The sequence below is a fragment of the Pinus tabuliformis genome, chromosome 3_1 (genome assembly GCF_031772625.1).
Source record: "Pinus tabuliformis cultivar Carrire ecotype Pingquan chromosome 3_1, CPIR1, whole genome shotgun sequence".
Lineage (NCBI taxonomy): Eukaryota > Viridiplantae > Streptophyta > Pinopsida > Pinales > Pinaceae > Pinus > Pinus tabuliformis.
In genome coordinates, this window is record NC_142301.1 from 915,256,441 (window position 1) to 915,328,529 (window position 72,089).

The following is a 72,089-nucleotide window of genomic DNA, read 5'->3' on the forward strand; positions in this document are numbered from 1 at the left end:
GAATTCGATTATTACCAGGGATGCCTCAGATCTTGTCCGCATGGATACGATTCTTTTGGGCATCGTGGCCGTTTCCTCCCCGGAGCCATTGCTGACAGCCTTATCAGGTTTCTCTTTCTGTGACTCCTTCATCGACGAATTAATCATCCCATTCTGAAACTGATCCGACCGCATGCGATTTATCTCCTCTTATTTGAAGGCAGCTGCTGATCACCCATAAATCTAATGTTCTTCCCATACTTTTCCCGAGCTCGTTCATGAGAATAAGAAGGTCGAGAGGAACCATAGAGCGCCCTGGCAGCTTTATCGTAGGCAAGAGCAGCCTCCTCTGCAGTGGCGAAGGTGCCGAGCCAGAGGCGAGCGCCTCTGTTAGGCTCGCGAATTTCAGCAACCCATTTACCCCATGTCCTCTGCCTAACTCCTCTGTAATTGCAGAGCCCATTTTCAGGGCCTCCTTTGCCTTTCATGCATCCTTTTTTGGATCCCTTTGCAGGAATCTTCCTTATCTGCTTCTTGGGAGCACTAAACCCCATGAATATGAAAAAGAAAACCAGAAGCGCGAATTGCCCCGCAGATGCACTCTCGCATTTGTTCAGCTTCTTGTCCGTGGCGCTGCAGGAAGACGGCAAGAATCCCGGGATTACAGCCGTGAGCGTCAGAATAAACATTGCCTGCAGATTGAATTATAATAAACCAAGGGCAATATTTTCCGGATCAGGTTGATTAAGAAAAAACGTTGATGCATTCAAATGAAGGCTGATCGATAAGATACAGACCAGAACATATGAAAAACAACCGATGGTTATCATTCCAAATCGGCCGATGTAGGAGTCTGCCAGAAAGGCGCCGGGCAGAGTTGCGAGGCCCATCGTTCCAGACCAGGCATTCAACATACTGGTAGCTGCCACTTTCTTCATGTTGTATTTGGTAATCAGGTAAACCATCATGTTCGCTTGCACGCCCATTCTGTCTGGGTATCGGGCCGCCCCTCAACTATCAAACCCTAGAGCTAATTTTTTGATATTAAATGCAGTTACCGATTTTACCTATTATGAAAGGCATGGTTTTCAAACCGCCTGGTATTTTGGGCTGTTGACCACGAACGGAAATTATCATTTATTGATGGACTGTCATGCTTGTCATTCCCTGGAGGTCGGCCCAATTTGTCCATTTGCAAAGCTAATTCAACTGCCCTTTTCTCTTCTGCCATTGCCAAGGCTTGCCAAAGATCTGGTATCTATGAAATAAACATATCAATGAACTTAGTTCATGGATCTATAATAATACAGAAACAAATAAATTTGAATAAATGAGTTTTTGTAAATGTAGTTATCCATTCATATCCTTAACTCGTTTGCATGCTCAACTAAATTGCATATTCTGTAAATATTGCAAAATTGAAACAATAAATAGCCTTACCAGGAGCAGTTCGGCTCTGAGATGTTGTGAGCTCCACCCCCAAAAGATAACGAGCTCCTTCCTATTCTTGGGCGAAAGAATTGTATCGTCGGGTTTCTTGCATCTGTATTGGAATAATTAAATATGAAAGGAACGTGAATGGGCGCAAATCGCTAGGTTCATTGCATCTCTATTGGAATATTTAGATATGAAAAGAACGTGAATGGGCGTGATGCAAGTGGGGTGCACTCCTTTTGACGGACTCTATCACGAGAGTAGAGTAGGTTGGAGGATGACGATATGTGTTGGCCACTCAATCAAACAAGAAATGGGGAGATCATGCACTGCCACAGCTGGCTGTTTGGCTACACACGTCGAGGCTTCAGTCGCTCCCACGTGTCTTCTTGAACTTGCTTGCCTCTTGACCCAGCCCAAGCGCTCCTCCTTTTCTTTCTGCCTCTTCATTAGCTAGAGTTAGAAACAAATAGGCCCACTTGGCAGTTAACTTCAATTTTTTATTTTATTTAGTTATATTTTTGGTTATTGTATTTATTTTTTAATTTTCATTCAAATTTTTATTTTTAATTTAAAGAATCTCATAGCCCTGCATGCATGAGACGTGTCTACCTCACCGTCTCTTTAAAAAAATAAATTTTGATTAATCAGTTCCTTCATTCCATTATTTCATTTGCTTCGTTAATCTTTCTCTCTTCCTGTAGGTGAATGAGCCATGTTTGGAGGAGAATTCCATCTCTGCAAAGGAAAACATGTTGAGCCTTTTAGCATCACGACAGTGAATTTCTTTGTTCCATTTGCAGCTTTTGTCCCTGTTCTGCTCTATTGGTAGGGACTTGCTGCATCGTAGCTATACTTCAACACATAGTTTCTGCAACATAAACTGGCATGTTTCTTGTTGACGAGTCTGCAGGGTTGGATCGGTAATCCTGCCCCTGTGCCTCATACTTCACTTTCTGCAGGCCCTGTAGGGCTTAGTTCGGCAACACGTCCAGGTAAGTTGTCTCTGCCTCTGGCTGGGATGCAATCTCATTTCTTCGATTTTATAGCAATGGCATGTTTGTATAGATAGTGATATATGTTTTTTAGTCTTTTTGCTCAGATTTTTGCAAATACTTTGATATGTAGTGATCAAATAGTCTGTAGACATATTTCATTCTTGACCATAGAACCTTAGTAAAACTCTTGTAAAAATCATTTTTTAGCTGCTATGGTGAAGCGTCCGAGGACCCCTCCAGTCAACACCCCACTAGTAGATTACCAGTCTGCAGATTCTGAACATCTCTTGAAAAGATCAAGGCCAGCTGGTCAGCCAGGCGAGGAGGTATTTGAATAGTATTATTTTTGTTTGAACTTTGTCTCATTCTTCAAATTGAAAGTTTAGCTTTTGTTGTCCCATGTTTAATTTGTCAATTTTTGCACTCAGAAGAGTTAATTTAAACTGATTGGTATCTTTGACGCAAATATGAGTACTTGGCTGTATTGTTTTCAACATTCGTAGTTAATTTATTAATAAACTTGTTGCAGGTTAGCTATCATGGGACAAATCATCTTCAGTGCCTGTATTCACAAGATCCCTCCACAACTAGCTCTAGTGAGGCATTAACGGCAGCAATAGCATGAATTATTTCGTGAAGCCCTGGCGATGGGGGACCAATCTCCTAGATTCACAGAAAGTATGCAATGACCAAACTTACCGATTTAACATACAGAACACAATGCTCAAACAGTTACAGTTAAAAGACAGTTTATGGTACTTATGCTACCTATCCCTTATGCTATGTAGCTGGCTGCTATGTAGCTGGCTGGCTTTCTAGCTTTCAGGTTATGGGTCTGGGAGCTACATGGTATGGTTGCATCTTCCAGCATTCTTTTTGCAAGATGAGGATACGGATGGGCTGGACTGCTCCGTAAGTATGTTGTAGAACCTGCACACATGTGGTGGCCAAGCACACTGGTCCAGGTGACCCTGTTCCGGTATAATAAAAATGAAAGGGGATGTCTCGTAACACCTTCTTCTTCATGGCCATGACCTGCAGCTTTTTCTACTATGTATTCCCTGGTTATCTATTCTCAACCCTGACCAGTGTATCGTGGGTGTGCTGGATTTGGCCTCACTCTGTCACAGCACAGCAGATTGGCTAGTTTAAATGACATGCGTTGTTATGGTGCAGGGAAATATGGCAGCGTGTTGTAGCAGCATCCAAAAGCAATCACAGCACAGCAGATTGGCTAGTTTAAATGACATGCGTTGTTATGGTGCAGGGAAATATGGCAGCGTGCTGTAGCAGCATCCAAAAACAATCGGCCTGATATCCATACTAAATTGATGCGCAAATACCCTGACATCCCACAATGGTGGTTCTACACTCTCTTGTTTGGGACTGTTGCTGTTGCCTTTGCACTCTGCGAGGTTTACAAGAAAGAGGTACAATTACAATGGTGGGGGTTACTTTTTGCCTGTGCTCTCGCTTCATTTTTCACTCTTCCCATAAGTATCATCACCGCTACTACTAATCAGGTAAGCACATTGATTTTATTGATTATTTTGTAGAAGGAATTATATATATATATATCTATATATATATATATATATATATATATATATATATATATATATATATATATATATATTCTGGTTATACCACATTCCTAAACGAAATCCATTTCCTGAAGATCTAGTGTCTATATATGTATATATAGGTAAGGTTGGTTTTGGTAAGAAAAAGCCCAGTCAAGGCGTGTTTCAGTCTAAGCAAAGGGTTAGTACCTAAGCTCAGTTTTGAGGGCTATAAATCTAGTGGTTTGATTCATAACATGGCATTTGTTCTAGGATTTGTTGTAATTAAGAGAGTAAGATCTTCCCTGTTGCTTGTGTTTTCCTCTGCTCATGGTGTCTACTGAGTGATTGATTCCTTCTGTTGTGAGTGTAGTACCAGTTACGATAAAGGTAAAGTGAATAAGGCACTTTGTAGTACCAATATGGATGGATATAAAGAGGCTCAGAAGTGATGGTAATGGTATGAGGTCTAAGTGTCAATTTGATCTCCGGGGATACTATTTGATTTTGTCTAGTGGTTTTCTTATAGTAATAGCTTGTTCCTAGCTTTCTATACAGCAGATTGGCTCCGGCATGAATGGCCTCGGACTAGGTGCCTTTGGTTTCGATTGGAGCACCATCGCAGACTTCTTGTTCAGTCCTCTTATTTCTCCATTCTTTGCCATTATGAATGTCATGGTTGGTTATGTCTTCGTAGTATACTTTGCAGTCCCTCTTGCTTATTGGGGCACTAACATGTAGAATGCAAAGGCTTTTCCTATTTTCAGCTCCGATTTGTTCACAGCCCAAGGTCAAAACTATAATATTTCACAGATTGTGAACAATAAATTTGAGCTGGATCTCGCTGCTTACAATCAGAATGGTCAAATACATATGAGCTTGTTTTTTGCTCTGACTTATGGGTTTGGATTTGCAACCATTGCTTCTACAATTACCCATGTCGCTCTATTCTATGGGAAGTAAGTTCTGATTTTTGTATTGACTTGATTTCCATTACTGCTTTCTTGCAAGATCATCAATTATGGATGTTAGTTTAAATGACATGCGTTGTTATGGTGCAGGGAAATATGGCAGCGTGCTGTAGCAGCATCCAAAAACAATCGGCCTGATATCCATACTAAATTGATGCGCAAATACCCTGACATCCCACAATGGTGGTTCTACACTCTCTTATTTGGGACTGTTGCTGTTGCCTTTGCACTCTGCGAGGTTTACAAGAAAGACGTACAATTACAATGGTGGGGTTACTTTTTGCCTTTGCTCTCGCTTCATTTTTCACTCTTCCCATAAGTATCATCACCGCTGCTATAAAATATTGTCAAAACATTCCTTTAAATGAAAAGGGAAGCATTTAATTTTGTATCCCCTTCATGCACATTGCTGGTTACATGACTTAGTGGATTATCAATGCTTCAATTTTTCAGATCAAAATTTGTTACGGCTTTGTTACTTGCATGCCTTGAATCAAGTATTGAGATATGGAAATTCTAACAAGCTGGAGTGAATTCTGTATTGAGCTAATTTATCTTTTGAGCTTCATTTGATGCATCCATTACTAATGATAAGATTGATCATTGAATATTCTTACTGCACATTTTTCCCCTTCATTGTTGCAATGCTATATTAATATAGCGTGAGCACTTATTATTACCAACAGAAACTGCTAATTAATATGGATTCATTAACTCGTCAATTTTTTTTTGGGCATTGGCACTCACTCTTGCTTATCCGTGCCTTTGCAAAGCACTTTGGGTTATAATCTTTTTATGATATCAATGCTTCTTTCGATGCTTAAGTCTCCTTTTTTATTTCCATAGAAAAACAAATCTTTATATTAATGTTTCCAAGATAGAAATCAAATATACATTGAACATTCCTTCTTGGATCGGTTACTTATCATGACCACCTGTTCATATATGAGCAAAAGAGATGCTAAATGTACTTATTACAGTCTTCCTCCAAAAGTCAAAAAGCATTACAGCTTATATTGGAAGCTTATACTAACTTTCAGTACCTTGCATACATTCATAAATTTGTCCTCCATAGTGCTAATATCATCAAAACATTTGTACAAGGATTTCTCAGATTTTGAAATGAGAGAACCTTCTCTGTACTCATGTACAAGTAGAGTACCCTCTTGCATAATAGCTTTTTTCATATCTGCTCGTGTATTGAATTCAAAATAAACATGAGTAAATGGGATAAACTCAAAAGTGGCCTTTACCTCGTTCACTTGTTTCATAACAGCAATTAGGTCCAGATTCCCAGTGCTTCACTGTTGATTTGCCCAATCTATCATAAGTTTTGTGTTTCCAAAGACTTAGAGATGCTGAGCCAGGCAGTTTCTTTCTTGTCAGACTTCAAGCTCGGCCATTAAGATAACTGGAAGAAAAGTTAGATTTTTATTTATCAGATAACTGGAAGAAAAGTTTAATTTTTTTGAGGAGCTGATTCTCCCTGTGTTTTGGCTTTTTTTGAGGAGTTTATTCTTTTTGTGTCAAAATAACTGATGTTAGGTTTTAGCACTGTAGTTTATACTGGTCTAAACTACAGGTTTAAACAAGTATAAACTACAGTGCTAAAACCTATACTTGTTTAGCTTTTAGTTCTTGAGCAATTTGGTGAACTGATAAAAGCATTGTTTGCTACGAGATCTGCTCTATTTGTTTGGCTTTAATGTTTAATCTCAGCATTTCCAGTCACATCCAGGGTCCGGTTTCATCTTAGTAGTACCATTGCTTATCCCTTATTGTATCGTAGCTTGTCTTATGCTATTATACTGCTATACTTTGCTTTGGGTCTGAACAACACATCCATAAACTGGTGAGGAGCAAGTGGGGAACATTGCCCTTTGGCCACCTGCCCCACTGATTGCACAAAACTTCTGGTATACAGAAGCTGCATTTTGCTTCTGAATCTCCTGATCTAGTTCGGAAACTGTCGGCATATAGTGCTGCTATACGAATTCAAAGGCGGCTAGATAGAACTATGTGCTGCATTTTGCTTCTGAATCTCCTGATCTAGTTCGGAAACTGTCGGCATATAGTGCTGCTATACGAATTCAAAGGCGGCTAGATAGAACTATGTGCAGGGACTAGCTGCTTCGCAGCCATCCTTGTTCACATTATTATCTTGTAACACACCGGCATAGGGGAGGTCATTCATGAATATATATATATATATATATATATATATATATATCTATATTTTGCGCAACCTGATTATTACCAATTAGTAAGGCAATATTATTTTCGTTATTTAGGACCCCGTTTCCCCTATGTGTTTTATGTGTTTCATTCCATTAGTAAGGTAACATTTTTTTGAATAATTTTTTCAATAAATATGATTCCCAAAGAATGTAGATAAATATGTGAAGTGTAAAATAATATATTTTCAATGCTTTGTATGTGTATGCATGCACTTAATTATATTCTAGTTTAAGTATGAAATTATAGCGACCAAAGTTTTTTTAGTGCTAATCTTCCAAGTATGCTTATATTGGTGCCGTAACACGTTATGGCTTCCAATTAAGGAGTAAATTGAGCATAAATCAAAATCACTATGAAAATGAGATATTTCCCTATATCAATAATTCTTACAGCTTAGTGGTGGACTTCCATTAGGCTACAATGATGGCATTGGTTATCAAATAACAAGGTAGATACTAATTCAAGGCTCATGCATGATTGAATAGGTGGATGCTAAGTATAGAGTCATAAGTGATTGACATCCATGGTTGGAAGATTAGTAGTGAGGATTGTTGTATTTTCCACCACAGTTTATTTTTCTTTTTGAATGTTGAAGTTTCAATCCTTCATGCTTTGTGGCTGCATGACATGACATCTATTTAACAATGGGTGCTTACTCTCTTTGTAGGAGGACTATTTTGCAACCAACCTTCATGCCTGCATGACATGACATCCATTTAACAATGGTTTCTTACTCTCTTTGTAGGAGGACCATTTTGCAACCAACCAGAGCTGACTAGTGCTGAATATATCATCATACATCAATTGGTTTTATGTGATTTCTCAAAATTGGGGTTAATTGGTGGTTTTTAACCCTTAATTCACGGTTAGAGTTGTTCTAGTCAAGTTTTACATTGAATACCTTAGCTATCAAGATTAGGTATAACGACTACTTTTGAAATCAAAAAGTAAATTAATTATATATGTTCCATTTATATATGGCTAGTCTCGCTTCCATTTCTTGTTGAAAGGGAAAAGTGTGTTTGCAAAACACAATGAATACATGGGCCATTCAAGAAAATATGAAGAGTCTTAATATTTGACACATTAATTTTTCCTATAGTAAACAAAAACCAATGCAATTTAAATTCTTGACATGAGTAATATTCATGGGAACACAATAATCATATTAATTAGCTTTTTTGCTCGTGTGTTATTCTATCCAAAACAAATTTTGATAAAAATAAAAAATAAAAAATTGTTTGATTATTTATATAAAATTTAGTAAACCTTAAAATGAAAATAGTAAAAAAGGTATTTATATAAATTAACTAATTTTATAATTAATAGTGTGTTGACATATGTTATGTTTAGTGAGAATTAATTGAAATTCAAATATATAATTATAATAGAAGAATTTAGTGGATAAACCTCATTAAATAGAGTATTGAAGTAACATGAAGAGTCTTAATTATATTATAGTATTTTTAGACAAGAAACAAATATCATTCAATAAATGATGAAACAATTTGAACTCTTGACATAAGTAATGTTCATCAAGAAGACAATCATCATATCAATTAATTTTACTATTTGTTTGTGTATCTATTCTATTTCAAATAAAATTTCAACAAAAAGATCTAGTTGTGTTATTTTATTTTAATATAATTGAGTTAATTTAAAAAAATTAACTCTATAATTCATAGTATGTGAACAAAATTATGTTAAAAATATAGTTTTCTCCTCTTTTTTTTTTTTTAAATAAAATTCAATCAACTTATAAAAATATTATTGATGAAAATAGCCATATATAATTCATATTATGTTAACATGGGTTATGGTTATTGATTTTATTTTTATTTTTTTGGCTTGACCAATAAAAGATTTGAATCTTGAAGATCATAATTTAAATAATACTTCATAACCACGTCATAGATTTATCAGTGAATCTTTCTTTAAAGTGATATTATCTCAAATATATAAAAATATTAATAAAAGTCTTATTCTCTTTATTAAATGGAAAAATGATTTTATTTTACTTTATTTATTTATATTTAAACACTTCAAAACATATTTATTTATTTAAAATAGAGTAATTTAAATAATTATGAAATCATAATAAAAATATATATGAAACTTGTTATGATAGGTTAAATTTAATGATTAAGATGATTTAAATAAGATATTTTTAAGCGTTTCATTTTTTTTTTTTTGAGTTTTCAAAGTTGTTTGAAAAACGATCTTCAAATTCTGTCATTTTTCTAAAATTTTCAATCTTTTTAGTTTTTTTTTTAAACCCATTCTTTTGCGATAATTTTTAAAATTGCTTTTAAATATTATGCTATTTTGTGTTTAAATTTATGTTAAAGCTAAAACAATAATTTTATAGAGATTATAACTATAATCTCTAAGTGAAGTGACATAACTGCTAAAACAATAATTTTATAGAAATTATAACTATAATCTCTAAGTGAAGTAACCTAACTATCTTGACGTATGGTCATGAATTAAATAATTAAAAAAAGTGTATTCATATGTATTTTATATTTTGGAACTAAGATATCAAATAAACTTAAAAAAATTAAACTAAAAAACATATATTTATTTTACATTTTCAAAATGACATATCGAATAAACTTTTAAATAAAATAAATAAATTAGAGTAATTATAATAAAAATCTGAATAAATATTCAATTCCAATTTTAAGCTATCATAAAAATTGCATTAGAATAAATACCCAATTCCAATTTTAAGCCGATATGAATTGAAATATCAGGAAAATTGTATTAGAATAAATACCCAATTCCAATTTTAAGCCGGTATGAATTGAAATATCAGAAATTGTATTAATGGCAACGGTGTAAAAAGCCAGGTCTTTTAAAGAATAAGAAATAAATAGGTGCAAATAGTGTGAAATTTACTTATCAAAGAATATTTATATTGAGATAATATGAAATGTTTCACTGTACTTGTACGTACATGAACAGAGAATGAATGAATATTGAGAGAAATCGCGATCGTAGCGTTGAAGGTTTGGTGTTCATATCTTATATATTTACAGGATTCCTTTAATTTCATTTCATTTCAGTATGGCCTGGCTGCTACGTAGTTCCCTGGTGGATAATAATTGCACGTTATGAAAGTATCACCTGAGTTGCATATAATCTTGGCGCATCCAACTTTGGCCGTGGTCCTCCATACGACCTGAGTGTAGTGAGTGCAATCAGGTCCAGTGCAAATATTCTTGGCATAGTCAAACCACTTCTTCTCGTCTATCCACGCAGCCACTGCCTGCGAAGGGGTCCAACCATGGCCGCTTCCCCAGAATATGTTCTCCCCGAAGGAGCTGTCGGAATGTTGTAGGAGGCAGTCGCCCCTTCTCTGTCTTGCATAATTGCGTGCATAATTTGCAAGTTTGCGATCCCATTGAAGAGTACCAACTCCCACTGCATTTCTTGCTTGATTGTGTGGGACCAAAAAGCCATCAATAAACGCGGCAGTAGCATTCATGTCTGTAGCAGTCACTGACGACATTCCCATTCCCATCATCATAATGAGAACGAAAATGCAACACATGTTGCAGTGTCTCTTCAACAACGTGGACGAAGCTGCAATTTCTATTCTTTTTTCGGAAGGAGGACGAAGCTGCAATTTCTATTCTTTTGACCGTAAGGTAAGATAACGTTTAATGATTATCAGGAGCGACCACATAACGCTTACTTTCACATGTTTGTTTGTGTCTTACTCTATTTACTCTATGTCAAGATAGATAGCTCTCCACATAACGCTTGCTTTCACATGTTTGTTTGTGTCTTACTCTATTTACTCTATTTCAACATAGATAGCTCTCCAGATTGGTAGGTGCTGACTATGACTATGCGTATGGGTATGCGCAGACACACGCCGAAATATCAATACCTGCCCGCGCACGTTATCATCCTCCGCCGGAATGATATCAATACCGGCCCACGCACGTTCTCATTCTCCGCCAGAGTATTGAACAACCATATCAATTTTAATAACTTCAATGCCAGATTGCCCGATGTTCATTTTCATTACTAAGTAAAACTTCAACCAGTACAAAGCTTAACACGTTATTCACATTAATATACGAAGCTAAGATAATCATGGGGTTATGCTATAGAAGGTAAGTTCCAATAAATTAACTTGACAGTAAAATGAACTGTTATTGTGTGTAAAAATCAAGATACATATCTTCAGAGTCCGAGATTGTTTTTCGTGTTTCGTGTTTCACCAGGTGTACAGATTGGGACGTTTTTGCTCTCTTGACATTGACTATCAGTATTGGCAGACACATGCTGAAATATGAATACCTGGCCGCGTACCTCATCATCCTCCGCCACGTTATTGAACAACAATGCCCGATATTCAATTTCAGTAAAGCTTCGACCAAACAAAAACTAACCAACCTAGACATGTTGTTCACATTAATATTTTCAAAATTAGGGGTAAAAAAATGGGGAGGTAAGATATTGAAAGTGAGTTCATGTTTAAAGCTCTCTAGCTAGGTAGTGAATACAAGACACACTAACCAGTTATTATGAGTGAGGAAAATTTGACAATGAAGGGTGGCGATTTAAAGTATACCAAATCTCAATTGTTTCTCAAGACTCCTCAAGATCGATGTATTTCTAGAGTGATCCTTTCTCTGTCACCCTATTACATTCGAATTACACTAGAAGGCGTTACTCTCTTAGTGGTTTTGTTGATTAAATGTAGCCCACTCGTTAGGAGCATGGTGTATTCTTAGAGTATTCAAATTATTAGAACGCTTGTAGTAGGGAAATCCATAATGTCAGAGCCTAAAGTCCCATAATCAATCTGTAAAAACTGCACTTAGACGAGGCAAATGTTACACTCATTCGATAAGGCGCACTCTTCCTATCGTCAGGGAAAAGTGATACAGAAGGAACCCGTTCAATTGCAATGCTCGAAGTAAGGAAAGCCATAATCTCAAAGCGTAAAGTCCCATAATCAAGTTGCAAAAATGCACTTAGAAGAGGCAAAGGCCACACTCATTCTTCAAGGCATGCCTCTTCCTACCTCCGGGGAAAACAATAGAGAGGGAAACCATTCAGGTGCAACAATGTTTTCGATAGATTTTAGCTTTAGAAATGCGGGGCAGTGTGGAAGAGGAGGCTAATTTGGTAATGAAAAATTACCAACAAACCTCCTCTGAGTATATAAGGGTGTAATTCGAAATGTGGGTAGAGGATTCCCACTTCTCTAGGTCATGGGACACTAAGGCTTTCAGAGACATGTTTTACTAATTCACTAAAACCTTGGTTTCCATGATGATGGAAAAAGAGAAATAGAAAGAAGCCGAATTTATTGATAGGTGTGTCATCTTTAGGTCACAAATTTGTCGTTTAGATGGTAGAGAATAAGAAATCGAAAGAACCCAAATTTAATCTTTCCATGGTTGCCTTTGGGATGAGTGAGTTTATGTAGAGAAAGTGAGTAAATAATAGGAAAAAAATGATCTTAAAGAACCCTTAGCCACTCAAAGGACTAATTATAATCCAAATATGGCAGGATATGAACTCGAAAAACAATAACTAAACAAAGACAAAGAAGCAAAGACCTCACATCAACCATGCTCCTCCTAACCTCCCTTACGTTCGCATAAGACAGAGAAGTAAAGACCTCACATCAACCATGCTTCTCCTAACCTCCGTTATGTTCCCATTTCTATTAATCCTTGACATGTTCGCTAGGCTTTGTAGGATACTAGATTCTCTCTTTATAGTGTGGATAACCTCAATCTAATAATGCCTATGCGTGATATCACAATTAGAGACTGTCACAATTTATGTACTCAACTAAATGATACTATCTAAGCATTGAACTCAAAATGAACGCTAATTAATAGCATGCTTGTCACAAATAGCATAACTGGATAGATAGTTGGATCATGCTAGTCCAATACAAATTAAAGCGATGGAGAGGTGGCAAACAAGTGGCATTCCAAAAAAAATTTAATTTTTAAAATCAAATATTTTAGTTTGACATTTCTTATTAAAACAAGATAAAAATAGTTACATCTCTCTACTTAATCAATAGAAAATTAAAAATATTGAATTTGATAATTTTGAATATGTACTTTTATTTTTAAAAATGAGATCAATAAAATAAAATGAACAGTTTTTTTAGAGTTTATACAATTAAAAAATCAATTATTTAATAAAGGGTAGTAAATTACCTAGTGTCTAATTTGTAATGAAAATGTCAAAAGAAATTGATTAATAATTAAAAATGACATTTAAAATCACATTTTTTAAACAATCTCCTTATGTAAATTTTAATGAAAATATATCTCATTCATAATTAAAAATCACATATCCAATTGTTCAATGAAAATATATTTGATTGAGTATTAGAATTCACATTAATAAATGTTTATTTACCATCAAATGTTTTTGTATATATGAAATTGAAAACTATTTTGAGAACTCTAATTTTGATCAAAATTAATAAAGGGAAAACTAACACACTTATATAAACATTTATTTGTTTGTTGTTAAAACTTATAAAATACAACATTATATATATATATATATATATATATATATATATATATATATTCATTATCCCATGGAATAAAATATTTGAATGTTAAATACTTATAATTTTATTTAAAATGTTGAGATTTTCAATTTGCATTAATATTGTTAATCATTATCAATATCCACATTTATTTAATTATAACATCTAAATTTATCGAAATGGTCAAATTCTGAATATGTTAACCGTATTCTCAGAGTTTTTTGAATATGTTAACTGTATTCTCAGAGTTTGGCCTTTTCTGTTAGAAGTCATTATCATTTTGCTTTGGGCCTTCCAGTTTGGAAACATTGTTACAAGTGGAGTTTACTTTGATCTATGCTTTCTTACAAAACTCTGTCAAAAACCAAATATCATTATCTTTGTCATCAAAAGTTTTTTTATCAGCCTACCATCCTTTGAGCTAGATAGCCATGTGATCACAAAGCTTCGAAACCCTGATATCAGAAGTGTATCGGGTCTCGCAAGTTATTTATTAAAATTGTATCAGCCCCTTCACACTCCAACACTCTGATAAAACCTAGTTCTGATATTCCAATGTGTCGATTGCGAGAGAAGGTAAATAAGGCGTCAAGTGTCATGAGGTTTGAAATTATTCTATTGGATCTGCAACATTTGTTGCGAGGCTAAATTGTATTGTAACAGAGAGTTTCAATGATATGACACATGAAGCGAACTAGCATTTTTCGCTAATGCTTTTAGTCGTCGTGGTAAATCACATGCAACAAAAACAAGGTAAGTGATAGAGGCAGTATAATTTAAGATTCCATTAAATGCTTCAAATTTTGGAGTTTTTGAACTTTTTCGGTTCTAGCGAGAAAATGTGTTAGGCTGGGGTCAAAACCCAGTTTCAAATTCCTCATCAGTAAACACTTGTTGCGTTCAAAATGAAATATTAATCTAATTAAGGGACGAGTAAAATCGACTAAGAGACATTTGTTGTAGAATGTTAGGCACTCCCAAGTTTCAATGTATCACAATAAGTAGATAACTATTATTTGTAGGGAACCTATAATGGTATTGGATGACCTCCTAAGAAAATAATAATTAACTTTGCTAAATAGATTTATTTTCTTATAATGAATTGAGAGGGACTGTAAGACATATTTAACAATAGAGTTTTGAAAGCCACTAACATATCTTTTCATGCTTAATGCAAGGTAGTGATACTATGATTCAGATTCCAATTGGCCTAGAATATTTAAAATTGCATCGCTCAATTGGAAAAAAAATCAGACTTTGGATTTGACTTTTGTTTGGATACCTTGTCACGACCATTAGAGAAGGTCAATTTTGTTGAGAATATAAACTTCACTAGTTAATTAGCTCACCATCATTACCTTTCCAAACAACAAAACAAAGAGTATTTTCACATATGTACAACAATAATGGAATGAGTAGTAGTTGCATTTGAAGCCCATTTTTCCATAATCTCGTGAAATTTCTAGTAAATATGTGAGGGTACCTTGTATCTTTATAGGATAAAAAATGTCCTTTCTATTATAAAAAATCATCAGCTGTACTGTAATTATGATAGCAGAATCAAGCATTAGATAAAAAGATAATAGGTATTATAATTCTAAAATTGAAAGAAGTATGTTCATGTTCATAAAAAGGGAAACAATTCGTCAAATTGAAATTTTGTACTCAGTGAAGAACATGAATGCATATAACGATATATCCACATACAAACTTTCATTGTACAAAATAGACATTTTCAAAAGTTACAAAATGAATATTGACCAAGTATTAATGCATTGAGGTATTCTAGTGCATTAATTCTATTATGGATTACTGCACTGAGGTTTTCCTGTACGTCAATTGGACGATTTTAGTTGGTTTATAGTTTTCAGGTTGAGATTGATGGTGCATAGTTTTGTATCGCTATAGCTTAGATAACGAGGATGCTCAAAACATCCAATAGGCACCAAATAACCTTGTGGAAGAATCGTGTATATATTGTTGATATTTCAATTGAAAAGAAAAAAGGAAACATGAATCAACCTAAACCTCTTCCATGTTATCAACAAAATGACATATGATTGAAAAAAAGTTTAGTATTTGAACTAAGATCCTAGGAACTATAATGAAATTAACATTTTTATAATAGATTTTCATGAATTTAAAAATAGACTAACATTGATTTTATTTTGTCAGATTAACCATTTCAAAACACTACACAGGAAGTAGCCCTCACAGAGCGCAATAAAGCTTTAGTATGCCACGAATGCATGTGGTATGTCAAAGGTTCATTGGGTGAAGCCCCCAGATAGTGCCCAAAATACTTGCGACTTTTAACCTACACAAAAGAATGGCATATGAAAAGATGTTTTTATAATGAATCCTAACATTTCCTAATACATAATTCAAAAATTAAACAACTAGCGTCTATATTGGAATTATTTCCTATTTGAAGCATCACCAAATTTTCATTTCCTAAAAAGGGATGTAGAATTCCCCTTGGTCTTTATCATTGCCAAGGAATCCTCAAGCATCAAAGCATTCACCTACATAGATCTGGAATATTTTATGAAATTCTTATACAAGATTATGGGAAACTACAAACTACAATATACTTAAAAAACAATGATAGGTTTTGTATTATTTTGAGAAAATATTATAGAGTAGATTGGTTGGAATGCTTTCCAAATATATCTTTCATCTAACCTAAAATTTGATTGTGATTGCCCACGGGGGTTTGGATTGACGGTGAATGAGTGCGCTGTTAAGGCACTCCTTGCGATAGGTCACCGGTTCAAATCTCCCGTGGGTACGTAGGTTAGTCTTAATATAGAAAAAAAAAAATAAAAAAAAAATTGATTGTGATTCAAATTTATGCACTTCACCTTATCCATTGTTAGGACAATTTCTCAATGAGCACATCTTAAATACAATAACTTAATTTGGATAAGCTTACAAATATATGAGGCCAATCATGTTTGAGGATGAATACAACATAGTACCATTGAGGCCATTTCTGGCAACATTTCTGCACAGTAAGTATCAAACTGTAGAAGTTTATTTAATCAGAGGAAAAACCCCAGGTATCTCAAACGAAAAAAAGTAGCTAATACAATTCAAAATCCAATGAAGATCTGTGTTACTTATTAATCTTGGAGTTTCTGTGGAAGTGAATTAGGAATGTGGCCCTGAACGCCATTGTTGCTAAAATACCTATATTAGGGTGAGGAATGATCAACTGACAACAACATGCATTTCTTAATACATTCCAAACAATTTTGGATAGTTTATTTTACATCCTAGAACAATACCTATATTAGGGTGAGGAATGATCAACTGACAACAACATGCATTTCTTAATACATTCCAAACAATTTTGGATAGTTTATTTTACATCCAAGAATAGAAGGAACTGTGCTTTAAGAGATATATGTATATAATTCCTCTTGAGTAAAAGGGAGGAGATGTTTTTAGAGAAAAAATTCACAACCCTTACAAGGTTTTAGATGTCGAAAGGTAAGAAAGGTGATAATATAATGATCTTCACCTTCCTAAGGAGGCTTTGGAAAAAAAAGAACGAGTCGTTGAGAAAGGTTATAATCCAAAAGCACTAAAGAAGATTCGAGATTTTTGTTTTTGGTGGGAAGGATAGAGGCCTTTGTTAAATTACGCATGAGAATCAAAAGGAGAGGAAACTTAGATTTTTGTATGTGTGGTTGTGATAGTTGATCAATTGGAATTACTATGTGATGGTGAAAGAATCAAAGAAATACTAATCTTGTATGTCACTTTTTTCTACAGAAGGAACACAATGAACAACACACAAAATATCTACTCAATAACCAAGGTGCGAGTTGGACTCTTTTCAACAAAATAGTAAAATGTACGAATCCATGTCAATATAACTGCATAAGCAATATTTCATGGGTTGATACAACATAACTCCGTGTTAACTTGTTTCTAGAGTATCCATATCATTGTTACTATTATTTGTAGTTTCTATTGTACAAAAATGAGATTTTTTGGAATGATCTTCCAAAAATAATATCTTAGAGTCACAAAACAATTTTTTTCCCATTCTACAGTCCAAACCCAAATTAGATAGAAAATACTATGGCGTTCCTTGATGTTCTTATATAATATAATTCAATGTTGAATCCACAATGAATTTGGGAACTCTTTTACTAATATCAACACCTTCATGAAATAAGTATTAAATTTTTTAATATGTTCAAGCGAAAAAACATAAAATGCTCCAATATTCAACAAGAGAATAATGCTTGTTTGGATAAGAATATAAACATTTTTCCCGAGAAAAAAAAAACATGTACTTCCATTCAATAATAGAAGGAAAATACATTTTGTATATACATGCTAGGCGTGTGAATTCTCCTTGGATATGCCCACATCCAAGAGTGGCATACGTAGTCAAAAGTATATGCCTAAAGACTAATAGAGAAATACCAAAATGGCACGTAAGAGAAACATAAAAATAGAAGAGAAAGAAAATAAAATATGTGGTACAATGGGGAAGATCAAGAAGTGTGGAAATCACTAATCCTCCACTTCTTTCCTTTCTTTTTATGGACCTGATTCCCATTAGAGGAAATTTTAGCCTAAAAGTGCCTATGAACTTTTCACGTAATTTTCATGTCATAATATGTAAACTAATCAAAATATTTTAAATTTAAAAAGAGGTACATGTAAATATTTTGGAGGGAAAAGAAGAAAAACTACTTTTTTTTTTTTTAATTGTATTTCTGGCTTATCTCCTTATAGGTTTATTCAAATTTCAAGTGTAGACACTCGTTGGATGCGAAATTAAATTATGCATCCAATGAGTACCCATCATGCACACTTTTAAGAAGACCCACATTGATTAAAATTGAAGATACATTTAAAAAGTGTGCCGAACACATTTCTCCCTCCAAAATTCATAACTCTTGTTTTTATTATTTTAACTATTATTTTCCCTTAGGAGGCCGCTTTTAGGTTGAAATTTCCTCTAATGAAACCCCTAGATTAGAGCCAACTCGAACCATAGCAAACACATTCGTGGATAGCTTTCTAGGATGATAATTGTTTGAATCTGAGCTTTCTGATACAAGTTCACATTTTGAGCCCACCAACCCATCCTCCATGTGTCTCTCTTTAGTTTATCGTTATGAAACTAGGAAGGTTTCATTATCTACCCTATTCTGATGAGGAGAAGCATCAACACTGGTCACATCAACCCCTATTATGAGTAAGCCATGATGTGTCTGAGCACCCTCTTCTGTTTGGACTGGTTGGCTCTCCAATATCTCCTTCTCCTCTCCGTCTGATCGGTGAGGATTTGAATACTGCCCCACCTTTTGTTTATTTATCTACCTCTTCTTTTTTTTTGGGTTCTTTTTAGCCCGAGGACTTGTGCTCTGTAAGTGGACATATTGAAAACGTGTGTGACATCTAAAAATTGTCTTCTCATAATCTTAAACTTATGTCCAACTGGATTCTTTACGTTTCATTTGTATATGACCAAGAAGGCCTTTACTCTTGTCAATATCTACACATAATTTAGAGAATATAAACATACCTTTCACTGTCCACTTACTTTATTTTTTCAAGAGTATTCCCAATGTCCTCTATGACACTGGGGTGCTAGAAGGGAAGGCGAAGATTTGGAAGTCCCACCCATACCGGCATAGTATAAACCACCATAGTTGTGGCATCGAATTGGGTAACCATCGCAAAATGAAAAGGCCAACATTACCCAAAAACCATGGCCATTCATTTAGCACAATATCCCTTTCTTTTTGTGTGTCAAATTGTATAGTGAAAATACCTTTAGAGCATAAATAAATGTCACAGTTTGGTGTCCAAAGGGTTAACATCCATTGATGGAGTGCTTTAGGTTTGCGCCAATAACCATTAAACCTATAATGATACGCTTCGATTTGAGACCATAAGAGAGAGCGTTTAACTTAGTAAGGTTTTTATCTGTGTCGGGGACATTTTCCATTTGTTCAATAAGGTAGGGGCTGATATTATTTTGGATTTGATGTCCAGAGCTATTTTGGGGTTGATTGGTAGGAATGGAATCCTTTCCTTCAGCTGCATCCTTGTATGTAACTGATCCATTTTGTGTGTCCAGGATCCAAGAGCTCCTCCGTGAAACAGTAGATTCAGAATAATGGATTAATTCCTGAAGATACCATTTTCTTTGATTTGTGTGTAGTCTAGAGCAATTTCCCTGCACGTATGAGGTTTTGAACCTCAATGGGAGTTTCCCACTTTCTCCTAATATTCTGTTTCACAACATAAATATTCAAAATAGGGACACCTTCCCATGCACACTTTTAATGAAAACCTCGAAAGAATATGAATCCCTCCATGCCTGAGGGATGAAAGGCACCATCCAGGGAGGGTGTGTTTCCTTTTAATGTGGGTTTGTATCCCAATAAGAGACGTATCTGCCAACTTTCATCATCTTTTTCACATGCAAATCGACGCCCACAGTAAATAGTCATGGATCATTTACATCCATTGACTCGTCATCGACTAAAACGAAGAAATGTATGCTTATAGGAAAAAGGAACAAAATTAGAAATACATGTTCCATCCCGTGCCGCAAAAAAAAACTAGAGGGAGTTCTCAATACAATCCCAAGAAAAGATTAAAATGTGTTCAAACATTTGAATAGATGGACTCTCCTGCCACGACCACACCATATTTTTAGAGCAGATTCTTAAGGGTTTACGTCGATTTTGAGATAGATAACATCCATAAGAAGAACCGTAACAAAGGAGATTTGTCCAGGGCTAGATTTAGTCTTTATTCAAACATCCTTGTTGCTTCGCAATGTATGGAAACCAAAAACACCTCATATGCAATCCCGTGAGTTCTTGACCATGGACTTGCATAGAAGTTCCCATGCCACGCAAGAGGCCATCGACCGCGTCCAAAATATAAGGATCTTTTCGACTGTGCGACTCTCCTCGCTAAAAAAAAAGAAGAAAAACCCTAGTTAGCTGCTCCATCGCTCCAATGTTGTCGCGTTCCGCACAAGAATATAGCCTAATACTACGTCCTAGAACAATTAATTACTGATATTGCTCATATTATCGCTTTTTGGCTTCAACTTAATTATTATCTTAATGCTATAAAGTTAATGTATTATGGAAATGATATTTTTGCAAAAATTGTTAATGTTCATAAGTCAGAAAGTCCTAAAAAGGTTTGTTAACATGACGTTGTTTCTAACCCATTCAATGTTAATAACCGGAAGTGAACCTCACTCGGAGCTAAAATGTTGCAATTATTTTTTTATGGTGCATCGTATTTGGATGCACAATTGCTACAAACAAAAAGACACTTTAATAGGAACTTGTTCATACCAGCATTTTTGCATTGAAATAAGATGTACCTTATCTCGCCTGGTGTGAATGAGAAAAATCAAACTTTGCTTCTAGCCAAAACTCTCCCATTTACCACCAAGCACCTACCATCGACCGCTCTATTGCTCGACCACATACCGCCGATACCGCTGAAGCACTTGTAGTCGACATCCTTTTTTTTGCTTGGTTGTCAGTTAACAACACGAGCAACTAGAGTTTCCTTTCTCAAGAGTTGTCCCATTGTCGGGATTGGGACATCGACCTGTTTGCATAGTTATGTTTGAAGGATTATATAATGATCAGGCAAGGTCGTGATTTAATTGACGATAACCTCAACATATTTGAGCTTTGGTGATTGGTCACAGCACCAAGTCAAATGTACTATTACACTTGGTGCCCGATGCAAGGAAATTTGAGGTTTGTGCAGAGGAAGACCACAGAGGCATTAATGGGCATCTCTATAATACAAAATGTTGGTTAAACTTATCTTGCCGTATATTTTTGTAGTTCTATATCACTCTCCTTCAGTTCTAATTCAAATTTCTTTTCTCTTAATCATTTTATTTTGTTTTTTTGTCATGCCAATAGCGATAACAGTTTTGAAATTCAACATAGTTTAGTACGATATTTTTTGTAGGTGCATGTAAATATTATTGTATTTCGGGTTTAGGTTTATATTATGTTTGGAGTAATATTTTCATTGAAATTATGACTATAATGTGTAACTGCGTTTACTAGACTCTCTTAGTAGACAATCACGAATTAGGAAATTAGGAGATTTGAACATAAAAATTGGTAGCAATACCTATTTTATATTTGCAAAAGACATGGCAAGTAAACTTTCCAAGAAAACATAAAAGAAAAAAAATCATATTAATTACAATAAAAATCCATATAATTTAAATAACATAATATGAATATCCAGTTCCGTATTTAAGCCCATATAAATTGAAATATCATTTTTTTGGGGACATCAATTCTATTAATGGCAATGATGTTTTTAGAAAAAAAATCCATGGCATTTAGGGCATCCTTGAAGGATTTGGACTGGGAGGAAGAGGAAGCACCCTAGCGTTTGGCTCCACCATTTAGTATTGATACTAGATAGATTGAAGTGTCTTTGACCGTGTCATAATTTCTAAGTGAATTCCTTTCCTAAAGATGCGTACCTCCATGTAGCAAATGAATAAAGAAAGATGGGATTCTTATGTGATCCTGAATTTTGGCCGCAAGTGAAGAGACAAGATATGCAACGTCTACTTGCATATAGGAAGAACCCCTGAGATTTGCCTCATAAATCCTTAAAGTTAAAGATATTTGGAGTGATGGGGTTAGCATGGAGGTAGGCAGAACCCTGCAATAATTTTTTTCCCCTAATTTACCAAATCATCAACAATAACACCAAGATCACGGGGTTCTGAAAAAAAGCAGAGCCCTGAAGCAAACAACGTCCCATGAAAATGGCATCGAATGAAGGTGATAGGGTTTCCATTATGGTAAGTCTAAAATTTTAATCCCTCCTTGGTGCTCAAAACATTCAACATGAACGCTAAAATTTGGCTTGCTGAAAAGATATCGTTACTTAAAAAAGATTGAATTGTACACTTATGTAGTCACACTTGTTAGGACATAGATTTCAATGACTGTGATAAGACTTAAAATATTGCAAGAAGATTTTAGTGTGATAGGAGGAAATGGTTGAACATGATTTCCAAGTTGTTAGCTTATTGTTAGGCGTGATTTTCTTGAAATTGAATTAAATTTTCCACATCTATGAACACAAAGGAAGAAGAAATTTAAAACATGAACTATTCACTCAATTAGCAAGGAATTACATATTTACACATAAACACATAACCAAAAAATGTTCTACATTTTTTGAATGAATATTATTAAATTTCAAATATTTTTTCAGGCTAAATTTCGCAAATTTTCACATTAAATTTATAGTGATATAAAACCTTGCATCTTGTACAAATATTCCTTTACTATTAAGGAATAAAAATTTGAAAAGCATTACAATACTAAATTGATACAAAATCGAAAGATTTTTTTTTTTTTTTTAATAAATAAAATACAAGCAAAGATTTATCGTTGACGTAGATGATGCATAATGCTTAATTTCACCATATAATTGTATCCGTTAATTCTTTACCAACTACTGAATTTATCTTCCCTGGAGCGTTTACTTTAATTTCTATTATGCATCTACAATTGATTTGTTTAATGTAGTCTCATTTTCACTAAGCCATTGTATGGTGCAAATGAACACTAAAGATTTAGAGATGCAAAAATTCAAATCCGCATAGTTATATCAATACACAAATTCAAAGGATGTTATTTAAAAAACCTCCCTAGATTTGAAAAATCTAGAAAAATATGGGAAATGCAAAGTCATACATATTCTATGCCTTGTGTTTGTATGCATGCACTTAATTATACTCTATTTCAAGTATGAAATTGTAGAAATCGAAGTTATTTTGAGTGCTAATTCTTCAAGTATGCCCATTAGTGCAGTAATAATGATGCCATTAACCATCAAAGAGCTCCACTTAAAGAGCGAGTTGAGAAAAAATCAAAATCACTGGGAAAATGCAATAGTTCCCTATATTAACCATTCTTCAAGCTTAGTGGTCAATGATATGCTTTCCATTGGGCGACACTGATGGGATTGGTAAGGTAATCGCTAGGTGGATACCTGGTCGAGACTCATACATGATTGATATGTACGGTTGGAAGATTAGTTGAGAGGATTGTTATATTTTCCACCACATTTTATTTGTGTTTCCAAATGTTGAAGTCATACCCTTAAACCCTTTTGCGTCATACCTGCATGATATCCATTTAAAAATAGGTTCCTACCTTCTTCGTAGGGAGGCTATAGTAGCCAATAATTTTTTGATCTAGACTTACTAAGTGGTTTTTTCTTTGGAACTACATATGTTTAATTTGATTCGGAGAATATTTTACAACCAACCCTGCTCCAACAAACTTGTGCATTAGGTCTTTACTAATAGTGAATATATCAACATACAACAATTGTTTTTATTAGATTCCTCAAAATTTGGGTTGAGAATTTTTTTACTTTGTGGGGTTGATGTGTGGCTTTTGACCTTGAATTCACGGTGAGAATTGTCTTGGTCAAATTTTACATTGAATATCCTAGCTATCATTATTAGGCATAACAACTAGATTTGAAATAGAAAAGTACATTAAATATATGAATCCTCGACTTGTCATTACCTTCCATTAATGGTAGATTGCTTAATGCTAAAGAGGGAAAACGAGTTTGCATAACACAAAGTGTACAGAGAGAATTTAATATTGGGCTCATTAGTTTTTCCCACAATAATAAAAATGAGAATTTAATATTGGGTTCATTAGTTTAAGAATTTTTTCTTTTTTAGTTATTTTAAAAAATATAATTTTGTAATTTTTAAAATGAAAATAATAATAAAAGTATTAATACAAATTAATAATATATAATTCAGAATTCGTTCACATGAGCTATATTTAAACAAATTATTCAAATCAATATTAATTCAAAGTACATAATTATAAAAGAAATTTTTAATGAAAAAAAAGCATAAAAGCATAATTATGAGCCTACTATTATGTTTGTAACCGAAAGCCATATACTTTAGAGAATATAACATAAATATTGGACACTGGGTTGTTTAAACCCACTCTATTAGCATCGAGGTATGATCTTCACATAAATTATATTAATTGCCACCGTATCTCAGAGAAACTATATTGATTGTAACTGTGTTTTACAAAAAGAAAGCCATGTAAGAAATCGTTGTACTTATTACAAGTGCAAAAAATATTCATATTGAAAGAATGAATGTAACATGAGGAAGAATGTTCGTATTTAAATATACGTTCGCGTGTAAATTTCAGTAAGGCCTGCTTGCGATGTAGTTCCCTGGTGGATCATAATTGCAGGTTATGAAAGTATCGCCTGAATTGCATATAATCTTGGCGCAACCAACATTGGCGGTAGCGCCAACATTGGCGGTGGTTCTCCATACAACCTGAGTGTAGTGAGTGCAATCAGGTCCGGTGCAAATATTCTTGGCATAGTCAAACCATTTCTTCTCATCTATCCACGCAGCCACTGCCTGCGAAGGGGTCCAACCATGGCCGCTTCCCCAGAATATGTTCTCTCCGAAGGGGCTGTCCGAATGTTGTAGGAGGCAGTCGCCCCTTCTCTGTCTTGCATAATTGCGCGCATAATTTGCAAGTTTGCGATCCCATTGAAGAGGACCAACTCCCACCGCATTTCTTGCTTGATTGTGTGGAACCAAAAAGTCATCGATAAACGCGGCAGTAGCGTTCATGTCTGCAGCATTCACCGATGACATTGCCGTCATCATAATGAGAACGAAAATGGAAATGGAAATGTTGTAGTGGCTCTTCAACAACGTGGTTATCCCCATGACTATTGTGAATCGCCCGGGCTGCTGAATTTAGTACTAGTATCCGAATAAAAATACTAACTTCCTTCTGCTTCTTCGCAAATATGTGTATAACTAGCAAGCTATATCTGGAAGATGGTCTTTCTCTCTCTCCAACCACTGTGTATAACTAGCTCAAGCTGTATCGGTATATATAGCCACAGCCACACATGTTATTCATCAGCATTAGCTTTTACTCTAACCGGAAGGAGGACGAAGCTGCAATTTCTATTCCTTTGATCGTAAGGTAACGCTTGACGATTATCAGAGCGTCCACATAACTTCTTAATTTCACATGTTTGTTTGTGTCTTACTCTATGTATTTGAATTTCAAGATACCTCTCTGCAGATTGCTAGGTGCTCGCTTTGTTGATATTGACGATCGATATGCGCAGACAAAAGTTGAAATATGAATAACTGCCCGCGCACGTTATCATTCTCCGCCGGAATATTCAACACCGATATGAAATTAAATAACTTCCACGCACGCCAAAATTCCCGATGTGCATTTTAATTATTAAGTGAAGCTTCAATCAAGTGAAAACAGGCGAAGCTTAACATGTGATTCACAAAAATATTTTCTATCAGACGAGCACAACACGTTATTAGTCCCTGCCATCTGGCATTCGGCAGGGACTATTGTAATCGATCGGCAGGGACTTAGCATTACTTCTTAGTCGCTGGCGAGGGTTATTCGGTCATTAGTCTAAAGTTTGGAAATGTGCTGTGAGGTGATGTGCCTACATAGCCAAAGTTCTATTGCGCCCAGAACCTTTGCCATCTTATTTGGCCTCTTCCCGAGGCGGAAGAGGCCCGACCATAGCTTAAAACCAATTTAAGCCTGCTGCATTCTCGCTAACCGTCAGACTAATGCCAACATTAAATCTGAGGCATTTTATGTTCTTATTACATTTGAGGTATCTGAGGAGGCTGAACCAGTTCATATCGTTGTTGCAATGTGTCACTCTGCATGCACAACAGATGCTGTCTTTCTTGCCTCTTTGCTGTGATACATTCCCCGCCCACTTTCCCTTGCTGCATAGCTGAGCTTGTATTCTTTTGTGCATCTGGAGCTTTCGTCTTTTCTCTGAGGCTCGCACAATCTCTGCGGTTCTCTCCTGAAACATTCTTTTCTTTCATTGCTCCCCTCTTGTTTTTTATTATACGCAGTGCAGTTGTTTTGAACAGAGACTGGAACAATACACACAATTAGAACCACCTGCGTTGAAGCCAGATCCATATTCAAGCGTTAATATAATTAATATATTGCTTCTGTATTGAGTCTAATGGCTTTGAGATTTACAGAAATTCCTGCTGGTGTAGGCCGAAGGCAGGCACCTTTGGATGTAAAGATTGAGGGTATCGGCGCCTTCCGTAGATCTCTTTGCGTCTCAGGGCCGCTGGGTGGTGACCAAGCAAAGTGGGCCGATCGTCGTTCGGTGAAGTCGAAGACGCAGGAGCTTTCGTTTTGTGCGTCTGGAGCTTTCGTTCTGTAAACAAGGTATGCCCTTTTCCAAATCAGAAACTCATAGATAAGGAAGTTAAACAGGAACTTATTAATGTTTACATTTGAACGTTGGTTATTAAAAAATCAGGCAAGTGTATGTAAAAGTAAAGTAGGTGCATAGTAAAGAAGTAAGAATTCGATTATTACCAGGGATGCCTCAGATCTTGTCCGCACGGATACGATTCTTTTGGGCATCGTGGCCGTTTCCTCCCCGGAGCCATTGCTGACAGCCTTATCAGGTTTCTCTTTCTGTGACTCCTTCATCGACGAATTAATCATCCCATTCTGAAACTGATCCGACCGCATGCGATTTATATAAATCTAATGTTCTTCCCATACTATAGAGCGCCCTGGCAGCTTTATCGTAGGCAAGAGCAGCCTCCTCTGCAGTGGCGAAGGTGCCGAGCCAGAGGCGAGCGCCTCTGTTAGGCTCGCGAATTTCAGCAACCCATTTACCCCATGTCCTCTGCCTAACTCCTCTGTAATTGCAGAGCCCATTTTCAGGGCCTCCTTTGCCTTTCATGCATCCTTTTTTGGATCCCTTTGCAGGAATCTTCCTTATCTGCTTCTTGGGAGCACTAAACCCCATGAATATGAAAAACAAAACCAGAAGCGCGAATTGCCCCGCAGATGCACTCTCGCATTTGTTCAGCTTCTTGTCCGTGGCGCTGCAGGAAGACGGCAAGAATCCCGGGATTACAGCCGTGAGCGTCAGAATAAACATTGCCTGCAGATTGAATTATAATAAACCAAGGGCAATACTTTTCCGGATCAGGTTGATTAAGAAAAAACGTTGATGCATTCAAATGAAGGCTGATCGATAAGATACAGACCAGAACATATGAAAAACAACCGATGGTTATCATTCCAAATCGGCCGATGTAGGAATCTGCCAGAAAGGCGCCGGGCAGAGTTGCGAGGCCCATCGTTCCAGACCAGACATTCAACATACTGGTAGCTGCCACTTTCTTCATGTTGTATTTGGTAATCAGGTAAACCATCATGTTCGCTTGCACGCCCATTCTGTCTGGGTATCGGGCCGCCCCTCAACTATCAAACCCTAGAGCTAATTATTTGAGATTAAATGCAGTTACCGATTTTACCTATTATGAAAGGCATGGTTTTCAAACCGCCTGGTATTTTGGGCTGTTGACCACGAACGGAAATTATCATTTATTGATGGACTGTCATGCTTGTCATTCCCTGGAGGTCGGCCCGATTTGTCCATTTGCAAAGCTAATTCAACTGCCCTTTTCTCTTCTGCCATTGCCAAGGCTTGCCAAAGATCTGGTATCTATGAAATAAACATATCAATGAACTTAGTTCATGGATCTATAATAATACAGAAACAAATAAATTTAAATAAATGAGTTTTTGTAAATGTAGTTATCCATTCATATCCTTAACTCGTTTGCATGCTCAACTAAATTGCATATTCTGTAAATATTGCAAAATTGAAACAATAAATAGCCTTACCAGGAGCAGTTCGGCTCTGAGATGTTGTGAGCTCCACCCCCAAAAGATAACGAGCTCCTTCCTATTCTTGGGCGAAAGAATTGTATCGCCGGGTTTCTTGCATCTGTATTGGAATAATTAAATATGAAAGGAACGTGAATGGGCGCGAATCGCCAGGTTCGTTGCATCTCTATTGGAATATTTAGATATGAAAAGAACGTGAATGGGCGTGATGCAAGTGGGGTGCACTCCTTTTGACGGACTCTATCACGAGAGTAGAGTAGGTTGGAGGATGACGATATGTGTTGGCCACTCAATCAAACAAGAAATGGGGAGATCATGCACTGCCACAGCTGGCTGTTTGGCTACACACGTCGAGGCTTCAGTCGCTCCCACGTGTCTTCTTGAACTTGCTTGCCTCTTGACCCAGCCCAAGCGCTCCTCCTTTTCTTTCTGCCTCTTCATTAGCTAGAGTTAGAAACAAATAGGCCCACTTGGCAGTTAACTTCAATTTTTTATTTTATTTAGTTATATTTTTGGTTATTGTATTTATTTTTTAATTTTCATTCAAATTTTTATTTTTAATTTAAAGAATCTCATAGCCCTGGATGCATGAGACATGTCTACCTCACCGTCTCTTTAAAAAAATAAATTTTGATTAATCAGTTCCTTCATTCCATTATTTCATTTGCTTCGTTAATCTTTCTCTCTTCCTGTAGGTGAATGAGCCATGTTTGGAGGAGAATTCCATCTCTGCAAAGGAAAACATGTTGATTCTTTTAGCATCACGACAGTGAATTTCTTTGTTCCATTTGCAGCTTTTGTCCCTGTTCTGCTCTATTGGTAGGGACTTGCTGCATCGTAGCTATACTTCAACACATAGTTTCTGCAACATAAACTGGCATGTTTCTTGTTGACGAGTCTGCAGGGTTGGATCGCTAATCCTGCCCCTGTGCCTCATACTTCACTTTCTGCAGGCCCTGTAGGGCTTAGTTCGGCAACAAGTCCAGGTAAGTTGTCTCTGCCTCTGGCTGGGATGCAATCTCATTTCTTCGATTTTATAGCAATGGCATGTTTGTATAGATAGTGATATATGTTTTTTAGTCTTTTTGCTCAGAGTTTTGCAAATACTTTGATATGTAGTGATTAAATAGTCTGTAGACATATTTCATTCTTGACCATAGAACCTTAGTAAAACTCTTGTAAAAATCATTTTTTAGCTGCTATGGTGAAGCGTCCGAGGACCCCTCCAGTCAACACCCCACCAGTAGATTACCAGTCTGCAGATTCTGAACATCTCTTGAAAAGATCAAGGCCAGTTGGTCAGCCAGGCGAGGAGGTATTTGAATAGTATTATTTTTGTTTGAACTTTGTCTCATTCTTCAAATTGAGAGTTTAGCTTTTGTTGTCCCATGTTTAATTTGTCAATTTTTGCACTCAGAAGAGTTAATTTAAACTGATTGGTATCTTTGACGCAAATATGAGTACTTGGCTGTATTGTTTTCAACATTCGTAGTTAATTTATTAATAAACTTGTTGCAGGTTAGCTATCATGGGACAAATCATCTTCAGTGCCTGTATTCGCAAGATCCCTCCACAACTAGCTCTGGTGAGGCATTAACGGCAGCAGTAGCATGAATTATTTCGTGAAGCCCTGGCGATGGGGGACCAATCTCCTAGATTCACAGAAAGTATGCAATGACCAAACTTACCGATTTAACATACAAAACACAATGCTCAAACAGTTACAGTTAAAAGACAGTTTATGGTACTTATGCTACCTATCCCTTATGCTATGTAGCTGGCTGGCTTTCTAGCTTTCAGGTTATGGGTCTGGGAGCTACATGGTATGGTTGCATCTTCCAGCATTCTTTTTGCAAGATAAGGATACGGATGGGCTGGACTGCTCCGTAAGTATGTTGTAGAACCTGCACACATGTGGTGGCCAAGCACACTGGTCCAGGTGACCCTGTTCCGGTATAATAAAAATGAAAGGGGATGTCTCGTAACACCTTCTTCTTCATGGCCATGACCTGCAGCTTTTGCTACTATGTATTCCCTGGTTATCTATTCTCAACCCTGACCAGTGTATCGTGGGTGTGCTGGATTTGGCCTCACTCTGTCACAGCACAGCAGATTGGCTAGTTTAAAAGACATGCGTTGTTATGGTGCAGGGAAATATGGCAGCGTGCTGTAGCAGCATCCAAAAGCAATCACAGCACAACAGATTGGCTAGTTTAAATGACATGCGTTGTTATGGTGCAGGGAAATATGGCAGCGTGCTGTAGCAGCATCCAAAAAAAATCGGCCTGATATCCATACTAAATTGATGCGCAAATAACCTGACATCCCACAATGGTGGTTCTACACTCTCTTGTTTGGGACTGTTGCTGTTGCCTTTGCACTCTGCGAGGTTTACAAGAAAGAGGTACAATTACAATGGTGGGGGTTACTTTTTGCCTGTGCTCTCGCTTCATTTTTCACTCTTCCCATAAGTATCATCACCGCTACTACTAATCAGGTAAGCACATTGATTTTATTGATTATTTTGTAGAAGGAATATATATATATATATATATATATATATATATATATATATTCTGGTTATACCACATTCCTAAACGAAATCCATTTCCTGAAGATCTAGTGTCTATATATGTATATATAGGTAAGGTTGGTTTTGGTAAGAAAAAGCCCAGTCAAGGCGTGTTTCAGTCTAAGCAAAGGGTTAGTACCTAAGCTCAGTTTTGAGGGCTATAAATCTAGTGGTTTGATTCATAACATGGCATTTGTTCTAGGATTTGTTGTAATTAAGAGAGTAAGATCTTCCCTGTTGCTTGTGTTTTCCTCTGCTCATGGTGTCTACTGAGTGATTGATTCCTTCTATTGTGAGTGTAGTACCAGTTACGATAAAGGTAAAGTGAATAAGGCACTCTGTAGTACCAATATGGATGGATATAAAGAGGCTCAGAAGTGATGGTAATGGTATGAGGTCTAAGTGTCAATTTGATCTCCGGGGATACTATTTGATTTTGTCTAGTGGTTTTCTTATAGTAATAGCTTGTTCCTAGCTTTCTATACAGCAGATTGGCTCCGGCATGAATGGCCTCGGACTAGGTGCTTTTGGTTTCGATTGGAGCACCATCGCAGACTTCTTGTTCAGTCCTCTTATTTCTCCATTCTTTGCCATTATGAATGTCATGGTTGGTTATGTCTTCGTAGTATACTTTGCAGTCCCTCTTGCTTATTGGGGCACTAACATGTAGAATGCAAAGGCTTTTCCTATTTTCAGCTCCGATTTGTTCACAGCCCAACGTCAAAACTATAATATTTCATGGATTGTGAACAATAAATTTGAGCTGGATCTCGCTGCTTACAATCAGAATGGTCAAATACATATGAGCTTGTTTTTTGCTCTGACTTATGGGTTTGGATTTGCAACCATTGCTTCTACAATTACCCATGTCGCTCTATTCTATGGGAAGTAAGTTCTGATTTTTGTATTGACTTGATTTCCATTACTGCTTTCTTGCAAGATCATCAATTATGGATGTTAGTTTAAATGACATGCGTTGTTATGGTGCAGGGAAATATGGCAGCGTGCTGTAGCAGCATCCAAAAACAATCGGCCTGATATCCATACTAAATTGATGCGCAAATACCCTGACATCCCACAATGGTGGTTCTACACTCTCTTGTTTGGGACTGTTGCTGTTGCCTTTGCACTCTGCGAGGTTTACAAGAAAGAGGTACAATTACAATGGTGGGGGTTACTTTTTGCCTGTGCTCTCGCTTCATTTTTCACTCTTCCCATAAGTATCATCACCGCTACTATAAAATATTGTCAAAACATTCCTTTAAATGAAAAGGGAAGCATTTAATTTTGTATCCCCTTCATGCACATTGCTGGTTACATGACTTAGTGGATTATCAATGCTTCAATTTTTCAGATCAAAATTTGTTACGGCTTTGTTACTTGCATGCCTTGAATCAAGTATTGAGATATGGAAATTCTAACAAGCTGGAGTGAATTCTGTATTGAGCTAATTTATCTTTTGAGCTTCATTTGATGCATCCATTACTAATGATAAGATTGATCATTGAATATTCTTACTGCACATTTTTCCCCTTCATTGTTGCAATGCTATATTAATATAGCGTGAGCACTTATTATTACCAACAGAAACTGCTAATTAATATGGATTCATTAACTCGTCAATTTTTTTTTGGGGCATTGGCACTCACTCTTGCTTATCCGTGCCTTTGCAAAGCACTTTGGGTTATAATCTTTTTATGATATCAATGCTTCTTTCGATGCTTAAGTCTCCTTTTTTATTTCCATAGAAAAACAAATCTTTATATTAATGTTTCCAAGATAGAAATCAAATATACATTGAACATTCCTTCTTGGATCGGTTACTTATCATGACCACCTGTTCATATATGAGCAAAAGAGATGCTAAATGTACTTATTACAGTCTTCCTCCAAAAGTCAAAAAGCATTACAGCTTATCCTGGAAGCTTATACTAACTTTCAGTACCTTACATACATTCATAAATTTGTCCTCCATAGTGCTAATATCATCAAAACATTTGTACAAGGATTTCTCAGATTTTGAAATGAGAGAACCTTCTCTCTACTCATGTACAAGTAGAGTACCCTCTTGCATAGTAGCTTTTTTCATATCTGCTCGTGTATTGAATTCAAAATAAACATGAGTAAATGGGATAAACTCAAAAGTGGCCTTTACCTCGTTCACTTGTTTCATAACAGCAATTAGGTCCAGATTCCCAGTGCTTCACTGTTGATTTGCCCAATCTATCATAAGTTTTGTGTTTCCAAAGACTTAGAGATGCTGAGCCAGGCAGTTTCTTTCTTGTCAGACTTCAAGCTCGGCCATTAAGATAACTGGAAGAAAAGTTAGATTTTTATTTATCAGATAACTGGAAGAAAAGTTTAATTTTTTTGAGGAGCTGATTCTCCCTGTGTTTTGGCTTTTTTTGAGGAGTTTATTCTTTTTGTGTCAAAATAACTGATGTTAGGTTTTAGCACTGTAGTTTATACTGGTCTAAACTACAGGTTTAAACAAGTATAAACTACAGTGCTAAAACCTATACTTGTTTAGCTTTTAGTTCTTGAGCAATTTGGTGAACTGATAAAAGCATTGTTTGCTACGAGATCTGCTCTATTTGTTTGGCTTTAATGTTTAATCTCAGCATTTCCAGTCACATCCAGGGTCCGGTTTCATCTTAGTAGTAACATTGCTTATCCCTTATTGTATCGTAGCTTGTCTTATGCTATTATACTGCTATACTTTGCTTTGGGTCTGAACAACACATCCATAAACTGGTGAGGAGCAAGTGGGGAACATTGCCCTTTGGCCACCTGCCCCACTGATTGCACAAAACTTCTGGTATACAGAAGCTGCATTTTGCTTCTGAATCTCCTGATCTAGTTCGGAAACTGTCGGCATATAGTGCTGCTATACGAATTCAAAGGCGGCTAGATAGAACTATGTGCAGGGACTAGCTGCTTCGCAGCCATCCTTGTTCACATTATTATCTTGTAACACACCGGCATAGGGGAGGTCATTCATGAATATATATATATATATTGCGCAACCTGATTATTACCAATTAGTAAGGCAATATTATTTTCGTTATTTAGGACCCCGTTTCCCCTATGTGTTTTATGTGTTTCATTCCATTAGTAAGGTAACATTTTTTTGAATAATTTTTTCAATAAATATGATTCCCAAAGAATGTAGATAAATATGTGAAGTGTAAAATAATATATTTTCAATGCTTTGTATGTGTATGCATGCACTTAATTATATTCTAGTTTAAGTATGAAATTATAGCGACCAAAGTTTTTTTAGTGCTAATCTTCCAAGTATGCTTATATTGGTGCCGTAACACGTTATGGCTTCCAATTAAGGAGTAAATTGAGCATAAATCAAAATCACTATGAAAATGAGATATTTCCCTATATCAATAATTCTTACAGCTTAGTGGTGGACTTCCATTAGGCTACAATGATGGCATTGGTTATCAAATAACAAGGTAGATACTAATTCAAGGCTCATGCATGATTGAAAAGGTGGATGCTAAGTATAGAGTCATAAGTGATTGACATCCATGGTTGGAAGATTAGTAGTGAGGATTGTTGTATTTTCCACCACAGTTTATTTTTCTTTCTGAATGTTGAAGTTTCAATCCTTCATGCTTTGTGGCTGCATGACATGACATCTATTTAACAATGGGTGCTTACTCTCTTTGTAGGAGGACTATTTTGCAACCAACCTTCATGCCTGCATGACATGACATCCATTTAACAATGGTTTCTTACTCTCTTTGTAGGAGGACCATTTTGCAACCAACCAGAGCTGACTAGTGCTGAATATATCATCATACATCAATTGGTTTTATGTGATTTCTCAAAATTGGGGTTAATTGGTGGTTTTTAACCCTTAATTCACGGTTAGAGTTGTTCTAGTCAAGTTTTACATTGAATACCTTAGCTATCAAGATTAGGTATAACGACTACTTTTGAAATCAAAAAGTAAATTAATTATATATGTTCCATTTATATATGGCTCGTCTCGCTTCCATTTCTTGTTGAAAGGGAAAAGTGTGTTTGCAAAACACAATGAATACATGGGCCATTCAAGAAAATATGAAGAGTCTTAATATTTGACACATTAATTTTTCCTATAGTAAACAAAAACCAATGCAATTTAAATTCTTGACATGAGTAATATTCATGGGAACACAATAATCATATTAATTAGCTTTTTTGCTCGTGTGTTATTCTATCCAAAACAAATTTTGATAAAAATAAAAAATAAAAAATTGTTTGATTATTTATATAAATTTTAGTAAACCTAAACCTTAAAATGAAAATAGTAAAAAAGGTATTCATATAAATTAACTAATTTTATAATTAATAGTGTGTTGACATATGTTATGTTTAGTGAGAATTAATTGAAATTCAAATATATAATTATAATAGAAGAATTTAGTGGATAAACCTCATTAAATAGAGTATTGAAGTAACATGAAGAGTCTTAATTATATTATAGTATTTTTAGACAAGAAACAAATATCATTCAATAAATGATGAAACAATTTGAACTCTTGACATAAGTAATGTTCATCAAGAAGACAATCATCATATCAATTAATTTTACTATTTGTTTGTGTATCTATTCTATTTCAAATAAAATTTCAACAAAAAGATCTAGTTGTGTTATTTTATTTTAATATAATTGAGTTAATTTAAAAAAATTAACTCTATAATTCATAGTATGTGAACAAAATTATGTTAAAAATATAGTTTTCTCCTCTTTTTTTTTTTTAAATAAAATTCAATCAACTTATAAAAATATTATTGATGAAAATAGCCATATATAATTCATATTATGTTAACATGGGTTATGGTTATTGATTTTATTTTTATTTTTTTGGCTTGACCAATAAAAGATTTGAATCTTGAAGATCATAATTTAAATAATACTTCATAACCACGTCATAGATCTATCAGTGAATCTTTATTTAAAGTGATATTATCTCAAATATATAAAAATATTAATAAAAGTCTTATTCTCTTTATTAAATGGAAAAATGATTTTATTTTACTTTATTTATTTATATTTAAACACTTCAAAACATATTTATTTATTTAAAATAGAGTAATTTAAATAATTATGAAATCATAATAAAAATATATATGAAACTTGTTATGATAGGTTAAATTTAATGATTAAGATGATTTAAATAAGATATTTTTAAGCGTTTCATTTTTTTTTTTTGAGTTTTCAAAGTTGTTTGAAAAACGATCTTCAAATTCTGTCATTTTTCTAAAATTTTCAATCTTTTTAGTTTTTTTTTTAAACCCATTCTTTTGCGATAATTTTTAAAATTGCTTTTAAATATTATGCTATTTTGTGTTTAAATTTATGTTAAAGCTAAAACAATAATTTTATAGAGATTATAACTATAATCTCTAAGTGAAGTGACATAACTGCTAAAACAATAATTTTATAGAAATTATAACTATAATCTCTAAGTGAAGTAACCTAACTATCTTGACGTATGGTCATGAATTAAATAATTAAAAAAAGTGTATTCATATGTATTTTATATTTTGGAACTAAGATATCAAATAAACTTAAAAAAATTAAACTAAAAAACATATATTTATTTTACATTTTCAAAATGACATATCGAATAAACTTTTAAATAAAATAAATAAATTAGAGTAATTATAATAAAAATCTGAATAAATATTCAATTCCAATTTTAAGCTATCATAAAAATTGCATTAGAATAAATACCCAATTCCAATTTTAAGCCGATATGAATTGAAATATCAGGAAAATTGTATTAGAATAAATACCCAATACCAATTTTAAGCCGGTATGAATTGAAATATCAGAAATTGTATTAATGGCAACGGTGTAAAAAGCCAGGTCTTTTAAAGAATAAGAAATAAATAGGTGCAAATAGTGTGAAATTTACTTATCAAAGAATATTTATATTGAGATAATATGAAATGTTTCACTGTACTTGTACGTACATGAACAGAGAATGAATGAATATTGAGAGAAATCGCGATCGTAGCGTTGAAGGTTTGGTGTTCATATCTTATATATTTACAGGATTCCTTTAATTTCATTTCATTTCAGTATGGCCTGGCTGCTACGTAGTTCCCTTGTGGATAATAATTGCACGTTATGAAAGTATCACCTGAGTTGCATATAATCTTGGCGCATCCAACTTTGGCCGTGGTCCTCCATACAACCTGAGTGTAGTGAGTGCAATCAGGTCCAGTGCAAATATTCTTGGCATAGTCAAACCACTTCTTCTCGTCTATCCACGCAGCCACTGCCTGCGAAGGGGTCCAACCATGGCCGCTTCCCCAGAATATGTTCTCCCCGAAGGAGCTGTCGGAATGTTGTAGGAGGCAGTCGCCCCTTCTCTGTCTTGCATAATTGCGTGCATAATTTGCAACTTTGCGATCCCATTGAAGAGTACCAACTCCCACTGCATTTCTTGCTTGATTGTGTGGGACCAAAAATCCATCAATAAACGCGGCAGTAGCATTCATGTCTGTAGCAGTCACTGACGACATTCCCATTCCCATCATCATAATGAGAACGAAAATGTAACACATGTTGCAGTGTCTCTTCAACAACGTGGTTGTTATCCCCATGAGTATTGCGAATCGCCGGCGTTGCAATAATGCTAGTTTCTACTTCTTCTTCTTTTAGATGATCTGAATAATAATACTAACTTGCTTCTGCTTCTTCGCATATAAGTAATCAAAGCTATCCTGGGTTATATATGGAAGATGATCTTTCCATCTCTCCAACCACTGTGTATATATACTAATATAGCCACCAGCATTAGCTTTTCGGAAGGAGGACGAAGCTGCAATTTCTATTCTTTTGACCGTAAGGTAAGATAACGTTTAATTGTATTGTAACAAAGAGTTTCAATGATATGACACATGAAGCGAACTAGCATTTTTCGCTAATGCTTTTAGTCGTCGTGGTAAATCACATGCAACAAAAACAAGGTAAGTGATAGAGGCAGTATAATTTAAGATTCCATTAAATGCTTCAAATTTTGGAGTTTTTGAACTTTTTCGGTTCTAGCGAGAAAATGTGTTAGGCTGGGGTCAAAACCCAGTTTCAAATTCCTCATCAGTAAACACTTGTTGCGTTCAAAATGAAATATTAATCTAATTAAGGGACGAGTAAAATCGACTAAGAGACATTTGTTGTAGAATGTTAGGCACTCCCAAGTTTCAATGTATCACAATAAGTAGATAACTATTATTTGTAGGGAACCTATAATGGTATTGGATGACCTCCTAAGAAAATAATAATTAACTTTGCTAAATAGATTTATTTTCTTATAATGAATTGAGAGGGACTGTAAGACATATTTAACAATAGAGTTTTGAAAGCCACTAACATATCTTTTCATGCTTAATGCAAGGTAGTGATACTATGATTCAGATTCCAATTGGCCTAGAATATTTAAAATTGCACCGCTCAATTGGAAAAAAAATCAGACTTTGGATTTGACTTTTGTTTGGATACCTTGTCACGACCATTAGAGAAGGTCAATTTTGTTGAGAATATAAACTTCATTAGTTAATTAGCTCACCATCATTAACTTTCCAAACAACAAAACAAAGAGTATTTTCACATATGTACAACAATAATGGAATGAGTAGTAGTTGCATTTGAAGCCCATTTTTCCATAATCTCGTGAAATTTCTAGTAAATATGTGAGGGTACCTTGTATCTTTATAGGATAAAAACTGTCCTTTCTATTATAAAAAATCATCAGCTGTACTGTAATTATGATAGTAGAATCAAGCATTAGATAAAAAGATAATAGGTGTTATAATTCTAAAATTGAAAGAAGTATGTTCATGTTCATAAAAAGGGAAACAATTCGTCAAATTGAAATTTTGTACTCAGTGAAGAACATGAATGCATATAACGATATATCCACATACAAACTTTCATTGTACAAAATAGACATTTTCAAAAGTTACAAAATGAATATTGACCAAGTATTAATGCATTGAGGTATTCTAGTGCATTAATTCTATTATGGATTACTGCACTGAGGTTTTCCGGTACGTCAATTGGACGATTTTAGTTGGTTTATAGTTTTCAGGTTGAGATTGATGGTGCATAGTTTTGTATCGCTATAGCGTAGATAACGAGGATGCTCAAAACATCCAATAGGCACCAAATAACCTTGTGGAAGAATCGTGTATATATTGTTGGTATTTCAATTGAAAAGAAAAAAGGAAACATGAATCAACCTAAACCTCTTCCATGTTATCAACAAAATGACATATGATTGAAAAAAAGTTTAGTATTTGAACTAAGATCCTAGGAACTATAATGAAATTAACATTTTTATAATAGATTTTCATGAATTTAAAAATAGACTAACATTGATTTTATTTTGTCAAATTAACCATTTCAAAACACTACACAGGAAGTAGCCCTCACAGAGCGCAATAAAGCTTTAGTATGCCACGAATGCATGTGGTATGTCAAAGGTTCATTGGGTGAAGCCCCCAGATAGTGCCCAAAGCACTTGCGACTTTTAACCTACACAAAAGAATGGCATATGAAAAGATGTTTTTATAATGAATCCTAACATTTCCTAATACATAATTCAAAAATTAAACAACTAGCGTCTATATTGGAATTATTTCCTATTTGAAGCATCACCAAATTTTCATTTCCTAAAAAGGGATGTAGAATTCCCTTGGTCTTTATCATTGCCAAGGAATCCTCAAGAATCAAAGCATTCACCTACATAAATCTGGAATATTTTATGAAATTCTTATACAAGATTATGGGAAACTACAAACTACAATATACTTAAAAAAACAATGATAGGTTTTGTATTATTTTGAGAAAATATTATAGAGTAGATTGGTTGGAATGCTTTCCAAATATATCTTTCATCTAACCTAAAATTGATTGTGATTCAAATTTATGCACTTCACCTTATCCATTGCTAGGACAATTTCTCAATGAGCACATCTTAAATACAATAACTTAATTTGGATAAGCTTACAAATATATGAGGCCAATCATGTTTGAGGATGAATACAACATAGTACCATTGAGGCCATTTCTGGCAACGTTTCTGCACAGTAAGTATCAAACTGTAGAAGTTTATTTAATCAGAGGAAAAACCCCATGTATCTCAGACGAAAAAAAGTAGCTAATACAATTCAAAATCCAATGAAGATCTGTGTTACTTATTAATCTTGGAGTTTCTGTGGAAGTGAATTAGGAATGTGGCCCTGAACGCCATTGTTGCTAAAATACCTATATTAGGTTGAGGAATGATCAACTCACAACAACATGCATTCTTAATACATTCCAAACAATTTTGGATAGTTTATTTTACATCCTAGAACAATACCTATATTAGGGTGAGGAATGATCAACTGACAACAACATGCATTTCTTAATACATTCCAAACAATTTTGGATAGTTTATTTTACATCCAAGAATAGAAGGAACTGTGCTTTAAGAGATATATGTATATAATTCCTCTTGAGTAAAAGGGAGGAGATGTTTTTAGAGAAAAAATTCACATACCCTTACAAGGTTTTAGATGTCGAAAGGTAAGAAAGGTGATAATATAATGATCTTCACCTTCCTAAGGAGGCTTTGGAAAAAAAAGAACGAGTCGTTGAGAAAGGTTATAAGCCAAAAGCACTAAAGAAGATTCGAGATTTTTGTTTTTGGTGGGAAGGATAGAGGCCTTTGTTAAATTACGCATGAGAATCAAAAGGAGAGGAAACTTAGATTTTTGTATGTGTGGTTGTGATAGTTGATCAATTGGAATTACTATGTGATGGTGAAAGAATCAAAGAAATACTAATCTTGTATGTCACTTTTTTCTACAGAAGGAACACAATGAACAACACACAAAATATCTACTCAATAACCAAGGTGCGAGTTGGACTCTTTTCAACAAAATAGTAAAATGTACGAATCCATGTCAATATAACTGCATAAGCAATATTTCATGGGTTGATACAACATAACTCCGTGTTAACTTGTTTCTAGAGTATCCATATCATTGTTACTATTATTTGTAGTTTGTATTGTACAAAAATGAGATTTTTTGGAATGATCTTCCAAAATAATATCTTAGAGTCACAAAACAATTTTTTTCCCATTCTAGAGTCCAAACCCAAATTAGATAGAAAATACTATGACGTTCCTTGATGTTCTTATATAATATAATTCAATGTTGAATCCACAATGAATTTGGGAACTCTTTTACTAATATCAACACCTTCATGAAATAAGTATTAAATTGTTTAATATGTTCAAGCGAAAAAACATAAAATGCTCCAATATTCAACAAGAGAATAATGCTTGTTTGGATAAGAATTTAAACATTTTTCCCGAGAAAAAAAAAACATGTACTTCCATTCAATAATAGAAGGAAAATACATTTTGTATATACATGCTAGGTGTGTGAATTCTCCTTGGATATGCCCACATCCAAGAGTGGCATACGTAGTCAAAAGTATATGCCTAAAGACTAATAGAGAAATACCAAAATGGCACGTAAGAGAAACATAAAAATAGAAGAGAAAGAAAATAAAATATGTGGTACAATGGGGAAGATCAAGAAGTGTGGAAATCACTAATCCTCCACTTCTTTCCTTTCTTTTTATGGACCTGATTCCCATTAGAGGAAATTTTAGCCTAAAAGTGCCTATGAACGTTTCACGTAATTTTCATGTCATAATATGTAAACTAATCAAAATATTTTAAATTTAAAAAGAGGTACATGTAAATATTTTGGAGGGAAAAGAAGAAAAACTACTTTTTTTTTTTTTTTAATTGTATTTTTGGCTTATCTCCTTATAGGTTTATTCAAATTTCAAGTGTAGACACTCGTTGGATGCGAAATTAAATTATGCATCCAATGAGTACCCATCATGCACACTTTTAAGAAGACCCACATTGATTAAAATTGAAGATACATTTAAAAAGTGTGCCGAACACATTTCTCCCTCCAAAATTCATAACTCTTGTTTTTATTATTTTAACTATTATTTTCCCTTAGGAGGCCGCTTTTAGGTTGAAATTTCCTCTAATGAAACCCCTAGATTAGAGCCAACTGGAACCATAGCAAACACATTCGTGGATAGCTTTCTAGGATGATAATTGTTTGAATCTGAGCTTTCTGATACAAGTTCACATTTTGAGCCCACCAACCCATCCTCCATGTGTCTCTCTTTAGTTTATCGTTATGAAACTAGGAAGGTTTCATTATCTACCCTATTCTGATGAGGAGAAGGTTTCATTAGAGCAATTTCCCTGCACGTATGAGGTTTTGAACCTCAATGGGAGTTTCCCACTTTCTCCTAATATTCTGTTTCACAACATAAATATTCAAAATAGGGACACCTTCCCATGCACACTTTTAATGAAAACCTCGAAAGAATATGAATCCCTCCATGCCTGAGGGATGAAAGGCACCATCCAGGGAGGGTGTGTTTCCTTTTAATGTGGGTTTGTATCCCAATAAGAGACGTATCTGCCAACTTTCATCATCTTTGTCACATGCAAATCGACGCCCACAGTAAATAGTCATGGATCATTTACATCCATTGACTCGTCATCGACTAAAACGAAGGAATGTATGCTTATAGGAAAAAGGAACAAAATTAGAAATACATGTTCCATCCCGTGTCGCAAAAAAAAACTAGAGGGAGTTCTCAATACAATCCCAAGAAAAGATTAAAATGTGTTCAAACATTTGAATAGATGGACTCTCCTGCCACGACCACACCATATTTTTAGAGCAGATTCTTAAGGATTTACATCGATTTTGAGATAGATAACATCCATAAGAAGAACCGTAACAGAGGAGATTTGTCCAGGGCTAGATTTTAGTCTTTATTCAAACATCCTTGTTGCTTCGCAATGTATGGAAACCAAAAACACCTCATATGCAATCCCGTGAGTTCTTGACCATGGACTTGCATAGAAGTTCCCATGCCACGCAAGAGGCCATCGACCACGTCCAAAATATAAGGATCTTTCCGACTGTGCGACTCTCCTCGCTAAAAAAGAAGAAGAAAAACCTTAGTTAGCTGCTCCATCGCTCCAATGTTGTCGCGTTCCGCACAAGAATATAGCCTAATACTACGTCTAGAACAATTAATTACTGATATTGCTTATATTATCGCTTTTTGGCTTCAACTTAATTATTATATTAATGCTATAAAGTTAATGTATTATGGAAATGATATTTTTGCAAAAAATGTTAATGTTCATAAGTCAGAAAGTACTAAAAAGGTTCGTTAACATGACGTTGTTTCTAACCCATTCAATGTTAATAACCGGAAGTGAACCTCACTCGGAGCTAAAATGTTGCAATTATTTTTTTATGGTGCATCGTATTTGGATGCACAATTGCTACAAATAAAAAGACACTTTAATAGGAACTTGTTCATAGTAGCATTTGTGCATTGAAATAAGATGTACCTTATCTCGCCTGGTGTGAATGAGAAAAATCAAACTTTGCTTCTAGCCAAAACTCTCCCATTTACCACCAAGCACCTACCATCGACCGCTCTATTGCTCGACCATATACCGCCGATACCGCTGAAGCACTTGTAGTCGACATCCTTTTTTTTGCTTGGTTGTCAGTTAAGAACACGAGCAACTAGAGTTTCCTTTCTCAAGAGTTGTCCCATTGTCGGGATTGGGACATTGACCTGTTTGCATAGTTATGTTTGAAGGATTGCATAATGATCGGGCAAGGTCGTGATTTAATTGACGATAACCTCAACATATTTGAGCTTTGGTGATTAGTCACAGCACCAAGTCAAATGTACTATTACACTTGGTGCCCGATGCAAGGAAATTTGATGTTTGTGCAGAGGAAGACCACAGAGGCATTAATGGGCATCTCTATAATACAAAATGTTGGTTAAACTTATCTTGCCGTATATTTTTGTAGTTCTATATCACTCTCCTTCAGTTCTAATTCAAATTTCTTTTCTCTTAATCATTTTATTTTGTTTTTTTGTCATGCCAATAGCGATAACAGTTTTGAAATTCATCATAGTTGTTGCTAGTTTAGTACGATATTTTTTGTAGGTGCATGTAAATATTATTGTATTTCGGGTTTAGGTTTATATTATGTTTGGAGTAATATTTTCATTGAAATTATGACTATAATGTGTAACTGCGTTTACTAGACTCTCTTAGTAGACAATCACGAATTAGGAAATTAGGAGATTTGAACATAAAAATGGTAGCAATACCTATTTTATATTTGCAAAAGACATGGCAAGTAAACTTTCCAAGAAAACATAAAAGAAAAAAAAATCATATTAATTACAATAAAAATCCATATAATTTAAATAACATAATATGAATATCCAGTTCCGTATTTAAGCCCATATAAATTGAAATATCATTTTTTTGGGGACATCAATTCTATTAATGGCAATGATGTTTTTAGAAAAAAAATTCATGGCATTTAGGGCATCCTTGAAGGATTTGGACTGGGAGGAAGAGGAAGCACCCTAGCGTTTGGCTCCACCATTTAGTATTGATACTAGATAGATTGAAGTGTCTTTGACCGTGTCATAATTTCTAAGTGAATTCCTTTCCTAAAGATGCGTACCTCCATGTAGCAAATGAATAAAGAAAGATGGGATTCTTATGTGATCCTGAATTTTGGCCGCAAGTGAAGAGACAAGATATGCAACGTCTACTTGCATATAGGAAGAACCCCTGAGATTTGCCTCATAAATCCTTAAAGTTAAAGATATTTGGAGTGATGGGGTTAGCATGGAGGTAGGGAGAACCCTACAATAATTTTTTTCCCCTAATTTACCAAATCGTCAACAATAACACCAAGATCACGGGGTTCCGAAAAAAGGCAGAGCCCTGAAGCAAACAACGTCCCATGAAAATGGCATCGAATGAAGGTGATAGGGTTTCCATTATGGTAAGTCTAAAATTTTAATCCCTCCTTGGTGCTCAAAACATTCAACATGAACGCTAAAATTTGGCTTGCTGAAAAGATATCGTTACTTAAAAAAGATTGAATTGTACACTTATGTAGTCACACTTGTTAGGACATAGATTTCAATGACTGTGATAAGACTTAAAATATTGCAAGAAGATTTTAGTGTGATAGGAGGAAATGGTTGAACATGATTTCCAAGTTGTTAGCTTATTGTTAGGCGTGATTTTCTTGAAATTGAATTAAATTTTCCACATCTATGAACACAAAGGAAGAAGAAATTTAAAACATGAACTATTCACTCAATTAGCAAGGAATTACATATTTACACATAACCAAAAATGTTCTACATTTTTTGAATGAATATTATTAAATTTCAAATATTTTTTCAGGCTAAATTTCGCAAATTTTCACATTAAATTTATAGTGATATAAAACCTTGCATCTTGTACAAATATTCCTTTACTATTAAGGAATAAAAATTTGAAAAGCATTACAATACTAAATTGATACAAAATCGAAAGATTTTTTTTTTTTTTTAATAAATAAAATACAAGCAAAGATTTATCGTTGACGTAGATGATGCATAATGCTTAATTTCACCATATAATTGTATCCGTTAATTCTTTACCAACTACTGAATTTATCTTCCCTAGAGCGTTTACTTTAATTTCTATTATGCATCTACAATTGATTTGTTTAATGTAGTCTCATTTTCACTAAGCCATTGTATGGTGCAAATGAACACTAAAGATTTAGAGATGCAAAAATTCAAATCCGCATAGTAATATCAATACACAAATTCAAAGGATGTTATTTAAAAAACCTCCCTAGATTTGAAAAATCTAGAAAAATATGGGAAATGCAAAGTCATACATATTCTATGCCTTGTGTTTGTATGCATGCACTTAATTATACTCTATTTCAAGTATGAAATTGTAGAAATCGAAGTTATTTTGAGTGCTAATTCTTCAAGTATGCCCATTAGTGCAGTAACAATGATGCCATTAACCATCAAAGAGCTCCACTTAAAGAGCGAGTTGAGAAAAAATCAAAATCACTGGGAAAATGCAATAGTTCCCTATATTAACCATTCTTCAAGCTTAGTGGTCAATGATATGCTTTCCATTGGGCGACACTGATGGGATTGGTAAGGTAATCACTAGGTGGATACCTGGTCGAGACTCATACATGATTGATATGTACGGTTGGAAGATTAGTTGAGAGGATTGTTATATTTTCCACCACATTTTATTTGTGTTTCCAAATGTTGAAGTCATACCCTTAAACCCTTTTGCGTCATACCTGCATGATATCCATTTAAAAATAGGTTCCTACCTTCTTCGTAGGGAGGCTATAGTAGCCAATAATTTTTTGATCTAGACTTACTAAGTGGTTTTTTTTTGGAACTACATATGTTTAATTTGATTCGGAGAATATTTTGCAACCAACCTGCTCCAACAAACTTGTGCATTAGGTCTTTACTAATAGTGAATATATCAACATACAACAATTGTTTTTATTAGATTTCTCAAAATTTGGGTTGAGAATTTTTTTACTTTGTGTGGGTTGATTGTGGCTTTTGACTTGAATTCACGGTGAGAATTGTCTTGGTCAAATTTTACATTGAATATCCTAGCTATCATTATTAGGCATAACAACTAGATTTGAAATAGAAAAGTACATTAAATATATGAATCCTCGACTTGTCATTACCTTCCATTAATGGTAGATTGCTTAATGCTAAAAAGGGAAAACGAGTTTGCATAACACAAAGTGTAGAGAGAGAATTTAATATTGGACTCATTAGTTTTTCCCACAATAATAAAAATGAGAATTTAATATTGGGTTCATTAGTTTAAGAATTTTTTTTTTTGGTTATTTTAAAAAATATAATTTTGTAATTTTTAAAATGAAAATAATAATAAAAGTATTAATACAAATTAATAATATATAATTCAGAATTCGTTCACATTAGCTATATTTAAACAAATTATTCAAATCAATATTAATTCAAGTACATAATTATAAAAGAAATTTTAATGAAAAAAAAGCATAAAAGCATAATTATGAGCCTACTATTGATTGAGAGGTATGTTTGTAACCGAAAGCCATATACTTTAGAGAATATAACATAAATATTGGACACTGGGTTGTTTAAACCCACTCTATTAGCATCGAGGTATGATCTTCACATAAATTATATTAATTGCCACCGTATCTCAGAGAAACTATATTGATTGTAACTGTGTTTTACAAAAAAGAAAGCCATGCAAGAAATCGTTGTACTTATTACAAGTGCAAAAAATATTCATATTGAAAGAATGAATGTAACATGAGGAAGAATGTTCGTATTTAAATATACGTTCGCGTGTAAATTTCAGTAAGGCCTGCTTGCGATGTAGTTCCCTGGTGGATCATAATTGCAGGTTATGAAAGTATCGCCTGAATTGCATATAATCTTGGTGCAACCAACATTGGCGGTGGTTCTCCATACAACCTGAGTGTAGGGAGTGCAATCAGGTCCGGTGCAAATATTCTTGGCATAGTCAAACCATTTCTTCTCATCTATCCACGCAGCCACTGCCTGCGAAGGGGTCCAACCATGGCCGCTTTCCCAGAATATGTTCTCTCCGAAGGGGCTGTCCGAATGTTGTAGGAGGCAGTCGCCCCTTCTCTGTCTTGCATAATTGCGCGCATAATTTGCAAGTTTGCGATCCCATTGAAGAGGACCAACTCCCACCGCATTTCTTGCTTGATTGTGTGGAACCAAAAAGCCATCGATAAACGCGGCAGTAGCGTTCATGTCTGCAGCAGTCACCGATGACATTGCCGTCATCATAATGAGAACGAAAATGGAAATGGAAATGTTGCAGTGGCTCTTCAACAACGTGGTTATCCCCATGACTATTGTGAATCGCCCGGGCTGCTTCTTCGCAAATACTAACTTCCTTCTGCTTCTTCGCAAATATGTGTATAACTAGCAAGCTATATCTGGAAGATGGTCTTTCTCTCTCTCCAACCACTGTGTATAACTAGCTCAAGCTGTATCGGTATATATAGCCACAGCCACACATGTTATTCATCAGCATTAGCTTTTACTCTAACCGGAAGGAGGACGAAGCTGCAATTTCTATTCCTTTGATCGTAAGGTAACGCTTGACGATTATCAGAGCGTCCACATAACTTCTTAATTTCACATGTTTGTTTGTGTCTTACTCTATGTATTTGAATTTCAAGATACCTCTCTGCAGATTGCTAGGTGCTCGCTTTGTTGATATTGACGATCGATATGCGCAGACAAAAGTTGAAATATGAATACCTGCCCGCGCACGTTATCATTCTCCGCCGGAATATTCAACACCGATATGAAATTAAATAACTTCCACGCACGCCAAAATTCCCGATGTGCATTTTAATTATTAAGTGAAGCTTCAATCAAGTGAAAACAGGCGAAGCTTAACATGTGATTCACAAAAATATTTTCTATCAGACGAGCACAACACGTTATTCACATTATTATCGTGTAACACACCGGCATAGGGGAGGTCATTCATGAATATATATATATATATATATTTTGCGCAACCTGATTATTACCAATTAGTAAGGCAATATTATTTTCGTTATTTAGGACCCCGTTTCCCCTATGTGTTTCATTCCATTAGTAAGGTAACATTATTTTGAATAATTTTTTCAATAAATATGATTCCCAAAGAATGTAGATAAATATGTGAAGTGTAAAATAATATATTTTCAATGCCTTGTATGTGTATGCATGCACTTAATTATATTCTAGTTTAAGTATGAAATTATAGCGACCAAAGTTTTTTTAGTGCTAATCTTTCAAGTATGTCTATATTGGTGCCATAACACGTTATGGCTTCCAATTAAGGAGTAAATTGAGCATAAATCAAAATCACTATGAAAATGAGATATTTCCCTATATCAATAATTCTTACAGCTTAGTGGTGGACTTCCATTAGGCTACAATGATGGCATTGGTTATCAAATAACAAGGTAGATACTAATTCAAGGCTCATGCATGATTGAATAGGTGGATGCTAAGTATAGAGTCATAAGTGATTGACATCCATGGTTGGAAGATTAGTAGAGAGGATTGTTGTATTTTCCACCACAGTTTATTTTTCTTTTTGAATGTTGAAGTTTCAATCCTTCATGCTTTGTGGCTGCATGACATGACATCTATTTAACAATGGGTGCTTACTCTCTTTGTAGGAGGACTATTTTGCAACCAACCTTCATGCCTGCATGACATGACATCCATTTAACAATGGTTTCTTACTCTCTTTGTAGGAGGACCATTTTGCAACCAACCAGAGCTGACTAGTGCTGAATATATCATCATACATCAATTGGTTTCTCAAAATTGGGGTTAATTGGTGGTTTTTAACCCTTAATTCACGGTTAGAGTTTGTTCTAGTCAAGTTTTACATTGAATACCTTAGCTATCAAGATTAGGTATAACGACTACTTTTGAAATCAAAAAGTAAATTAATTATATATGTTCCATTTATATATGGCTCGTCTCGCTTCCATTTCTTGTTGAAAGGGAAAAGTGTGTTTGCAAAACACAATGAATACATGGGCCATTCAAGAAAATATGAAGAGTCTTAATATTTGACACATTAATTTTTCCTATAGTAAACAAAAACAATGCAATTTAAATTCTTGACATGAGTAATATTCATGGGAACACAATAATCATATTAATTAGCTTTTTTGCTCGTGTGTTATTCTATCCAAAACAAATTTTGATAAAAATAAAAAATAAAAAAATTGTTTGATTATTTATATAAAATTTAATAAACCTTAAAATGAAAATAGTAAAAAAGGTATTCATATAAATTAACTAATTTTATAATTAATAGTGTGTTGACATATGTTATGTTTAGTGAGAATTAATTGAAATTCAAATATATAATTATAATAGAAGAATTTAGTGGATAAACCTCATTAAATAGAGTATTGAAGTAACATGAAGAGTCTTAATTATATTATAGTATTTTTAGACAAGAAACAAATATCATTCAATAAATGATGAAACAATTTGAACTCTTGACATAAGTAATGTTCATCAAGAAGACATTCATCATATCAATTAATTTTACTATTTGTTTGTGTATCTATTCTATTTCAAATAAAATTTCAACAAAAAGATCTAGTTGTGTTATTTTATTTTTAATATAATTGAGTTAATTTAAAAAAATTAACTCTATAATTCATAGTATGTGAACAAAATTATGTTAAAAATATAGTTTTCTCCTTTTTTTTTTTTTTTAAATAAAATTCAATCAACTTATAAAAATATATTAAAAATATTATTGATGAAAATAGCCATATATAATTCATATTATGTTAACATAGGTTATGGTTATTGATTTTATTTTTATTTTTTTGGCTTGACCAATAAAAGATTTGAATCTTGAAGATCATAATTTAAATAATACTTCATAACCACGTCATAGATCTATCAGTGAATCTTTATTTAAAGTGATATTATCTCAAATATATAAAAATATTAATAAAAGTCTTATTCTCTTTATTAAATGGAAAAATGATTTTATTTTACTTTATTTATTTATATTTAAACACTTCAAAACATATTTATTTATTTAAAATAGAGTAATTTAAATAATTATGAAATCATAATAAAAATATATATGAAACTTGTTATGATAGGTTAAATTTAATGATTATGATGATTTAATAAGATATTTTTAAGCGTTTCATTTTTTTTTTTTTGAGTTTTCAAAGTTGTTTGAAAAACGATCTTCAAATTCTGTCATTTTTCTAAAATTTTCAATCTTTTTAGTTTTTTTTTTTTAACCCATTCTTTTGCGATAATTTTTAAAATTGCTTTTAAATATTATGCTATTTTGTGTTTAAATTTATGTTAAAGCTAAAACAATAATTTTATAGAGATTATAACTATAATCTCTAAGTGAAGTGACATAATTGCTAAAACAATAATTTTATAGAAATTATAACTATAATCTCTAAGTGAAGTAACCTAACTATCTTGACGTATGGTCATGAATTAAATAATTAAAAAAAGTGTATTCATATGTATTTTATATTTTGGAACTAAGATATCAAATAAACTTAAAAAAATTAAACTAAAAAACATATATTTATTTTACATTTTCAAAATGACATATCGAATAAACTTTTAAATAAAATAAATAAATTAAAGTAATTATAATAAAAATCTGAATAAATATTCAATTCCAATTTTAAGCTATCATAAAAATTGCATTAGAATAAATACGCAATTCCAATTTTAAGCCGATATGAATTGAAATATCAGGAAAATTGTATTAGAATAAATACCCAATTCCAATTTTAAGCCGGTATGAATTGAAATATCAGAAATTGTATTAATGGCAACGGTGTAAAAAGCCAGGTCTTTTAAAGAATAAGAAATAAATAGGTGCAAATAGTGTGAAATTTACTTATCAAAGAATATTTATATTGAGATAATATGAAATGTTTCACTGTACTTGTACGTACATGAACAGAGAATGAATGAATATTGAGAGAAATCGCGATAGTAGCGTTGAAGGTTTGGTGTTCATATCTTATATATTTACAGGATTCCTTTAATTTCATTTCATTTCAGTATGGCCTGGCTGCTACGTAGTTCCCTGGTGGATAATAATTGCACATTATGAAAGTATCACCTGAGTTGCATATAATCTTGGCGCATCCAACTTTGGCCGTGGTCCTCCATACAACCTGAGTGTAGTGAGTGCAATCAGGTCCAGTGCAAATATTCTTGGCATAGTCAAACCACTTCTTCTCGTCTATCCACGCAGCCACTGCCTGCGAAGGGGTCCAACCATGGCCGCTTCCCCAAAATATGTTCTCCCCGAAGGAGCTGTCGGAATGTTGTAGGAGGCAGTCGCCCCTTCTCTGTCTTGCATAATTGCGTGCACAATTTGCAAGTTTGCGATCCCATTGAAGAGTACCAACTCCCACTGCATTTCTTGCTTGATTGTGTGGGACCAAAAAGCCATCAATAAACGCGGCAGTAGCATTCATGTCTGTAGCAGTCACTGACGACATTCCCATTCCCATCATCATAATGAGAACGAAAATGCAACACATGTTGCAGTGTCTCTTCAACAACGTGGTTGTTATCCCCATGAGTATTGCGAATCGCCGGCGTTGCAATAATGGTAGTTTCTACTTCTTCTTCTTTTAGATGATCTGAATAATAATACTTGCTTCTGCTTCTTTGCATATAAAAGTAATCAAAGCTATCCTGGGTTATATCTGGAAGATGGTCTTTCCATCTCTCCAACCACTGTGTATATATACTAATATAGCCGCCAGCATTAGCTTTTCGGAAGGAGGACGAAGCTGCCATTTCTATTCTTTTGACCACATAACGTTTAATGATTATCGGGAGCGACCACATAACGCTTACTTTCACATGTTTGTTTGTGTCTTACTCTATTTACTCTATGTCAAGATAGATAGCTCTCCACATAACGCTTGCTTTCACATGTTTGTTTGTGTCTTACTCTATTTACTCTATTTCAACATAGATAGCTCTCCAGATTGGTAGGTGCTGACTATGACTATGCGTATGGGTATGCGCAGACACACGCCGAAATATCAATACCTGCCCGCGCACGTTATCATCCTCCGCCGGAATGATATCAATACCGGCCCACGCACGTTCTCATTCTCCGCCAGAGTATTGAACAACCATATCAATTTTAATAACTTCAATGCCAGATTGCCCGATGTTCATTTTCATTACTAAGTAAAACTTCAACCAGGACAAAGCTTAACACGTTATTCACATTAATATACGAAGCTAAGATAATCATGGGGTTATGTTATAGAAGGTAAGTTCCAATAAATTAACTTGACAGTAAAATGAATTGTTATTGTGTGTAAAAATCAAGATACATATCTTCAGAGTCCGAGATTGTTTTTCGTGTTTCATTCTATCTCAAGATAGGGAGTTCATTTTTTGTGTTCACCAGGTGTACAGATTGGGACGTTTTTGCTCTCTTGACATTGACTATCAATATTGGCAGACACATGCTGAAATATGAATACCTGGCCGCGTACCTCATCATCCTCCGCCACGTTATTGAACAACAATGCCCGATATTCAATTTCAGTAAAGCTTCGACCAAACAAAAACTAACCAACCTAGACATGTTGTTCACATTAATATTTTCAAAATTAGGGGTAAAAAAATGGGGAGGGAAGATATTGAAAGTGAGTTCATGTTTAAAGCTCTCTAGCTAGGTAGTGAATACAAGACACACTAACCAGTTATTATGAGTGAGGAAAATTTGACAATGAAGGGTGGTGATTTAAAGCATACCAAATCTCAATTGTTTCTCAAGATCGATGTATTTCTAGAGTGATCCTTTCTCTGTCACCCTATTACATTCGAATTACACTAGAAGGCATTACTCTCTTAGTGGTTTTGTTGATTAAATGTAGCCCACTCGTTAGGAGCATGGTGTATGCTTAGAGTATTCAAATTATTAGAACGCTTGTAGTAGGGAAATCCATAATGTCAGAGCCTAAAGTCCCATAATCAATCTATAAAAACTGCACTTAGACGAGGCAAATGTTACACTCATTCTATAAGGCGCACTCTTCCTATCGTCAGGGAAAAGTGATACAGAAGGAACCCGTTCAATTGCAATGCTCGAAGTAAGGAAAGCCATAATCTCAAAGCCTAAAGTCCCATAATCAAGTTGCAAAAATGCACTTAGAAGAGGCAAAGGCCACACTCATTCTTCAAGGCATGCCTCTTCCTACCTCCGGGGAAAACAATAGAGAGGGAAACCATTCAGGTGCAACAATGTTTTCGATAGATTTTAGCTTTAGAAATGCGGGGCAGTGTGGAAGAGGAGGCTAATTTGGTAATGAAAAATTACCAACAAACCTCCTCTGAGTATATAAGGGTGTAATTCGAAATGTGGGTAGAGGATTCCCACTTCTCTAGGTCATGGGACACTAAGGCTTTCAGAGACATGTTTTACTAATTCACTAAAACCTTGGTTTCCATGATGATGGAAAAAGAGAAATAGAAAGAAGCCGAATTTATTGATAGGTGTGTCATCTTTAGGTCACAAATTTGTCGTTTAGATGGTAGAGAATAAGAAATCGAAAGAACCCAAATTTAATCTTTCCATGGTTGCCTTTGGGCTGAGTGAGTTTATGTAGAGAAAGGGAGTAAATAATAGGAAAAAAATGATCTTAAAGAACCCTTAGCCACTCAAAGGACTAGTTATAATTTAAATATGGCAGGATATGAACTCGAAAAACAATAACTAAACAAAGACAAAGAAGCAAAGACCTCACATCAACCATGCTCCTCCTAACCTCCCTTACGTTCGCATAAGACAGAGAAGTAAAGACCTCACATCAACCATGCTTCTCCTAACCTCCGTTATGTTCCCATTTCTATTAATCCTTGACATGTTCGCTAGGCTTTGTAGGATACTAGATTCTCTCTTTATAGTGTGGATAACCTCAATCTAATAATGCCTATGCGTGATATCACAATTAGAGACTGCCACAATTTATGAACTCAACTAAATGATACTATCTAAGCATTGAACTCAAAATGAACGCTAATTAATAGCATGCTTGTCACAAATAGCATAACTGGATAGATAGTTGGATCATGCTAGTCCAATACAAATTAAAGCGATGGAGAGGTGGCAAACAAGTGGCATTCCAAAAAAAAATTAATTTTTAAAATCAAATATTTTAGTTTGACATTTCTTATTAAAACAAGATAAAAATAGTTACATCTCTCTACTTAATCAATAGAAAATTAAAAATATTGAATTTGATAATTTTGAATATGTACTTTTATTTTTAAAAATGAGATCAATAAAATAAAATGAACAGTTTTTTTAGAGTTTATACAATTAAAAAATCAATTATTTAATAAAGGGTAGTAAATTACCTACGTGTCTAATTTGTAATGAAAATGTCAAAAGAAATTGATTAATAATTAAAAATGACATTTAAAATCACATTTTTTAAACAATCTCCTTATGTAAATTTTAATGAAAATATATCTCATTCATAATTAAAAATCACATATCCAATTGTTCAATGAAAATATATTTGATTGAGTATTAGAATTCACATTAATAAATGTTTATTTACCATCAAATGTTTTTGTATATATGCAATTGAAAACTATTTTGAGAACTCTAATTTTGATCAAAATTAATAAAGGGAAAACTAACACACTTATATAAACATTTATTTGTTTGTTGTTAAAACTTATAAAATACAACATTATATATATATCTATATCTATATATATATCTATATATATATATATATATATATATATATCCCATGGAATAAAATATTTGAATGTTAAATACTTATAATTTTATTTAAAATGTTGACCAGGACGTGTGTTGACCAAATACATTAATGACCCAATGAGATGATTGTATATTGTATAACATCTACTCACTTTGCTATGCTAGCATCCACTTTCCCATGGTTTGTGACTAGAGGCATGGCCATGGGCCTGCAATATTGTAAATGAAATCTCCAAAGAATCTTTGTAGTGTACTTCCCTTGTCCCACAAAGATCTCATCATCACCATGCCAAACCTCTAATCCAAGAAAATAGTACATAAACCCCAAATCCTTCATCTCAAATTCCTTGGCAAGGTCTTCCTTGCAATCCTAGATGAAGCTGTTTACTTCAGTCAATATAAGGTCATCAACATAGAGCACTAGAATGAACGGAAGCCCTCCAACCATGATGTAGTACAGGTTGGCATCTGCCTCACTCTTAGTGAAGCCCAATCCTTGAAGGTGGTTGTCAATACAAGTGTACCATGCTCTAAGAGCCTGCTTGAACCCATAAAGAGCTCTCTTAAGCTTGCACACGCGTGTCTTTGCTGAAGTGCTCAAACTCCTATCTTTGCTCCATATAAATCTCCTCATCAACCACTCTATGAGGAGTGCTGTTTTCATGTCCATTTGGTGGATCTTAGACCCCATCTGTGCTGCAAGTGCCAAAATTGTCCTAATGGATGAATATTATGCTACTGGGGCAAAGGTCTCATCATAGTCTATGCCCTTAATTTGTGAGAAGCCCTTGGCCACAAACTTGGCCTTGTACTTCTCCACACTCTTATTTGCTCCATGCTTCACTGATTTTCCCTCTGGTCATGGCTCAATCTCCTAGACATCGTTCTTCATGGAGGAATATTCCTCCAACATGGCATCTTTCCAAACTTGTTGAGAAGTTGCTTCCTTATAACAAGAAGGCTTAGTGTCCACCAAACTTGTCATCAATGCCATATATCCCGTGTACCTCTGTGGATTCTTGCTCTTCATGAACATGGTGATAGGAGCCTCAACATGCTATTGGGCATCTTGAATCAACCTGTTAGCCCACTTGGTTCTCTTCCTCCCTGTACTCCAGTCTCTAATTGAGTAGCTATCTACTCTCGTCTTGGTCTCTCCTCCTCATCATTTTGCTGGTCATCATGCTTTGCGGCCCCCTTGCCACTAGGCCGAGACTCAAACTGTGATCTTGGCTGAGACTCCTTGCTTAGGAGCAAGTAGCTCTTCCTCAAGTACTCCAATATGCTCTCGCTCTAAGGAATATCTTAGACCCATGTCCTCCTAGAACCTCACATCCCGCTTGATAACTATCTTACTAAGTCCTGGTAGATACACCATGTGTGCACAAGCTGTATCACAGTATCCCATGAAAATTCCATTTTCAGCTGTGGGCTCTAGCTTCTTCCTGTTATTTTTGGACACATGGCAATATATTTTTGTGCCAAAGATACAGAAGTGTGAAACAACAAGCTTCTTACTTTTGAAGGCCTCCTTCGGTGTAACTCATCCAAGCACCTTATGTAAACTCTAGTTTTGCAGAAATATTGCGATGTTGCATGCCTCTGCCCACAAGAACATATGTAGTCATTGATCATGCAACATGGCCTTGGATGCTCCAACATTGTTATGGTTCTTCCTAGCCACTCCATTATGATGAGGGTGATGTGGTGTTATGAATTCTTTCCTGCTGCCCTCCTTTGCACACATATCCTTGGAAGCACTGGAGACATTCTCTACCATTGTCACTCTTCAATGCTTTGATCTCCTTCCCTGTCTCTACTTGCGACTTATAAAGGTTCTTCATCCTCACACCTATCCACTTCACCAGTGTAGAAGCAAAGCGCTTGAGGTAAGCCTTACCTCTATTGAAGATGACATCATATCCCTTGTCCTCAAGGGTAGCTACTGAATTTGGTTCTTCTTCAAGCCTGGAAGATAGAGAACATCATTGAGATGGAGATAGCTCACAAACTCCCTTTCAAATTTGACAGTGCCAACTCCCTTAGATGCGTACTTCCCATCATCTCCAAGCTCAATCTAAAACTGCATGTCCTTCTCCTCCAACTACTGGAAATATTCCTTCCCTTTCATATGGAAGGTTATGAAAGGATGCCCCAGAATCAATGTACCATGTGCCGCTACCTACTAAGCTTGCCATGCACGCTATCAATGAGAAATATTTTTCAAACTGAGAAGCAAACCCATCTACCTCAGCTGATGTAGCCACATGATCCTTGTTGGATATCTTCTCCCTATTAGGACACATAGTAGCATAGTGCCCAAACTTGTGACAATTAAAGCATTGGATTTTGCTCAAATCCTTCTTCTTCTTCTTGACCTTCCCTTTGCCTTTCTTTCCCTTGACTTTGCCTGCCAGGGGGAATTTCTCCTCAACCTTTGTCTTTGCTAATCTACCATTTTTGGTCCCTCTTCGGATTTCTCCTTGAACACAGTCACTCCATAGCTTTTCCCAACTAGGACATTTTTCTCTACCACTTACTGCATCCTAGAAGTTATGCCAAGACTTATGAAGTCCTAGTAGTGCAAGACTAACAAGGTCATTGTCTGGTACAGTCACACCCACACTACCTAACTCATTTCGAACAGGAGTGAACTTTGAAAGAAATGTGATGATGAGATCTCCTTTGCTCACTCGCTTACTCCTTAGCTTCCCCTTGAGAGTAAGCTTCCTCACATCGCTGGACTGTTGATAGTGATCTAGGATAGCTTTGAACTTCTCAAACACTGTCTTCTTCTCATGGAGATGAGGAATAATATAATTACCTTCCAACACTATTGCCATCCTCTCCTTCTATGAGCATAACTTAGAGGTTCCATCTAAATAATGGTTTGCTCTTAGTCCTTGGAACACCATCCTCCTTGTCCCAAGAACCGCTCTTCAGAAACTCACAAACTTGTCTCTGTTCTTCACAAACCGATCTCTGTGTGTTGGTCTTTATACAAATCTCCGCTTTGATACCATGTTAATTTTCTGCGAAATTTTGCAACTGCTTAGATGAATAATTTGAAACTAAACTTTCTTTCACCAAGACACAAAATTTCTTAATAGTAGAGGAGTAGACTAAAACATAGAGATAAAACACAATCACACAATTGAACTTTGGATCTCTTGGTTTGCACAATTTCACATCACTTCAATCACCAATTGCGCTGCCCCCCTGGGACAATTTTTGTTCTCATTATGGTAATGATGCCTTATGATATGTTGTTTTATGTTTGTTATAAGATTTTCAGATGTAAATTGTTTTTTTAAAGCACTATCCCTTTTCTGATTTTTATCCTTTTGTGAGAGATAGTGGCAGTGTTTGTATAGATCAGAAATGATATTTTTTGTGTTGATAGCTAGTTGTTCTTAGGGTTGTTGAAGAGACGAGGTATTCATCTTCATTGTTTCTTTATAAGTTTACAGTCTCATTATGAATGTAGCTGTCGTTGTCCTTGAATAGAATTATTTATTTTTACTTGGCAAAAAAAACTTTCAAATATTTATAATAGGTTAGAATTTCTCTTATTGATATATGTTATGAAATAACAATTATTCAAGGGGAGGTTTTAACCACCCCCATATAATGCCATGAGGGGTTCTAAAGCTCCCTTGTAGGTTGCTATGAGGGGGTTTGAAAACACCCCATAGGCTACTAAGAGGGGGTTTTTAAACCTCCCTCATAAGTTTCTACGAAGGGGGTTCCTAAACCACCTCCAAATGCTGCTACAAGGGGGTTAAAAACTACCTTTGTAGGCTTCTTTGAGGGGGGGGTTCAAACCTCCTTATATGTTGCTACAAGGGGGGTTTGTAATTGCCATTGAAAACTCCCCTCGTAAGTTGCTATGATGGGGGATTCTAATACCCATAAAGTTTACTATGAGGGGTTTTCCAATACCCCCAAAAGTTGCTACGAGGGGGTTCTTAACGCCCCCAAAAGATAGTATAAGGGGGCTCCTAATGCCCCCAAAATTTGGTAGGAGGTCGGGTTCTAAACTCCCCTTGTAAGTTGCTATGAGGGGGGTTCCTAAGTCCCCCAAGCATTGTTACAAGGGAGTTCTAAAACCTCCTCATAAGTTGCTACAAGCGGGATCCTAATGCTCCCAAAAGCTACTATGAGGGGGGCTCCTAATGCACTCAAAAGTTCTTGAAAAGGGAGTTCTAAACCCGCCTCTTGAGTTGCTACAAGGAGGGTTTTAACTGCCCCCAAAAGTGATTGAAAGGGGTTCTAAGCTACCCTTGTAAGTTGCTACGAGGGGGGTTGTAAGTCGCCCCTATAGGTTGCCATAAGGGGGGTTTTAAACCGCTTCGAGAAGTCACTTTTTGAGGGGGTTTCATGTTGTTCCTAAGTGTTCGCTTTTATGTTGAAAGGGATAAAGAGGAAGTTGTTCTTCTTCATCGTATGAGAATGCTTGGCGATTATAAGCAACTACAAAATTAAGAATAATTATGTAAACGTGACTTATTACCACTTGGTTGTTTATTTCAAAATACATGTAAGCTATGATGGTTGACATTATTTTTAATGACACAATTATATTTTATTTTAATTTTATTCTTAAATGTTTGCTTTTATGTTGAAAGGGATAAAGAGGAAGTTGTTCTTCTTCATCGTATGAGAATGCTTGGATATTATAAGCCACTGCAAAATTAAGAATAATTATGTAAACGTCACTTATTACCACTTGGTTGTTTATTTCAAAATACATGTAAGCTATGATGGTTGACATTATTTTTAATGACATAATTATATTTTATTTTATTTTATTCCTAAGTGTTCACTTTTATGTTGAAAGGGATAAAGAGGAAGTTGTTCTTCTTCATCGTATGAGAATGCTTGGATATTATAAGCAACTGCAAAATTAAGAATAATTATGTAAATGTAACTTATTACCACTTGGTTGTTTATTTCAAAATACATGTAAGCTATGATGGTTGACATTATTTTTAATGACATAATTATATTTTATTTTAATTTTAGTAAAGCGAGTGAAATAAAAACAACGCTGTTTATACCCGCTTCTTAAGAGTGTTAGAAAATATTAAAGAAGCACTATTGATAAATAGTGTAAAGAAATTCAACCTCAACTTTTTCACTCAATTCAACAATACCACTATTACAGATCACAGTTAAAAGTGAAAAAATGAATTATAAACTCAACTAAAATGCTACTATTTAAGCTTTGAACACAAGTTCAAAAGGGAGACTAAATGATAGCATGTTTGATACACATAACATAACCAGATAGATAGGCAAAAAAATGAATTATGAACTCAACTAAATGCTACTATCTAAGCTTTGAACGCAAAAGGGAGACTAAATGATAGCTTGTTTGATACAGGTAACATAACTAGATAGATAGGCATAGACTAGGTTAGGAATCTAGTAGATCATGCTAGTCCAATACAAATTAAAGTGATTGAGAGGTGGTGGACAAGTGGAGTTCCAAAAGATATAATTATTTAAATCAAATATTTAGTTTGACATTTCTTATTAAAACAAGATAAAAATAGTCACATTTTTATACTTAATCAATAGAAAATAAAAAATATTGAATTTTATAAATTAGAAAATGTATTTTTAATTTTGAAAAATGAAATTAATAAAATTGAATTTTATAAATTAGGAAAAAGTATTTTTATTTAAAAAAATGAAATTAATAAAAAAAATAAACAAAATTTTAAAACTTCATACAATCACAAAAAAAACAATAACAATTATTTTTCTTGTATCTAATGTTTAATGAAAATGTCATAATTTAATTAATAATTAAAAGTCACATCAAAATTCACATCTTATAAATCACATTAAAACTCACATTTTTTAATGGATCACCTAATGTAATTTTTTCATGAATATATATCTTATTATTATTATTTTTTGTAAATAAATAGCTATATATTTCATTATAAAAAAAATATTTACATCAAGAACCCGGGCCCAACCATGGCCAAAACCATCGTGATTACAAGATCAAACAACATCAAACAACATCAAACAACATCAAACAACAACATAACCCATTCCCATAAACATATCCAACAGAAAAGAACACATCAGGAGATACAATCATTATACAAAAAAGAGTCCAACTATGTCACCAAAGAAAACCAGCGACCAACGACAAAGTATAAACATTCTTGTTGTTCTGTCGAGACAAAAGAGGAGCCAAACAGTACTTGAGGACATCAACATACAAGTTCCACCGCAATACAATGCAATGTGTATCTCAAAATGCAGGAGACTTTGAAAGAAAGGCGTAAAAACATTATAGACCATTGACACTAAATCCATTCAAACAACATTAAAACAATTCCAACATATGCGCAAAGAGTGTTGGGAACTACCATATCTTTCACTAGTACTAGTACCATAAGATGTTATACAATAAATCCAAGCCAATTATCTTAAGAAAAGAGACACAAAATTACCTACCCTCACTTATCGTCCCCATACAATTCATTGTCAGAAGCGAACAACATTGGGGTATGCACGTTGTTAGCAGGGGGATTAGTGAGGTCACCCGAGCTTGAGTCAGTGTTTAAGAAAGAATCCACTTGCGCGAGATGAGAATCCACACTGTACAAATAGAATTATATATTACAAACCATTCTCTTTACATCCTCCAGAGACGAGAAAACATTATAATTTTTTGCCTGTGTACCCTTGAGTAGAAGACATAAATGTATAGTCTGTTGATTCAATGCCAAGGAGCTTAAGAAATTCAACCTCCTTTTTCGAAAATGACCAAGCTTTGGAAGCCACTTTGCCTTTGCACCAACAAATTCAGAATCCAAATCATAAGGATAGTCCCCAACCTCCACACTTTCCATATCCAAAATCTCCCTACAAACCTCTAGAGGCACTGAGTTGAAGGAAATGGCTACTGAGTCATAAGAAAAGGAGCATAATTTGTTTTGTCCCACATAGCCTCCACCTCCTCGTTGACTAGCCATCTATTGCCTTCGGGCCGTAAGCACTACTAAAAAAAGACAATGAGGACAACCAATAGACAAGCCACGACCTATGAAAGACACAGAATTCTGAAAAGGAATACCCTGAAGACCTGACTTATAAAAAAGGTCGTCGACCCAAAACCATTCCTCATGGCCCAAACCAACATATTATAAAATTCACTACATATCTAATGCAAAACCCAACAAATCCACCATATAAACTCAACACAAGAACCACAGACCAATAAAAGAGATCCCCAAGACATACAAACAAACCTTTGCAATATATAAGTGAATAGAGAAAATGACATATAATTGTGTAAAATCAAGTGACTCCAAGCTTGATCTTGACTGGACCAAGAATTGAGAGCCTAGCTACTTTGAATTTGTCCACACCACTGCCCCAAGAACAAGAATTTAATGTGATACCCTGCTAAATTTGGCAACTAGGGCCAAAGTCCATGTGGGTCATCTTATTTATGGCAGATGATATTTTTCTTGGATCCCTCTCATCGAGAGGTGTAGGATTGATCTAAAAATCATCTAATTCCGATAAGTATTCTTGGAGTTATGAATTTATTTGTGTTATAAGAGAATTTGTCAAGGTCGACCAACAACCAAATAAACCCCACATGTGCTCAACATTTTACTATAAAAGGAGATGACTTGAGAGTCATTTTTCACACACACTTCTATCTTGATTTCTTTCCACTTGTTTTGGGTTTTAGTGGAAGAGAAATCTAGGAGTGGAAGCCCTAGATGTTGGAGGATTGAGGTTGCCCTAGCCGCAGTCAAGAAGAAGAACGCTGCCCTAATCTAGAGGACGCAGTCAAGTGAGAAGCCCTAACGCTACAAGGAGGACAACCCTAGTATCTACACAGTCAAGTGAGAAGCCCTTACGCTACAAGGAAGACAACCCTAGTATCTACGTAGTCTAGAAGATAGCCGAGTTTGTGGACAACCCTAGTATCTGATCACTATTTTGGGTGCGGATTTTAGAGAAGAAGAGCCGCAGCTCTTAGCCACATTGCAAGAGGCAAGAAGGATGGCTTGATGACTATTTTATGACACATTGGAGCAGTCCTACCTTGCTAATCAAGTCGCAGACTATAGGTGAGTTTTGTGCATGTTTTTGAGGTGCATATCTCTGTCTATAGGGCCGCAGTAAGGGACTACTACAACAACTGTTGGGAGGTGAAAGTTAGATGGTCAAGAGGCCTAGAAAGGCCCTCCTAACCAGGCCACAATCATCTCTAAGGGACAATGTAAGGAGACAACGTGGAGGGTTGTGATAGGAGAAATTGCTGGAGGTGACAACAGATCTATTATGGGCTAGTTTAGGGCTGTTTCTAGGCACGGTTAAGAGAAGGAAAGGCAAGCAACGAGGCCGAGGAGAATATGAGCAATACACTACTGTTTGTGGATTGATAGCTGGGTGTGTAAGGCTTCCAGATTCCCTAACCAGTCACCATATAAGCAGCAGTGAAAGCAACAAATGGAAGAACAATGTTGTGGACAACAATGATAGTAAATGGGATAGCTAGGAGCTTTGTGGAGCTAAAGATGCATGGGACAACAAGGTGACATAGTGCTACTAAGATGCATGGGACAATAGCAAAGTATGTTAAGACATATGGGACAACAACAAGGTATGGCAAGGGAAAGTGGGACAGCAGCTGTGACATGGCAGCAAAGGCACATGGACAACAAGGCAAGCATGGTGCAGCATGGGAAGCATGGACAACATGGATGGAAGTGGCAAGCATGGTGCTGCTAGCACATGAGTAGTGCAACATAAGGTGAAATAGTATGACATGTACAACATGGTCATAAGATCCAACATTGTGATGATGGGTGCAACATGGTGCAACGTGGTGAGGTGCAACATGATGACGAGATGTAGCACAATGATAGATGAAGGAGTCACATTGGAGAATCAATTGAAGTAGCATGTCTTCAATTGATCTCATGTATCATCTTCTTAGAGATGATATATGCTCTTATTTAGATAAGTCAAAGTGTTGATTCCTATTGTAAATGTACTATCTCTCTCTCTCTCTCTGTGCTGAACTATTGAAGAACATATGAGAAGAATTGATCAAGGGTTTCCCCACATTGGGGTTTGTCCTTGGCTAGCGCCACATCTTGTGTCCTCTTGTCTTAACTTGTCTTCTGTGATTTATGTTTATGTTCTATCTGTAGTTTACTTTAATGCTGATGTGATTGCTAATCTGGAAAAAATATTGAGCTAACTATGAAAATTGAAATAAATTTCTCTAAGCATAAAACATACCTAAAAATAACATGGTATCAGAGCTGAGGTGAAGACAAAGCCCAAGCAAGAGTGAAAGAGAAATCACCGAAGATAGTTGGGAAAGGACAAAAGGATCAATGGATTTGTCATCCCTCTTCAAATTCACTAAGGGTGAAATCAAAGCAGAGAATATTATCATAATGGCGCAATGAAAGCTTCTGATGGCCTACCTAAAGACCACTTCATTGGGAAGTCTGGATATAAGAGTGGAAAGAAAGACAGATGCCTTGTTTGTAATAAGTTCGGCCATTATGCGAAGGAGTGTCCGAATGGCAGGGACACATCTCTTGATGAAGATAACAATCATTCCAGGGACATCTTCTATGATCGAGGGAATGACATTTAATGCAGGTCATTAAGGAAACAACCGACTCTTTAAGAAAGCAAGGAACCCCAGGTATGAAGAATCAAATATTGTTTCTGATAAGATAAAGAAGCGTTATCCTGTATTGGCCTTCTCCTTAAGATTCTTTGGGAATCTGGCTTATTGATTGTAGTGCTTCAAGGCACTTCATCAGATAGAAGGGAATTCTCTCTAATTTGGTAGAGACAGAAACAATCGTGGGATTATACTTGGAGTCGATGCCACCTATCCTGGAAAGGGTGTAGTGAATGTTACCCTTCAATTGAACTAGGGTAACTCGATTCATTTACAGAATATCTTTTATGTACCTGATCAAAAGAATAACGTAGTGTCCATTTTGGTAATGGAAGTCAAAGGTTTCATGGTGGCATTCATTGATGGAAAGGTATGTCTTTAAAAATAGAATTTTCAAAGATGCTTTTTCTCATGGGTTCAGGGTTGGAAATTTGTATCAATTTGCAGGATGGTCCATTGGGGATCATGTCAATTGACATATTTCATCTATAACATCGAAGGTCTACTTATGGGGCCCTACTCGATGTGAGTCAGATAGTGACAGGGATGCCTGAATTCAAGAAGAAAATGAAGGTACATCTCTGAGATGTACCGAAGGAAAATCTTACAAGGGGACCATTCCCCTCATGTAGCAGGTCCACAGGTTTGGAACAACCAGAGGGGTTTGAGATTCATGCTCGGGAATCTCATGTGTGCAGGTGGAAGAAAACCCTCTATGGCTTGAAGCAAATCACCCCGGGATTAGTATGAGAGGATTGATAACTGTCTGATGAAGCTGAGATTCACAAGGAGTGAAACTGATCCAAAACCATTGCTCGAAGGTTGTGGATGATAGACCTCTCATACTAGTGCTTTATGAGGACGACCTCTTTCTGAAAGATGCAGACCCTCTCATTTGCAGAAGTAAGAGGGAGTTGGATTCCAGATTTAGAATGGTGAACAACAAGCCCGCGACTACCTCGATGTAGCTTAACTTTCAGAAGTTATGTGGTAGGGATACCAGACCTGATTTGTGAAATGCCTTTGAGTTTCACAAACTCATGCTAGCATTGATGTTCTTGGTGAACTCCTGTTCGGATATATGTTTTGCAGTTAACATGATGAGCTCATATATGATTGAGCCTCACTAGATTGGTGCCAAGAATTTTCTGAGGTATCTTTGGGGCACAATCTCTCATGGATTGAGATACATTGTGTGAAATATGAAGCTGCATGTTTATTCGAATGTTGACCAGGTAGGTAGTGTGGAGGATTTCAAGAGCACTTCTAAGTGCTGATTCTCTTTGGGTTCTGTTCGATATCCTGGATGAGCAGGAAGTAGAAGTTGGTTGTTATAAGCAACACTGAGACCGAATCCATAGCTATGAGTATGACCTTGTGTGAAGCTGCATGGTTGCGAAAGCTCTTTAGCGAGCTGTTTGTACACCTGATGGATACCACCGTGATCTTCTGTGTCAACTAGGGGGGGATTCAATTCTTGAGGAATCCCATATTCTATGATTTCTCCAGTGTATAGACATTAGATACCACCTTATCTGGGATATGGTACGTCGATGAGCGAGGAGGCTCTATTGCATTGAGACTGATGTACAGGTCGTAGACATTCTGTCAAAGCTACGGGGAAAGGTCAAATTTGTGACTTTCCCAAATGACTTGTATTCGTTGAGAGACCTTCTTATGAGGGTACTACATGATGCATGCATTGAGCTCTGGGAGCTCTGGGGGGCTTGGGGTACTTATTGGAGAAACATGTGACCATAGGGCAACTCACCCTCCCCTAATGGTGTGCTGTGTACAGGGTGAATGGCTCAGCCTTTCCCTGTGATACCCCGTGGCGACTTAGGGACAAGATGAGTGGTTCTCTTGTCGATGCATCCTACCCATGTAGTCTGGGACTCATGGGAAGTACCTCTCATCTGGACAATGAGTAGGGGAAATGGGGTTAGGGACCATAGTAGTACTATCGATGGATGCATCGTTGTATCTATCATACTCCCTATGCTAGGATGACCTCCATTGATATGGGATCAATGAAACTGATCTGGGATTAGTATGAGTGGTTTGAGACACTCTCTTGTGATATTGATCTGGGATCAATAAAACTGACTTTGGATCAGTAGAGAATGGTATGAGACATTCTTGATCAATTCTTCTTCTTCATGGTTCAAAAAAACAGAGAAGAGCAGAGCTTAGTAGAGCAAAGATTAGCAGAGCAGAGCTCAACAGAATAGAGCAGAGTAGAGTAGAGCTCAGCGGAGCAAAGATCAGCAGAGCATAGCTCAACAGAACAGAGCAGAGCTCAGCAGAGCAGAGCAGTGCAGGGCACTGATGGCAGAGATAGTACAGTCAGACATATGGATCAACAGATGGAGTACTCCCTAGATGAGAGGGAGTGTTAAAATTAGAAACTAGGGAAAAAATCCATGTGGGTCATCTTATTTATGGCCGCTGATATTTTTCTTGGATCCTTCTCATCGAGAGGTGTAGGATTGATCTAAAGATCATCTGATTCCGATAAGTATTCATGGAGTTATGAATTTATTTGTGTTATAAGACAATTCGTCAAGGTTGACCAACAACCAAATAAGCCCCACGTGTGCTTAACATAGTAGTATAAAAGGATATGACTTGAGATTCATTTCTCACACACACTTCTATCTTGATTTCTCTCCACTTGTCTTGGGTTTTAGTGGAAGAGAAATCTAGGAGTGGAAGCCCTAGACGTTGGAGGATTGCGGTTGCCAAGCTGCAATCAAGAAGAAGAACGTTGTCCTAATCTGGAGGACGCAGTGAAATGAGAAGCCCTAACACTACAAGGAGGACAACCCTAATATCTACACAGTCAAGTGAGAAGCCCCTACGCTACAAGGAGGACAACCCTAATAACTACGCAGTTTAGAAGATAACCAAGTTTGTAGACAACCCTAGTATCTGATCACTGTTTTGGGTGCAGATTTTAGAGAAGAAGAGACACAACTCTTAGCCATATTGAAAGAGGTAAGAAGGATGGCTTGAGAACTATTTTGTGACACGTTGGAGCAGTCCTACCTTTCTAATCAAGCCGCAGACTATAGGTGAGTTTTGTGCATGTTTTTGAGGTGCATATCTCTATGTATAGGGCCGCAGTAAGGGACTTCTACAACAACTATTGGGAGGTGAAAGTTAGATGGTCGAGAGGCCTAGAAAGGCCCTCCTAACCAGGCCATAGTCATCTCTAAGGGAAAGCGTAAGGAGACAACGTGGAGGGCTGTGATAGGAGCAATTGCTGTAGGTGACAACAGATCTATTAAGGGCTAGTTTAGGAATGTTTCTAGGCATGGTTAAGAGTAGGAAAGGCAAGCAGCTAGGCTGAGGAGAATAAGAGCAATACGTTGCTATTTGTGGACTAATAGCTGGGTGTGTAAGGGCTTCCAGATTCCCTAACCAGTCACCATATAAGTAGCAGTGAAGGCAACAAATGGAACAACAGTGCTAGTAAATGGGACAACTAGGAGCTTGGTGGAGCTAAAGATGCATGGGACAACAAGGTGACATGGTGTTGCTGAAATGCATGGGACAACAAGGTGACATAATGCTGCTAAGATGCATGGGATAACAAAAAGGTATGTTAAGAAATATGGGACAATAGCAAGGTATGGCAAGGCAAAGTGGGACAACAACTGTGACCTGGCAGCAAAGGCACATGGACAACTTGGCAAGCATGGTGCAGCATGGCAAGCATGTACAACATGGATGGCAGTGGCAAGCATGTACAACATGGATGGCAGTGGCAAGCATGGTGCTGCTAGCACATGAAACATGTTGTATGAGTAATGCAACATAAGGTGCAACAGTATGACATGTACAACATGGTCATGAGGTGCAGTGTGATAACGAGATGCAACACAATGATAGGTGAAAGAGTCACATTGGAGAATCAGTGGAAGCAGCATGTCTTCAACTGATCTCATATATCATCTTCTTAGAGATGATCTATGCTCTTATTTAGATAAGTCAAAGTGTTGAATTCTATTGTAAATGTACTCTCTTTCTCTCTCTCTCTGCTGAACTATTGAAGAACATATAAGAAGAATTGATCAAGGGTTTCCCCACATTGGGGTTTGTCCTTGGCTAGCGCCACATCTTGTGTCCTCTTGTCTTGGCTTGTCTTCCGAGATTTATGTTTATGTTCTATCTCCAGTTTACTGTAATTCCCCAAATAGACACTCGAAGAATAGGAAATTAAGGTGATACAGAGAGACCCACGAATAAAAACTCACCCAAAGAAGAAACCGCTGAAGAGGGGTGAACAACGAACTCCACACCTAGTCTCAAGCAATCCACTCCCAAGCCAGAATATAGATAAATTCTGTGTAATTGTAGAAAATAAAACTCATAGAGCGGCCATTAAATCATGCACACGGAAACCCCAGAGATAGAGGGTGAGGTAATGACCGCCCCTCCATACACCACATGCTTGAGGCAATAACTAGCCATTGTCTTGAACCAATATTTAAAGCTCATTAAGGCACACATACTAAAGGAAATGAATTTACTTTGTCCATCCACCGCCACCTCAACTTGAAACAAGTGTTACACCAACGCCTGTCCCAAAGCCATCAAATATCCTAGTTGTAACCCCCCATTGGGGAATTTTGTCTGCCTTTATCAAATTAGGCATAATTTACATTTCATTAGCCCAAGTAATCAGAGGCCAAGGTTCATCCAAAGATAAATCCTTGAATCGACACCCCATATTGGCTAAAAAATCCGCAACCCTGTTTCTTTTTCTTCTAGAATGTTGAACAATGACATAATTCATATTGTTAATCGAAGTAATAATATTGGTCACCACCCTCTCCAATCTCCAACCCTTAACAATCTTTTCAATAGGTTGTCCATTCAAGAGTTTTTGAAGACATTGTATTGCAAACTGAGAATCCCCATTGACCTTAAATGCCTCCCATGGGAACTCTTGTGAAGGATTGGGCCAATCCTCTTTATCCTATTGGGTTGTGTTATATTCTTTCCACGACTAGCCCACGTAGTTAACCGGGGGGTTAGAAGGGGGCTGGAGCCCCCCCTTTGTTGCGCCGATTGCATAGCGGGGGGGGGGGGGGGGGGGGGGTGTCACAGGGGGTTTAAGGGGTGCAGGTAACCCCACTCTATGGGGTCTGGGGCAGCGACCCGGAAAATTTTGGTCTTGGACCCTATATTAGGTTGGTCAGACCTACCTATGGTTTTGTGCATGATTTTCGCACATGGTTTTGGACACGATGGTTTTTGGTCCATGGTATTGGATGCTTCAGCATGTATAAATATGTATTGTAACATTGAAAGGAACATAAGGAAAAATCAAGCTGGTAGTCCTAGTTTTGGGATCCAAGGGAAAATCTCTGTGTATATGTGTTTGATGTGTTATGCTCTCACATTGTTTATTTTCCGTGTTTTAGAATTCATATGCAGGTAATTTCTATAGGGGTTAAAACCTCATATCCTTCCATCATCTCCAAAACATAGTCCTGTCCATATGCTTCCCATACTCAAAAAAACTTTACTGTGCCCAAATTGGTGGTAAAGAATTGGAGATTTCGAAGATCATTTTTTTCACTCAAACAAGGCAATTGTTGCCAGGCTTCATCCGAAAACAAAGCCTTCTCCCCTATCTTAAATTCCCAAAAATCATGTATGCCCACCATATCTCTACTGTCCTGTGCCCACGTCCATAAGCTGGAGCCTCCAATTTCCAAATCATATCATAGTCTATCCTATGTCCTCAATGAAACATATTTGCACAACTAGATTCATTTCAAAATGATAGTTAAATCTATGTAAGTGAAGTTTGAAATTGTTAGAATTTTTTTTTTGGATATTTTTTTTATCAAGAAATATGATTCTTGAAGAATCTAGATAAATATATGAAGTGTAAAATAATGCATTTTCATATGTTTTCCATGCCTTGTATTTGTATGCATGCACTTAATTATACTCTAGTTTAAATATGAAATTATAGCAACCAGAGTTATTTTGTGTGCTAATTTGTCAAGTATGCCTATATTGGTGTCATAACACATTATGGCTTCCAATAAAGGAGTAAATTGAGCATAAATCAAACTCACGATGAAAATGGGATATTTCCCTATATCAATAATTCTTAGTGGTTGACTTTCATTACGCTACAATGAAGGCATTTGTCATCAAATAACCAGGTGGATACTAAGTCAAGACAAATGCATGATTGAATAGGGGGATGTTAAGTATAGATTCATGCGTGATTGACATCCATGGTTGAAAGATTAATTGAGAGAATTGTTATATTTTCCACCACATTTTTTTTTTCTTGCTTGATTAATGAAAAATTAGAAACTTGAATCTGATTATTTACCTAATAATTCGTAACAAGACCATCTCGTATTGAGTGTTTTATATATATATATATATATATATATATATATATATATATATATATAACTGATCGCCAAACAAATGGTATACATGTCAGATATGGTGTACATATATATAATGATTGCCAAACAAATTGTATACATTTCAAATATGGTGTTACTTTGAGGCTAAAATATTTCAATAACCAGAATAAACTTTGACGGGCCAGAAAGACATCATTGCTAAAAACATCGATTAGTACGCGTCAGTCTTATTGAAATTTACAATTTCAAAGACCGCGAAAAGACTTGAAAAATTTGAAAAAAAAATTACTTAGTACCTCACTCCAATTAAAATGTAAATTTCGTGAGAATACTTTTCAATTATTAAAAAGAATTAGCGCCATAGAGAAAATTGGTTGTAACCGTGTTTTACAAAAAAGAAAGCCATGTAACAAATCGTTGTACTTATTACAAGTGCAAAAAATATTCATATTGAAAGAATGAATGTAATATGAGGAAGAATGTTCGTATTTAAATATACGCTCGCGTGTAAATTTCAGTAAGGCCTGCTTGCGATGTAGTTCCCCGGTGGATCATAATTGCAGGTT

The 72,089-nt window shown here is 35.5% G+C and overlaps 5 protein-coding genes, 3 long non-coding RNA genes and 4 pseudogenes across 8 annotated transcripts; 3 read left to right on the forward strand and 9 right to left on the reverse strand.

Annotated features, from left to right (window-relative positions):
• Positions 1–45: 45 nt before the first annotated feature.
• Positions 46–958, reverse strand: LOC149190650 (uncharacterized). The gene is made up of 2 exons (XM_089413433.1): positions 777–958; positions 46–671 (listed from the first exon to the last, which is right to left on the reverse strand). The coding sequence occupies exons 1-2, from the start codon at positions 945–947 to the stop codon at positions 180–182; spliced, it is 663 nt and encodes a 220-aa protein (XP_089269559.1). The 5' UTR covers positions 948–958; the 3' UTR covers positions 46–179.
• Positions 959–1,194: 236 nt separating this feature from the next.
• LOC149190651 (uncharacterized) lies at positions 1,195–1,505 on the reverse strand. The gene is made up of 2 exons (XR_016256514.1): positions 1,420–1,505; positions 1,195–1,237 (listed from the first exon to the last, which is right to left on the reverse strand). It is a non-coding gene; the product is annotated as an uncharacterized LOC149190651 (long non-coding RNA).
• A 1,906-nt stretch (positions 1,506–3,411) lies between these two features.
• LOC149190652 (oligopeptide transporter 4 pseudogene) lies at positions 3,412–5,328 on the forward strand (annotated as a pseudogene).
• A 4,879-nt stretch (positions 5,329–10,207) lies between these two features.
• LOC149190653 (pathogenesis-related protein PR-1 pseudogene) lies at positions 10,208–10,688 on the reverse strand (annotated as a pseudogene).
• Positions 10,689–24,983: 14,295 nt separating this feature from the next.
• Positions 24,984–25,526, reverse strand: LOC149190654 (pathogenesis-related protein PR-1-like). Its single transcript, XM_089410571.1, has one exon. The coding sequence runs from the start codon at positions 25,524–25,526 to the stop codon at positions 24,984–24,986; it is 543 nt and encodes a 180-aa protein (XP_089266697.1).
• Positions 25,527–26,584: 1,058 nt separating this feature from the next.
• Positions 26,585–27,383, reverse strand: LOC149190655 (uncharacterized). The gene is made up of 3 exons (XR_016256515.1): positions 27,199–27,383; positions 26,883–27,034; positions 26,585–26,763 (listed from the first exon to the last, which is right to left on the reverse strand). It is a non-coding gene; the product is annotated as an uncharacterized LOC149190655 (long non-coding RNA).
• Positions 27,384–27,394: 11 nt separating this feature from the next.
• LOC149190656 (putative protein NRT1/ PTR FAMILY 2.14) lies at positions 27,395–28,707 on the reverse strand (the record flags this gene model as incomplete). The annotated part of the gene is made up of 3 exons (XM_089410572.1): positions 28,528–28,707; positions 27,885–28,345; positions 27,395–27,778 (listed from the first exon to the last, which is right to left on the reverse strand). Coding segments are annotated over exons 2-3 (573 nt in total), but the record flags the coding sequence as incomplete, so codon positions are not given.
• Positions 28,708–29,415: 708 nt separating this feature from the next.
• Positions 29,416–30,096, forward strand: LOC149190657 (uncharacterized). Its single transcript, XR_016256516.1, has 3 exons — positions 29,416–29,516; positions 29,727–29,845; positions 30,049–30,096. It is a non-coding gene; the product is annotated as an uncharacterized LOC149190657 (long non-coding RNA).
• A 408-nt stretch (positions 30,097–30,504) lies between these two features.
• On the forward strand, positions 30,505–32,415 carry LOC149190658 (oligopeptide transporter 4-like; annotated as a pseudogene).
• A 4,774-nt stretch (positions 32,416–37,189) lies between these two features.
• Positions 37,190–37,720, reverse strand: LOC149190659 (pathogenesis-related protein PR-1 pseudogene; annotated as a pseudogene).
• A 9,730-nt stretch (positions 37,721–47,450) lies between these two features.
• Positions 47,451–47,975, reverse strand: LOC149190660 (pathogenesis-related protein PR-1-like). The gene has a single exon (XM_089410573.1). It carries the CDS (start codon positions 47,973–47,975, stop codon positions 47,451–47,453), a length of 525 nt encoding a protein of 174 aa, XP_089266699.1.
• Positions 47,976–51,709: 3,734 nt separating this feature from the next.
• Positions 51,710–52,240, reverse strand: LOC149190661 (pathogenesis-related protein PR-1-like). Its single transcript, XM_089410574.1, has one exon. The coding sequence runs from the start codon at positions 52,238–52,240 to the stop codon at positions 51,710–51,712; it is 531 nt and encodes a 176-aa protein (XP_089266700.1).
• Positions 52,241–72,089: the final 19,849 nt, after the last annotated feature.

What these genes read in the sequence shown, in the direction of transcription:
- LOC149190650 (XM_089413433.1), bottom strand. Translation starts at nt 947, where the DNA reads ATGATGGTTTACCTGATTACCAAATACAACATGAAGAAAGTGGCAGCT. An exon ending in GTTGTTTTTCATATGTTCTG is followed by an intron (nt 672 to 776) that starts GTCTGTATCTTA and finishes TTCAATCTGCAG; the next exon opens with GCAATGTTTATTCTGACGCT.
- LOC149190654 (XM_089410571.1), bottom strand. Translation starts at nt 25,526, where the DNA reads ATGGGGATAACCACGTTGTTGAAGAGCCACTACAACATTTCCATTTCC.
- LOC149190660 (XM_089410573.1), bottom strand. Translation starts at nt 47,975, where the DNA reads ATGGGGATAACCACGTTGTTGAAGAGCCACTGCAACATTTCCATTTCC.
- LOC149190661 (XM_089410574.1), bottom strand. Translation starts at nt 52,240, where the DNA reads ATGGGGATAACAACCACGTTGTTGAAGAGACACTGCAACATGTGTTGC.